At 30.0% G+C, this 72,089-nt stretch overlaps 6 protein-coding genes across 6 annotated transcripts; 2 read left to right on the top strand and 4 right to left on the bottom strand.

The window, feature by feature from the left end:
* Positions 1-811: 811 nt before the first annotated feature.
* On the bottom strand, positions 812-4,596 carry CYP87A2 (cytochrome P450, family 87, subfamily A, polypeptide 2). Its single transcript, XM_020362682.3, has 9 exons — positions 4,229-4,596; positions 3,815-4,136; positions 3,570-3,719; positions 3,155-3,406; positions 2,961-3,050; positions 2,773-2,851; positions 2,395-2,501; positions 1,754-1,881; positions 812-1,669 (listed from the first exon to the last, which is right to left on the bottom strand). Exons 1-9 carry the CDS (start codon positions 4,420-4,422, stop codon positions 1,570-1,572), a joined length of 1,422 nt encoding a protein of 473 aa, XP_020218271.2. The 5' UTR covers positions 4,423-4,596; the 3' UTR covers positions 812-1,569.
* Positions 4,597-27,148: 22,552 nt separating this feature from the next.
* On the bottom strand, positions 27,149-29,235 carry LOC109801606 (protein DETOXIFICATION 49). Its single transcript, XM_020362717.3, has one exon. The coding sequence runs from the start codon at positions 28,894-28,896 to the stop codon at positions 27,328-27,330; it is 1,569 nt and encodes a 522-aa protein (XP_020218306.1). The 5' UTR covers positions 28,897-29,235; the 3' UTR covers positions 27,149-27,327.
* Positions 29,236-39,026: 9,791 nt separating this feature from the next.
* LOC109801429 (sugar transport protein 12) lies at positions 39,027-41,797 on the bottom strand. The gene is made up of 4 exons (XM_029271932.2): positions 41,472-41,797; positions 41,038-41,363; positions 40,252-40,881; positions 39,027-40,150 (listed from the first exon to the last, which is right to left on the bottom strand). Exons 1-4 carry the CDS (start codon positions 41,605-41,607, stop codon positions 39,704-39,706), a joined length of 1,539 nt encoding a protein of 512 aa, XP_029127765.2. The 5' UTR covers positions 41,608-41,797; the 3' UTR covers positions 39,027-39,703.
* Positions 41,798-43,498: 1,701 nt separating this feature from the next.
* Positions 43,499-46,813, bottom strand: LOC109800555 (sugar transport protein 1). The gene is made up of 4 exons (XM_020361334.3): positions 46,602-46,813; positions 46,196-46,521; positions 44,776-45,405; positions 43,499-44,098 (listed from the first exon to the last, which is right to left on the bottom strand). The coding sequence occupies exons 1-4, from the start codon at positions 46,735-46,737 to the stop codon at positions 43,652-43,654; spliced, it is 1,539 nt and encodes a 512-aa protein (XP_020216923.1). The 5' UTR covers positions 46,738-46,813; the 3' UTR covers positions 43,499-43,651.
* Positions 46,814-50,420: 3,607 nt separating this feature from the next.
* LOC109801144 (centrosomal protein) lies at positions 50,421-52,800 on the top strand. The gene is made up of 2 exons (XM_020362148.3): positions 50,421-50,636; positions 52,302-52,800. The coding sequence occupies exons 1-2, from the start codon at positions 50,460-50,462 to the stop codon at positions 52,485-52,487; spliced, it is 363 nt and encodes a 120-aa protein (XP_020217737.1). The 5' UTR covers positions 50,421-50,459; the 3' UTR covers positions 52,488-52,800.
* A 2,234-nt stretch (positions 52,801-55,034) lies between these two features.
* Positions 55,035-56,180, top strand: LOC109800051 (ethylene-responsive transcription factor ERF027). Its single transcript, XM_083066940.1, has one exon. It carries the CDS (start codon positions 55,530-55,532, stop codon positions 56,022-56,024), a length of 495 nt encoding a protein of 164 aa, XP_082923066.1. The 5' UTR covers positions 55,035-55,529; the 3' UTR covers positions 56,025-56,180.
* The last annotated feature ends 15,909 nt before the right edge of the window (positions 56,181-72,089 follow it).

Here is a 72,089-nt window from a genome sequence, read left to right as displayed (position 1 = left end):
TAAAGATTGAAGCATGGTATCAGAAGATCAGTAATTATATATTGCTTTCTTAATCATAACCTTTGTTTAATATTGATTCGTTTCTCTTGACTAATTATTTGATAAGATTTCTTTCCTGTCCCTCGATTTAATTGGGTGGAAGAATAGACAAAAAATGTTATGGGTTTTTTGACTTCAAGTGCCATATTCAATACGGATGCTTAAGTTGGGTTATGTTGTTTGGTTCGTTTTTGGTAATTTTTTTACAAGTATGACTTTTATTCAATGGCTATTAGTATACTATAATTTGTAAACTTGACATAACTTAATAAATACTCTCCCTTGATTTGTAATGCTTGTGTTATTATGACTTTTGCACCAGGAAGGTCTATTTGATCCATTATATGATTGGTGGGAGGATATCTTAGATGTTAACGAACATATCATCATGGATAAACAAATTCAAAATGGACGAGAGACATCACCAAACTCATGACAAACATCATGACAAGCAAGAACTTAGGTACCATAACTATAGTGTTCAACATAGACAAAGGACTATTTGACTATAAGTACAAGTATTTCGAAAGAAACTCTGATTATTTTGTTGATTAACATTATGTTTATAAAGAAATTCACAAGCGTGGACAAAAAAAAATATAAATAATGTGTAACATGTTGACCATCCACATCACAAACACTGAAAAAATCAGGAGAGTTCAAAGAGACTAGATGAATTGATGAAGATAAAACATGATAAAGTGAGGCAAGAAAATAATGACAAACACAAATAAATTTAACTAGATGAGCCAAAGGGTGAGTAGATTACAACTTGAATATAATTTGATGTAGATATTTTTAAATTTAGGATACTAATGAACAACAATTTGTTAGCCGCTATCAACTTTATATCATAATTGTGCTTTTTTTATTTATTTATTTTTGTTTCCTGTACTAGTCTTCTCCCTTTTTTGTCACTTTCTAATGGGTGGAGATGAAAACAATTGAGAAAAGAAAAATATTGATAATTCAAAATGTTATGTGAAATATATTTTTATAGAAAGGAAATAGCTAATTTGGTGTTGCTTTGGTATGTCACATGTCAAGCTTGCTAACAAGTATACCTTGGTGTGTCAACTTATAAACAATTTTATCCTCCAAGGACTAAGGTTTATCAAAGAAATCCTTAAAGATGGGAACAAAGATTGCCACTATTGATGACCAAATTGTATATCAACTCGGAAGAAACATTTACAGTACTTGTTACAAAATACAACTTCCCTTCCCATCCGGCATCCGTCACTTACTTTTTGCAAAGGCACGTCATGTTTTGGTTTTAACCCATGTTTTCCAAAACCTTCATCCTTTAGAGTATGTTGAGAAGAAAATCTAATAAAAGCACAACTTTTAAGAGACCTAATCAAAACTGAGTAAGAGACTGTTATGGTTACTTTTCTGGCTTCCATAACAATTGTGTTGCCTTGTGTTTCTTAAAACGCCAAGGATTGGGAAGATGTCAAGCCTAAATTTCTATCATGAGTCTTTTTTGTAAAGCTTTGGTTTCTAATTTTTAATGATATATTTTGGGTCCTACTCCCTCTGATCTTTCTCCATGATCTGGACGTAAAATCCATTTGGAAATTGTAAACCAGGAGTTCGAACGATGTTTCCTCCTTTGACGGGTCGCCACCTGAAATATTTAGATGTTATAAAAAGAGACTTTGCATCTCAATTTAAGTTCACATGCATGACATTGTAATTTCATAAATCTTACCGGTATTTTGTTACCAAGCTATGGAGAAAAATAGCCATTTGAACCTTAGTAAAGTCCGTTCCAACACAAAATCTCATGCCTCCGCCGAAAGCCATGAAATGTTTGCTCGCACCACTTTGTTCCACTCCCTAAAAGCCCATTTTTTTCAGGTTACTATAGTGTAATGAGAGATAGAAAGCCAAAATCTAAGTTGCTTGCCTTCGGATTAGTTATAATTATTTTAAATATGGATCTCCAATTATAAGAACACTTTTTTTTATTTATTTAATCCTAGTAGAAAAAAGAGACACTTGATATCTCTATATTTATTTTTGAAGGATTTAGAGAGAAGATAATTATATATAAAAAAAAACAATATTAAGATTTGAAAATAGGCAATTGGACATAAGAGTAGGTAATTTTTTTTAAAATTTACTTCAAAAAGTGAGTAGTTTTTAAAATGATAAAGTGTGTGAGAGGATAAAAATATCTAATAAAAATGAAAATCAAAAGATAGTTACTAAAACATGGATTCTCTTTATAAGATGTATAAATCTTTCATTTTTAAAAAATATTTAATAACAAAAACAAAATTACACTTAATAATTATTAATAATAACATAAAGCATTTTCTTAAAAAATGAAACAAGACTTTGACGCACCTCCCATCTCGAGGGGTTGAAAGCAAGGGGATCGTAATATTTTGCTGGATTTAAGTGTACAGCCGGGGGACACACCATAACTGCCCAACCTTTTGGTATGGTATATCCTGCATACATTCATTGTTTGATCAAATTAGGTAATGTTGTCACATACTTTGCGCTTTTCCGTTACTTTAATTAGAAGGTATGTGTGTGTGCTGGACTTGTATATACTTTGTACTATATTTTAAATTTAATTTTGAATCCTACCAAATAAATTCAGTTTTCTTTAGTAGTCCAATAATTGGTTCATAGTTGAATATCAAAGCTATCAAAAACGGTTTGTCTTTTTGTAATATGAATGATATTTGTGCAAATAAGCAATCACATATGGCATACCCTTAAAATTAATTTCCCTCAGTGCCTTCCGGAAGATTCCTGGAACTATATTTGCGAGTCTCACGGTTTCATTTATGACCTGCAAATCATCACGGACTTTTAAATGAGATATGTATACGTAGGAATTAACCCACAATGTTGTCTCTCATTAGAAGAAAGAGAAAAATATGAAGAAATTATTGATCCACCTGAAATGTAAATGTCATTGATTTGTATTCTTTCCACGTGACTCCGGAGTTAGGATCTTCACGTCGTTTGATGATGGCTTCATGTTCTTCCTAAAAGGCACAACACGGAGGGCCTTATTATTTAGTATAAATAGAGTCAAAACGAAAAAGCCATAAAAGTAGTTCAAAGACTTTAATATTAATTTTTGACATACTTGTAATTGCTTGAGCACTAAGGGATGGTCCGAGAGTAATTTAATAGCATAAGTAATAGCGAGAGAAGTGGTTTCAAAGCTTGCAAAGAGGAGCACAAACATGAGGTCCAGAGCGATCGCTTCAGTGAGGATTGTTCCCTCTTTCTTTAGTTCTTCAATAACATAGTCAAAGAAATCTGTTTGCTCTTTCTTATGCATTCCCCGTCTTTCTTGCAGCATGTTCTTCAGCATATTCATTGCCCTTTTCCTACCCTGGAAAAGATCACAAAAGAAAGCAAACAAATGCTCTTTTTCAATCTTTGGCATCTTCAAAAGAAATAATGATCAACCTTATTAAATTTAAAAGAAAGAACTCACATATGATATGAGGTGAGGTATACAAATGATGACTAGTGTTGGTGAATGATGGATTTACCTGCAGACATTTGTGATAAGCAGTTCCTGGAACGTCCAGAGGGAAGGATATGAGTCCTTGTATAAATGCAACGAAGTTGTCTCTCAAATTATCCGAGGACTTGGACGAATCATAACTTATGAGTTTTTTCGCTGTTAAATCAAATATCATCTGCATGGGAGAGCAAACCATGTTAGACATGGAATGGAAAAAATAAAAGAGAGAGAGAGAGATGAAACCAAGAATAGTTAGTGTAATAATTTTACTCTTGCTGTTGCTTCCTTCAATTCAACACTGTCCTCGCATGACAACTGCTGTAATGTTCTGTACGTTGTTTGTTCAACTTCTGAGATCATCCTTTTTAGGCTTTCAGGACCAAACAGATTCAGCACCATGTTCTTAAGGTACTTGTACATAAACCCATGTAAGGAGCCTACATTTTGTCGTCCAAAGATCTCAGTGAATGTTTCTGGATACCAGCTTTGGAACACTTGCCCCTCTTGTTGGAAGATGAAGTAATTAAGATCAGGGTCTGTTGATACCACAACTGGTCGTCCAACCAAGTTGGTCTTGAAGATTGGTCCATACCTGAAAGAATCAAAATGGATGATCATGAATAAGTTTACTTCCTTAAAAGAATGCTTTTAATTAAGTTGAGATTAAAATGCTTATATATATACCTTTTCATTCTCTGCTTGATGAAAGGAGGAATATCAGAAGAAGTATTGGGGAAGAAAAACTGAAGGGTCTCACCCAGAAGGGGGAAACCCATTGAACCTGGTGGGAGTTTTCCATTGCAACTAGGATTTCTCCATCTATAAACCCAATGTGTTATAACTATAATAACCAATGCTCCAAGACATAGAGCCCACATTTTTATTTTGAAAAATAAAAAGGAATTGGACTATATTGAGAAGAGAGGAGATAATATATAGATTAAAAGAGTGAAGTGCTGAAAAGGGTCTTAATAGAATTAAAAAGAATGGACAGGTTCAGAAATGAGGAAAGGCTTAAAGTGGGTAAGGAGGGAAGAATGGGCAGAAAGGAGTAGACAGTGCTGGCATGCATATCAGCATCTCAGAAGATGTTGTTAAATAGGCAGGCCAATTCTTAGAATCGGTTGAAGAAAATAATATAATAATTTAGGCCTCCTTTAGTTTTTCGCGAAGTTGGTTGTTCAAAAAAGCTGTACTAGTAGTTGGAGATAGATTAGAATAATTGGAGTTATATCTGTCTATAGACCACTTATTGCTATGTCAACGGCATGCATGATGTGTCCAAGGGCCTAGCATGATATGAATCTCACTGGATGCTTCCTCTCCCCACGTCTTCCCTCTTGAAGGAAACTTTTGTTTTTTTCTTTTCTATTATCCTGAATGTGGTAAATGGTCCATGTTACACGAAACTGAAGGAGCACGAGGCAGAATTATGGCAGTTTTTTTAGGAGATTTTGCGGGTATTGCCTAGATTTGATGATGAGTTATAGGTTTCAAAGAATCTCTCTGACCAAACTAAGCATCTCAAGTAAATCTTCCGTGGATCATTAAATGCTTCAAAGTACTAAACTTGTAATGCCTTGTCCAACTTGAAATCTTTCCAATATCTATGCTAAATACTCAATCTGAGTGATGTTGATACTTTGATATATGCTCACAAGTCACTAGAGGAATTAAGCACACATATATACTTTGCTCTTATGCGGATAGCAAGATCTTTCCATAGATCTTTTATATTTTTTTTTTCCTTTGCAACCAAACGGATAATCTCATCCTAGCTAACTAAAATGTCAAATGTCTTAAATCTGAAGAATAGTGATTCATTCCCATTGCCCGTTGGATGGTTCTAGAAAATGCATCCAACTACTATTGTACATGGTCTTGTTTTAATTTTTGGAGACAAAATTAAAAGATGCTAATCTAGCTAGGTCAAAAGAGGTTGATATCTACAGTAATTGATCTGGTAGAACTGTAGAAGAGTTTTACTACTCATTGAGCGCCGCCCCCCCCCATTGAGCCACGGACTTGCAGCAATTACTACATTGTAGGTAGGTCACTGTGAATAATGCCCGAGCATATTGGCTTTTTAATTATCTTAATTTGAATTAGGTGTCACTAGAGTACTGTACTTGTGTACAAATCATGTAGTCAATCCCAAATATCTGGCCAAAGGTTTTGTAATTCCTTTACAGAGAAACTTTATCAGTTGGGAACTATCAACATCTCCAAGGTCGTACTGTATAGTTGGTGTCGCTGCTAGTGATAGGCTGATAGCATACTACGCGGTGCCATGAAACGGGGCTATTTGGATCCATCAAAAATATTCATCGACACTTCTCATCTATTAAAACAAAGAAAAAAGGAAAAAAAATGTATAATAGATGATACTGACGTAACAAGTAAAAAAGATAAATAGTTGAGTAATTCATATATCAGTACTACTATTTTCCTGGACACAATACTCAAGTAAAAAAAACTAATGTAATATACGTAGTGTTGGGTAAGTGGATCGAGGCCAGAACATTTAGGACGCAGTTGTTTAGCTTGCACGGCTACTTCAACCAGTCCATGAGTTTAATTTAACTCGGAATATTATTAAATTAAATATTTAATTTAATTAAATGTATAAATTAATGATAATGAATTTTAATTTAATGATATTTTTAAATAAAACTATTTAATAAAATTATTTTTTTATAATATTAAATACTTTAAGAATTAAAATAGTTTATAATAATATAATTTTAAAAAAAATTCGTAAGAATAACATTTTTTTGTGAATTTTTATATCTGTATGAAAAGTTGCATATAATATTCTAATAGTGGTTTTACAATAAATCTCAAATATTTTGTATAACAAAATAGATATGTAATTAATTATTATAATAATGTTTATTTCTCTTCTAACAAATTTATTGTACAACAAATATCAAATTACATATGATAAAATAAGTCAAATGCACAACAAATTTGTTACATAATAAATCACAAATTATACACAAAAATAAATATAAAGTAACTTAATTAAATTTATATTAAAAATAATAAATAAATAAATAATATTAAAAAGAAAAAAGGCAACTGATGGGCCAGTAGACCAACTCATCCCAACCCGCTATTTGGCCTGCAAAAGTTGGTGGGCTAGGATACCTGGTCTGGTCGGCTAATTTTTGACAAGGCAGCAGGTTGACTAATAGGTTGTGACTCGTTTTGCTACCCTAGTCCTAACAATCAAGGCCAACTCAGGGTCAGAAAAATGAGCAATTATCCTCAGTCCATTATTAACAGGAGTCCAAAAATAAAAATATATTTATATTTTATATATAAAAAAATACCCCTTTAATGTTAATCTTTTTAGTTGAGGAGTGCTAAAAACACATTATTTAATACACTTCTCTTAACATACCTAAACTTGTTAGTTATAACTTATGGATTACTGCAACATTATGAGAGAGTCATTAAGTATAATGTAAGACTTATCAAATTTTATATTTTTTAATATATTTCAATCAATTAGAGAGTGTATAAAAGAATATTGCTAGCATTTTTTTAGTTTGTTTTATCTGGTTCAATGCTTAATTAACTAACATAAATTCTAAAATTTTAAAGTATTAAACATTTTTTTTTCTAAATCATTAAAGAAACTTTTATCAATTTCTAAAATTGTGATAGCAAATACAATTTTTTTTCTTTATAAAAAAGAATGAAACATAAAAAACATATTTTGTTGATGATAAAAAACAACATAAAAGTTTCTTTTATGTTGTATGTTTTGCTTCTTAATTGATGTGTAATGTGAAAATTTTAGAGACCGTATTTTGTTGATGATAAAAAACACCATAAAAGTTTTTCAAAAGAAAAAAATACATATTTTTAAAGATTTGTTAAAATTATGTTCACATTGTGTAAAAGAATCTATCACTTTTATTGAAATTACATGTTTTTTTTTATATAATCTATTTAATTCTAAAAATACTTATATGCAAGAGGCCTTTATCTATTATATCGCTCTGCATTCGCAAAATGTGAACCATCTAATTGATGGTGACATTGAAATAACTTCATTAACTAACTGTTAGTAGTATTTTGGGATCACTTATTTTTTAGTGTAATATTCTAATTTCATAATTCAATTAGTTTATTATATTTATAATAATATATAAAGACAATGTAATATTTATTAAATATTTTTTAAAAAGATTTTGTATTTTATTTATTATGATCTTCTTTTTAGTATAACATAATTTAATAATTTAATTTTATTAATTTAAAAAATATCCCAAATTATTTTGCTCTTTAATAAACTGCACACTGCACAACAAATGTTTTGTAACTTTCACACATTTTTGCAGAGGATCAACAAGTCACATAGTGCTTTCCTTATCGTTGATATGTATAAATTAAATCAATGAGTGACATAAATTTGGACTTATCTTTTTGGATTTTTTTTAAAGTATTGTCTTATGCAAAACAAACAAACCCATTATACTATAGGTTATGTGACGTAGATACGGACTTAAAAAAATTGACTCATTTACAAATGCAGATGAATCATTTTAGTATATATTAATTTTTAGTTATGAATTTTGAGATATGATATGAATTATATTAATTATAAAAATAGAAAGAAAAAAAAAGTGAATCAATCATATACTGATATACTTATTGAGAATATGTTTAAATATAATAAATTAATTTTGATAAAAAAAATATTATTTATGTTTTAAATATTTAAAGTTAATTTATTTAAATCATTTTAAAAATTTGTTTTTTTCTTTTTAAAAAAGAATAATATTAATATTTATTTATTTTATTACAATTTCTTTTTATATATAAAAAACTTATTATGAATATAATTGAGTTATTTTGATAAAAATATATATTTATAAAATATAAATATAAAATAATTCATTAATACTTGACTGAAAATATGTACCTTATATATAAAGAAGGATGCGTTCACTTTAAAAATAAATTCATCTAAATTTGTTTAAAATTTCATTTAATATGATATCACCGACAACTCAATTACACAAACTCTCAAAAATTCCAATATAATTGTGATTGATACATTGTCCCGTTCCTTTTTATTTCATTTATTTTTGGTTGGGGGAGTTGGAAGGGATGCTAATTTAATTTATCTATTTGTGAAATTCGATCTTTCCCATGCTTAAAATTTTAAATATTTGAACATGATGAACTGGTGGGCACTCTTCCAAGAGCATGACATAGATTGCTTAACTGTTTGGCATAAATTAGAAAAAACTACTTTTAAGGGGAGCCAATAATGCCAGATCAGTGGATCCAATTTAATTATAGTTCACAACTTGTTTTATAATGAATTTAGGATTTAATTCTAGTTCACAACTTGTTTAATAATGAAGATTGTGAAGAGGTCATGAAATAATGTAAAAGGTTTCTTTTAATTATCTCGTCTTTCTCTCCCATCCTATCTCTCCACTTTTGTTCTAAAGAATGGATTAGAATATATATAATTTTATAATGAGTTGGGAAATTCTAATGTTTTGTGGGAAATGGATGGTGTAAAGGGTCCTACCTGTCTGAATGTAAATGGCATAAAATCCTGAGGTGGGTCCCCAAATGCAGCTGGTCCACTTCAAAGAGATCTTCTATAACATGTTCAACTAATTCATGCCATTGTTTCACTTTGTTGAGTGTACTGGTATATCGTCATACACAGTTGACTTGCTATTTGATCATCCGGGGTTCAACAACATGTATCTATTCAGAATTTCATCAACTGATCAATTAGTGTTAAGTTCAAGTCTTAGTTATACACATAGTGATAGACATGTCTTCTATAAAATCTTTCATTTATGTGTGTAAAATATATTTAAAAACAATCAAATTTTATCATAATAATAACAATGAACAAAATTTAAACGTTGAACTCAAAGAATTAAGTTCAAGTAATTATCAAATTAATCATGACTCTTAACGGTTTTAAAAAATAGAATTTGATTTAAGAAAATATTAGTTTAAAAATTGAAAAAGAAGATAAAAAATTTATCATTAAAATTCGGAGGTTAAAAATTTCTAGAGGTTTGACATATTATTCTCATTCTCCCGAGATAAAATTCTTAAATTATAAAACAATGTTGCCAATTTTATTTTTAAAATTGTCAGCAATTCTATGATTTTAGGAAATTAACAGTCTTTACCTCAAGAAAAAATCAAATTGATTATAAGAGTTTCATTTTAAAAACAAAGCATATACACACATAAACGAATTAATAAATTAATTAAATTAGAAATTAAGAAAATAATTTGATCATGCCAAATTTTCATAATTCAATTATTTTAAATTTATGTTAATTAAAAGCATGTGATCATGCACTTCTAATTATTTGAGATAAGAAATAATATGTTAAAATAACTTGACAATTAACATAAATAATTCATGAATTCATCATTAGAAGTTCACTAGGAACAATTACATCACAAGATTCACAATCCTAGAACATGAGAAAGGGGGAAAATATAAAAATTAAAATTAAAAATTGGATGATTAAAATGTGATATGAACATCCTTATTTATAGGCAAAAATGAATGAACTTTTAAGTATGATCATACATCTCATCAAACATGGTTGCGGTCATCACATGTATGCTTATAGGTAAGCACAATCATACTTCATAGTACAATTTTGCCTTTTTAGTAATAGGGACATGCTTGTTGTTTAGGGACGTTTTAAAGAGAATATAACCAAGCATGTTGATAACAAGAGTCGTAACATAGATATGCATTTAGGTGTACTTCCAAGAATTATGATTCTTGAAATTTATAATTATGATAAAGCATGATTCTTGTATATAAAATTTTTTTTACATTCCAAACATCCTCAAAAGATAATTATGAATAATTGTGAGAAAAGAATGTAATATTAATAAAATAAAGAAATTATTTGTATGCACATTTCATTTCACGAATAAGGACAAGGTTATGATTAATTGCAGTATGAATTTGGCAACAACTATCAATTTTATAATGTTCATGTTTTGAGAAAAATTGAAATTAAAAAGCCTTAGATGAGGTCATCCATGAGTTAAGAAAGACTCAAATTATGGAGCAGGAAAACAAAAGCCACTCCTCAACTAAACTTTATATAGTTCCTAGACAGAAGGAAAGCCCCCATTTCTTGCGAAATAATCAAAGCAAATTTTATATATAGATGCAATTATGCTAAGCAATCTTGTTTCAGCATCAATGATGAAATGCACATGACCCATTTGCCGGGAGTCTCGCGGCATTTCTCTAACATTGCTCGTGTGTATACGTATTAACTATTTTTTTTTTTTAATTCAAGGTATCTTTTGGTCTGAAATTGAAGACCAATTTCTATAAGACTGTCTATAAATATTAAATGGATCAGTTTTAGTGGAGTCAAATCTTAATTTTAATTCCAGATTTAAACTAAAAAAATAAATAAATTCAGTTATTATAGGGTTATATATAACTTTTTAAATAAAGAAAATACAAGCTCTAATCGAGTATAAACATATAGGGATGGAGTTGAGATAATATATCTAAGATTTTAAGTTCAAAAGTTGATTAAAAAAAAATATAATCCTATAACATCAACTTATAAGTGGTATATTCATAATAGGATGATATGTCAATTATGTCACCATGTCAAATAATTCTTTTATCAGTTTCAGTCTCAATTTATCTACTAAACTTTTACATAAACATATGTTACAAAAAAAAAATTCTAATAATATTTTTCAAACTATTCCATCACATTGCTTTGTCATACCAAGTATTATGAGAATATGTTCTGTAGAATTAACCTTGATCTATAATCTTGGTTGAAGTAGCCATATATTTTATGATCGTCACAAGAGTTGGTAACTGGTAAGTAATTGCCTCGAGTTTCATATAATATTAATCATTCTCACTTATAAATGTAAAATATATGTATTTTCTTCTTTCCTTTTATATTACGGAGTATTACTCTACCAAAAGATTTTAATTACTTAAATGCCGAAGTTCTTTCAAATGTCACTACTTCTTCCGTCGTGATATTTTATAACATTTAATTAATCTTATTAGAGTAGTATTAATTTACCAAGAGAAGCACCAAATTTGGGTGTATGCTGAGTTCCTTTAGATACATTTCGGATTCAAAATTAAAACAAAATTTGTTTTACAATATTTTAATTATCTTATTATATCAACTGTGAAGGATTTTTTTTTATTTTAAAAAATATAATTTTCAAAAACTTGTTGTTGCAATTAGTTTTGGTGGGGTGAGATCATCAGGTGGGGCAGATTTTTAAGTTAAGGAAATTATATGTAATAACATTAATTGATGTAAAATCTTTAACACACATCTCTCATATTAAAATAAAATATTTTAAATTAAAAATTTGTAAAATTAAATATCTTGATCGTGAAATTTTAAGTTTGTAAGATTAAACAATTTATAAATGATTAAATAACAAATTTGAATATACATGATACAACACACATAATATCAAGCACTCTAAACATTAATAAGTTCATATTGCTATACGTTAACAACTCACAAGCTGACAAAGCAACATCAACAAATTAACAAATTCTTAATCCTTTCTTCCGCGAGTTTTATATCCTTTGCCACCATTTCCTTATTTTGGCTTGGTGAGGGAAGCCGCTATATATGAATTGCATGTTTGAAACATACTGATCCCACCACTCCAAGTTCCAAGTTCCGATTCCAACAACCAAGAATTAATAGGTTAAGGATGTTGTTAATCACCCTCTTAATAGACATTAGCTCAGGATTTAACGATAAAAAATATTACTAATCGTTAGCGATATATTAAGCATTTAAAAATAAAATAAAGATAAGATGTATCAATAAATTTTTAATATTTTTTTTTAACTTTGATTAATATTTGGGTAGGTTACATTAGTCCAGTTACTCAACCGACCAAAATAAATTATGCATGTTGGATCTCGGGGTAGGTCAGAACACAACACTCCAAATGTCCAAACCTATTGCAGGACTAACACCAGGCTAGGACAATAGGGGCATCGCTAAGAGTGGAAAATACTGAAAACAAGTGAGGATTATCATAATGTAAGATACAGTATATGTCATGGTGTCACGGCTATTCTAATTCTGATTACCTACAATATGTTATAAAGTATGCTTCAGATATTCCGACCGGTCGTTCCCTTCATGCATGCTCTTGGTAAATTTGTCGGTCATCGACCTTTCTTTTATTGGAAGCCCGAAATTTATACACATATTTCTATATTAATATTATATTATTCATTTAAGATTTAAATTTTTATAATTTTATTTTTGATTATTTTTTAAAAAGTTTCGTACTAATAAAAATTATGTGTATTTTATAAACATTTCTTTTTTTCATAATTCAATGATGTGAGACAGCCAACAACCCATGCATCTCAAGTATTAATTACTTAAACGGGGATGCCTTATGACAGTATACGCTATTATATAAACGAAATTAAAACGAGCAACATTGAACATTCGTAATGAAACGAAACCCATCACAATTTGTGTGAGGTCTATAGCTATGACTACGAGAGACCACTCTAGCTAGAAGCCTAGAAGGCCCAAATTTGGTGTTGCTGTCTATATATAATCACAAATCTCCCTACATTCTTCTTCGAATCATAGAGCTTAATTAATCACAAAGAAAATTAACTTGAGACGTATGAATTCATATATATATATATATATATATATATATATATATATATATATATAGGAAAGATCCTTTTACTCCAAGAATAAGTTTACCTAGACTTACTCCGTTCAATAATTCATGTTTTACATCAAATTTCAACGATCCAACCGTTCAATTTAAAGTTCTTAATGCATAGATCAAATCTGAAAATTTTTAGAAAATTTAAAAATCATTTGATACTCCGTTTCATTAATTTGAATCAATGCATAAACTGATTTTATGATTATCCGTCAATTTGAATTAATGAAATGAAGTATCAAATAATTTTTAAATTTTCTAAAAATTTGAAAATTTGATCTATGCATTAAGAACTTTAAATTAAACGGTTAGATCGTTAAAATTTGATGTAGAACATGAGTTATTGAACGGAGTAAGTTTAGGTAGACTTACTCCTAGAATAAAAGGATCTCTCCTCATGTATATATATATAGTGTTCAAAAGGACTTATTTACTTAATGCACTTGTTTCTCAATATATAACATGTTCAGAATCCAACAATGGTTGAAACATTATAAGTGATTTAGAACTAACTTCTTTTAATGTGAATCAGAAACTCGCATAGGACAAAAATATGTATCGTTAATGCATAAATTATTATTATTATTATTATTATTTACTTATAAACATCTAATGATATTTGATCATTTTAGCATGTAATCTGTTCATTAGTATGATGCGATGATATTGCAATTTTGTATTATCAAATATATGTATAAAAATGCTTTATGTTGACAAAGTACATAATTTTTTTTGAATTTTATATTAAATAAATTTATTTTATTTCTTTAGTTAATTTTTAAAAATATTTTTATCAGTATATACAATCTATTTTAAGCATATGATGAGATAATATTTATACCAACTTTTTTTCTCAGATAATTATTTGTCTATTTCAAATTTTCTATGTAACATATGTTTTTTAAACATTATATATCAAACCAAACTGTTTTTTAATTAATTACTTATTTAAAATATATTTTTATATATTTTCTGATTTATTTAATTAATAATAATATAAATGGATGTTTATAAGTTGTTAGTAAGATTAGTTTATGTTGCATCGTGGGCAAAAGATATGAACTACTTAGTAGGCCCAAAAGTTGGTGAGTCCATCCTTAACTTTTGGAGGGCTCGTGGTGGTTTATTTGGTGGATCGGTCATATAGCCATGGGCCATAACAATTGGGATCGTAACATTTGCATGGACTTCATCAATGTTCAAGTCAATAAATAGGAACTTGAGGTGATGAAAGTATAATTAAAGGTGTATAGAGCATATTTACTTTATAAGAGATGGATACTTATTCGAATTTAACAGTACTGTAGACATAGACTAAGATCTTGTGAAGAAATTAGGAATGGAGAGGTTGTTAAATGACTGTATCTTGACAATTGGGGAGTGTTTGGGATGCAATTAATTGATGAGAATATATTATATTTCTTAGAGCTCCATGTACCACATCATGTCACATTAGCGCTTTTTCACTTTTTTTTAAGTACCGGAACTTCTACAAGTAACTTTGCTAAAATTTAAGCAATCCATAAACATTGAAAAGAGCTGATGTGGCATGATGTGGTACAGAAGATTGCTTATAAGCAACCCATACTATAGATGTTCTTATGAGGGGGCGCCTTTTACGCCAGGTTTTGATTCAAAAAGGAATAAGTAAAAAAAAAAGAGAAAAAAGAGAAAAAAGAAGAAATATGTTAATAAAAATATAAAATCTAAGTGTTTGGTTTTAAGATAAATAAAAAAGTAGAAAAAAATATTATGTATGTCTAATAATAAGATAAAAACAAACAGGTGAAAAATAAAATATATAAAAATAAAAAAGATAAATAAGCAAATAAAAAGACAAAATAAAAATTAAACTAATTCATACTTTTTTTTTATTATATCAAATGATTTAATCGATTATAAAAAGTAAGAATTATATATATTTTTAGTCTTTGAATTTTTGTTTTTAGTTTTTAACAATTTTTTTTTAATTTTAATCAAAACTTTTTGTCGATTTTTATTTTTAATCTTTGAACTTGTCTTCCTGTTATCATTTTCGTCTTGACGTCAACTTTTTTTTTTATTAGGAAAAATTTCAAAAAAATAAAGTTAAATAAAATTTATTCAAAAATAAAAAATGAATTTATTCTAACAAATAATAACCGATCAAAATCAAAAGTTGCAAGCTTTTACATCAGAGACTTTTTAAAGTAAAATTTATTAAATTCTACGTAAATAAATTCCAAATCCAAAATTTTAAATAACAATTTAATAGATTAAATTCACTGTTGAGCAGAGAAATTTTAACTTAAGAATAGGGATGTTAATGGGTCCCATGGGGGTGGGTAATAGTAAACTTGGCGTTGTCTCGTTGAATGAAAATTGGCTCTATACTCATCCCATATCTGCCCGGGTATCTATTAAGCGGGTATTCATGGATATTTATAAATTTTTTAAGAAATTTAAAAAATTATATTACAAATAATTTTAAGTTTATATTTTAATGTCATTGAAATATTAAAAATAAAATTTCAATGTTAATTTTTAACTTGTATTTAACGTTGATTTTGTTGAAATAATAATAAAAATGCAAGATAATCAATAACTTAAAATACATCAATCTCACAAGTAAGTTAAAGTCTCATCACAAAGCTATAATAATTCAATCTCATAATTTCAAATGAAAGTAAACAACTTAAAATACATAAATCTTATTGGTCCAATCAAAGCTAGAAAATTAATCAAATTACATCCAATATAATTCTATAACATGCTTAACACATGTCGATAACTTTATCAACCTCACTTTTGTAAGAAAATAAGATGAGAGTGTGTGGTTTTAAAGTTATGTGGTACAAGGATAATTAGGATATTTAAGAAATAATATTAAATGGATATTCGCGGGTATGGATATCATCATACCCGCCCCTGTCCCATTTATAAACGGGTAAAAAATTATCGGTCCCCATTATCGATCCGCGGATATCCAATTAGCCTATCCATTTATTATCCGTAGCGAATTTTATCCACAGATACTCACGGGTACATAGGGATGGCAATAGGGCCCCATGGGGGCGGGTAATAGTAAACCCATCCCCGCCCCGCGGGATGAAAATTGGCCCCATACCCACTTCATATCCATGCAGATATCTATTAAGCGGGTGTCCATGAATTTCTTGAATACCTACGAATATCTATGAATATTTATAAATTTTTTAAGAAATAAAAAAAAAATATTAGAAATAATTTTAAGTTTATATTTAATGTCATTGAAATATTAAAATAAAAATTCAATGTTAATTTTGAACTTGTATTTAACGTTAATTTTGTTGAAATAATAATAAAAATGCATGATAATCAATAACTTAAAATACATCAATCTAACAAGTGAAAGTCTCATGTCAGAAAACTACAATAATTCAATCTCATAATTTCAAACAAAAGTAAACAACTTAAAATACATAAATCTTATTGTGATGACTAATGTGTGAGTTGTGCGGCTATGGAAAGAAAATAAGATGAGAGAGTGTAGTTTTAGGATTATGTGGTACAAGGATAATTAAGATATTTAAGAAATATCATTAAACAGGTACCTGAAGGTATGAATATCATCATACCCGCCCCGCTCCTTTATAAATGGGTAAAAAATTATCCGTCCTCATTATCTGCGGGTACCCAATTAGCCTATTCATTTATTATCGATAACGGATTTTATCTACAGATACCCGCAAATGCGGGTATTTTTGCCATCTCTACATGTACATGTATTTTTGCCATCCCTACTTAAGAACTCTGCTCTCTTTTTATTTCCCTTCTCCCTAATTCTTTTCAACTAAAGGTCCACACCTTATTATTTTTCGCATATATTTCACTCATTTTTACCGTAACAAACGAAATCTTTTATTAAGATCAGTAAATAAAAAGGCACTCCCTACGTCTGTTTTATATATATATATATATATATATATATATATATATATATATATATATATATATATAAAATACCAAAAGGTAAAAAATGTGAACACCAAATGAAAATATCTCCTCTATTAATATTATAGATTATAAATATATATCTAATTATATTATGATAAATTAAAACTATGAATATATGTATATGGTTGACAAAAAAAACATTAATCACATGATTGCTAAATCATGTATATTTATTTTTTCTAAGATGAAAACATTTTTTACTTTTAATCTTTTACATATGATTGCATATTCTATATTTAAAACTTTCAATTTGTTTGATCCAACCAATCTTATTTATAAACAAGTTGTAAAAATTTAATTTCGTTGAACAATTAGTATATATATTAACTGTGTAAAAAAATTTAAAAAGTCAACTAATCAAAATAGCATGTATAGTAATATTATTGACCTTTACAATAATTTTTTTCAAAATAATTTAATAATTATATATCATTTATATTATCAATCAATCATAAATTATGATATGGATAACTTTTAAGTAATTTTTATAAAATTAAATTAATTATAGATCATAAATTTTGATTAAATGATGGTTTTAAAAAATACACTAATCTTTTTTTTTTGTTGAAAAATACTACATATTCAAATTAGGGATGACAATGAAAACTCATAGGGATGGGTAGTAAGATACATGTACTCCTATTGAATAAAAATTCACTTTCTATTTATTCCATACTTGTGAGAGTATCTGTTAAGTGAATATCATTGAGTTTTATAAATATCCATGAATATTCATAAATATTTATAAATTTATTAAAAATAAAATAAAATAATTATAAATAACTGTAAATTTGTATTTAATATTAATTATATTAAAATATTAAAGATATATAATTGATATTAATTTTAAACTCAAAATTAATGATAATTTTAAAATATTAAAAATAATATAATAAAAATATAAGATAAAAATATAAATATTTAAATAATTTTATTTAGTGAATATTTGTCAATTAAATATCCATTGTTCGTAACAAATTTTATCCATGAATATAATTTTTTTTTGTCATCTTTAATTCAAACCCATGCATACTCCTTTCTTGTTCTTGAACCTTTCCATAGCTAATATGGGTTTGATTATTTCTCAGGAAAGGAGTTTGTTTGTATTTCCCCTCCCTCGTTCCTAAATAACAACTTTCCAATGTCTTTCTGGAATCCGATGATGGTTTTGTTGTTCTTTTCGCTAGTTTCTTTCTCCAATTCTTTCATTCTCTTTTGCACACAATAAACAGCATCTAAAGATTCATTTCATCACAAAAACCATCGCTTGATTCATTGTTTAAGGTTTGTTTTGGACATATTCATCGGATTCCGTTTCTTTTGTAAATTAATTCACACATACATGCTTACAATACATACTTACGTAGATCATCAAAGCTGCATTTTGTCCTCTTCTGAACATACATACATAATCACACATGCAAAGTTTTATACGATCGAGTTTGCATATACATTATACTTGATCATGTTGCGTCATCATCTGTTTCTCACCCAACTTAGGTTGCAGATACATTGTGTTATATACAGACAGATAAAAAAAGGGAAAAAGATTAGGACGAAAAGAAACATAAGACGAGAAAATATGAACAAAATTAGTGATTTTTGGGTTGACTAGTAAAAAAACAAGTAAAACATAAGTTAACTAGTTAAGATGATTGTTTTTGACAGTCAAGATAAAATTTGTTATATTTTAATATATTCACATTTTTTATTGTGTCAAGCTTATAAAGTTTAAGATAAAAATAAATATCAGTGAAATATATATTAAAAAGGAAGTTGCTACTGTACTCCTGATAAATGAGGGGTTTTGGTACTGTAGTTGATGTGTATCTAATGTGTATGTACATATCATTTAAATGTCATATCAGTCTTTTAAATAAGAATTATTTTATATTTAATTTTTTACATTATTTATTTTTAAGTTTTTATTAATATTTTTATAATTATACGATCTCCTCTCCCCTCCGTCTCCCACCTCTCCCTCGCCCCTCCCTCTCCCACTCCCCTCCCTCCGCCTCAACCCCTCCCCCTACTTCTTCAACTCTCTCGCCACAGCCATTTGCCGCTCTTCCCTCCCCTCTTCCTCTGCCCTCCACTACTCCCTCCTCTCCACCTCGACCAAGACCCACGACATACCCCTCGACCCCACTGTCCGCTTCTATTTTCATTTTTTATTTTTTATTTATTTAAAATTTACGTAAATAAAAAACTTAACTGAAGTTAAACTTTTCAACACTATTCAATATTCATCAACCAAACCATTCACAAAATCCAAAAAAGTAGTAACAAACAACACAAGCAAACCTTATCTGGGTCAGGTGGCAATGGAGCCTGTGCTGCAGTAGAAGAAGAGGCACATCTGCTCAAGTTCCTCCTCCTGTCAGGCCTCCTTCTGCAAATGGCCATGGTTAACACTTGAGAAAATGGGGTAGGCACAACAAAACCAACACGGGGGTACAATGGAGGGTTGGACTTATAGGTAGAGGAAAAGGTGAATAGTGGGTGCACATGTTGAGTCAGCAAAATCATTTTTTTCCTTTCTGGGTATTCTTAATTTGGCCTAAAACTTTGAGATATGCAAAAACACAATCAATGCTTGGTTTCCATGTCTTTTATTGTAACCCGATAGTTACCCAACCTTCTGGGACTCTACTCTCTGAAAATGAAGGAGTTTTCGAATTTGGCGTATTGGTATGTTACCCGTCAACCCTCCGTCACCCCCGGGGCCACCGTCACTTTCCATGGCCGCTTTGATGTCCTCTCCCTCTCCGCCACGCTCCTCCTCCACGACTCGCCGGCAATTACAGTCTTCGCCTTCGCCGTCGCTCGCCGCAGAGAGGCAAGAAACAGGAAGCCAGAAAGATTCTGAAAAAAAAAAATTAAAAAACGTGAACTTTATATTAACCATTTATTTAACGTGGATGTAAATTTTAAATAATTAAAAAATTATAAATGACAATAACAACTGAATATAAAGATACGAGATAACTGATTATTTAATAAACGTTTAGAGTTTTATTATTGGAGAGAATTATTTAAATTACATTTTTAAAAAAATCAAATGCATCATGATGAGACTCATTCAATAATTATAAAAAACTTCCATCTAATATTATGAAATCGTTTGAATAAAAAATATTTGATAACTCTCCATTTATAATGTTTATTAATATTTTTTTTGAAGAATTTAATTAGAACAATTAATATAGTTAATGAATTCTATACTATTTTATAGGTTAAAGCCCTTAAAAGATTAAAAAAAATTAAGGATTTATTAATTATTTTAAAAGAAAAATATAAGATTTTTATAATATTTCCCATCTGATATGTGTTACGATAGTTGTGACTACATATTTTTGGGTCCATAGTAGTTCGTTTTAAGGCCCAAGTCCAATAATATATACATGAGATATGGTTCACGATATATCTATAAGTACACTTCCTTTCTAAAAAAAATAATTAAAATTTTAAAATTTTTTTAAATTTTTTTAAATTTTTTTAAATTTTTTTAAATTTTTTTTTAAATTTTACATTCACAATATTTAATTTAATAAAAAAAATTTCATACATTTTTTTCCTTTTTTTAATTTTTACATACATCCTTTTACCTTTCTTTCACCTCACTTATTTTAGTAGCATGTGAAAATTAAAAAAAAAAAAGAGTGTGTGAAAAAATAAAAAAATAATAAATTGAAAGTTAAAGGTATAAAAATATAAAATTTATAAAAAAACTACAATATTTTATAATTTTTTAAAAAAATATAAAGAAAATAACTTATAAAAAAAAGAAAAGTATATAAAAGGAAGTGTATATATCATGAGCCATGAAATATTCGGGGTCTTGCCCTTTTAATTATAGGAGATATTCAATACACAAAAACAGGCCCAAGTCTTCAATTGTTTCTCTTTAAATGCTATAAACACTTGTATTTAAATAAGCATCGTGTAGTTATGTAATTTGTCCTTACTAAGTATTCTCACCACTGTCACCGGCAAGAAACCATCAAACATTAACCTTTTTTAAGTTCAATAGAGATTTAAAAAAAAAAATAGAGAAAAGTTGTTTTACGTTATCCAATTAAAGAGAGAAGTAAAGAAAAGATAAAATATTTATGTGAGATCTACTAAAAAAAAACTCCTCTTTTAACATAAGAAGAAATCGAAGAAAAAAACTAAAAAACATGTGACCAAAGCAAATTACAGTTCTGACCTTGTTATTATCTTTTAATCTCATAAATTAAGGATAAATATAATTTTTAAGAAAAAATCATTTTCTTTTCGGTATTCTACTGAATCAAATAAGTGAATTTTTTTTTCTTTTACTTCTTTCGATTCAAACATCATAAACATAAACATTTTTTTAAAAATATTTATTATCTTTTCTCAAATAATTTTTTATTTTCCACTTTTCTCTTTATTCAAACAATACATAAGTGTATATTATCTCTTAATAAAATTTTGAACTGTGATTTATCACTTTACTCGATTACTTCCACAAAATACAACTTTCTTTGATCATCTCCAAGTTTAACAAATATTTTATTTTTCTTCCCTTCTTTTTCTTTTTATTAATATGAAATATAATCAATCTTCTTTTTCCCCCCATGTTTATCATAGTAGCGTTTAAATAATACTTTTTTATTTTATCAATTCCCCGTTATTCCTTTTCATTACTATTGATTACGTGATGGTTTCATTGATGGAAACAATTAATGGGAGCATTCTTGTGGTGCATTTAAAAGGTTTCAAAATCCTAATGAAATTCCAAGCCAAAGGACTTTATCCATTTAATTAATTATTTAGCCATACCTAAACAAGTGAAACATGAGACATGTCTCTCGACTTGGACTTGCAAACACATTAATGTTTATTAAACATTATATTATCCAATCATTATATCATGCAATGCACATTTTGTGGTGTTTGGACATTGCATGGAGCATTAGGTAACGAAGTTATATAAAAAATTAGGATTAAATACGCATATTAGAAACACGAGGGGATGGACGTGAAATGACGACCAAGATTGTAAATATTTTTATGGTGAAGTCGTTGAGCTGATTGACTTCAATTAAACTTTGAAGAGGACATTCTTTGGCTTTATTTGTGTTAGACCAATTCTAAGCTAGACTTGGGCGGCCACAAAAATATGTGTTTTCCACCAACCTTCTCAAAATGGCGGCACGCAAGATGTACAAAATACATTTGTTTTAGATTTTGGATTTTTTTTTTTAAGAATTAGTCTTCAAAAAATTAATTAAAAGCTTGATAGACATAAAATATTGAGTTAAAAATAAATATTTAAAAGTGAACTTAAAAGAACTCATTCTAGAAAAATTAATTTTAGAAAGAAAGAAAAAAAGTATCCAACAATATCTCATTACTATTAAGTCATTGGTTCGAGTAATACAAGATTTGTTCCTCTTAAACAATATTTCAGGTTCGAGTTTTACATATAAAAATAATATGATTGAGAATTTTTTTTTGTAACAAAGTCTATGGGTTAACGGTACATTTACAAACAATTACCTATACCCAAAAATCTAATTACAAAAAAAATAGAAATGATTATGGACTAAGTTAAAATTTGCGTTGATTTTTTATTATTATTTTGAACTAGAGGATATAATATTTTTTAAGTTAATTAAATATAATTTTTTTTATCACTTTATTAAAAGTTAGAGTTATCAAAATTGACTTGACCTAATGACTTGGTGGGTTAGGCTAGATTGAACTCATTATTTTGACACTTAAAAAGAACAAGGTCAATTTAGTTAGACTTGATAGGTTAAATGGGCCTAGCCAAACCATGAAAAACTAGTTGTGGCAAATATCTTTGGATAGTGGTTGGAATTATATAGTGATAACTGTCAAAGATGTTAATATTTTTTTAATCCAATTTGAGCAATTATCAAACATATTTTATACGTTAATTACAATCATGTTCTCGTCAAAATTTAGTAATTTAAGTCAATTTTATTTAATGAATGAAATTGTTCAATCTTAGGTAGTTTTCAATGATTTTTTTTAGTTTAGAGATAGAGGAAGAAGTAAAGTGATCACAAAGAGTTAGTAAATAGAGCTACAAATTGAAAAGGAACAATTGTCTAAAATAACGGACAAAAATATAAAAGATTATTTTCTTCTATAAAACTCTTGTTCATATTTTGACATGGTATCAAGAGTGATATTAATTATCATTATCATAATTTTTTTTCTCATTCACAATAATGGGTGATAAGGGTGTTGACACTACATCCCCACTCTATTTGCATCCAACATAAAAAACGAGCATTGTTATTTCTTTGATAGTTTTGCGTGGAGGGAACTATGGAGAATGGGCTCGATCGGTCTATAATGTTTTCAAGGCAAACAACAAAATTGGGTTTCTTGATGGCTCAATTACGACACCAACGACAAGTTCCATTGACTTGCCTCAATGGGTGTAGGTGAATTCCATGCTCGGTGCTTGGATACATAACATACTCGACGCATCCATTCGATCCACAGTACCTCTCACTAATAATGTGAAAGACATATAGGATGACATTTGCTAGCGTTAATTTTTCGATTGAAAAAGGACCTCGTATCAACAAACTCAAGAGGACAATCTCAACTTGCGAACAACAAGGTGACTCGGTGGTCACTTATTATGGTCGACTACGTAAGCTTTGGAACGAATTAGCCACATATTTATCAATCATATGTTCTTGCATGTGTACGTGTGACTTAAAGGTTACGTTGATAAAGGAACGTGAAAATGAACTAGTTCATCAATTTCTCATTGGGTTGGACTCGACACTATGGTAACGGTCAATCCAATGTTTTACTAGAAGATCCCCTTCCTCCTTTGTCCACTATTTTTTCTTGTCTATGTCGACAATTTGATTATTGCGGGTTCTTCACATGATGTGGTGGTCAAATTCAAATAGTACATAAGCACTCCTTTCACATGAAGGATCTTGGTGCACTTAAATATTTTCTTGGCCTAGAAGTAGCTCGTGGTCCTGAAGGCTTGCTTATCAATCAGAGAAGTATTTGCTAGACATTATTTTTGTTAGGTGCAAAACCCGTTGTGACTCCAATTGAACAAAACCATAACTTGACTAAAAGTGAGGGGGAGTTATATTTTGAACCCAAAAGGTACAGGTGGCTCATAGGGTGCCTCATTTATTTAACAATAGGTCGCCCAGAATTGAGCTACTCAGTTTATATCTTAGCACAATTTATGGGTGCACCTCTGATTGATCATTAGGGAGTTGCATTGCAAGTGTTACGCTATCTCAAAGGATGTTCTGGTCAAGGTATTTTGTTACATTGTGATTGCAATTGGCAAATCTATGATTTTTGTGATAGTGACTAGGCTAGTTGTCTGATGAATCGTCAATCATTGACCGACTATTTTGTCTTACTAGGGTCTCCACCCATCTCATAGAAGACTAAGAAGCAACCTATAGTGTCACATTCTTCAACAAAAACAGAGTATCACTCAATGGCTACTACTACGTGTGAACTGAAATGGTTAAAATCCATCTTATTTTGCTTTAGTGTACAATATGATCGTCCTATGAGATTATACTGTGATAATTAAGCGACTCTGCATATTGTACTGATTATATTGTTTGAGATGAAATTCAAGCAAGGAACATAGTCACATCTTACATCCGTATAGATCATCAATTGATTGACATTTTTACCAAAGCCCTTGATATATTAGTGGCAAAATAATATACATATAAGATATTTAGACTGTTAATATCTTTTGACATATATTTAGGATATTTGTTATGTATAGCTTCTTGATTAGTTTCCTAATTTGTAATATGATTATTTTATTGATTTATAGTTAACTTCCATAACAACATAAGATTCTTCTTATATTTAATGGAGGAACAATCTAATTCTTTTCATATATAATGGAGGAACAATTGTCTAAAATAACAGGAAAAGAAAACATAATAGATCATTTTATTGCGTGAAACTTTTGTTCATATCTTAGGATATTCAAAAAAAATTCAAATTTTACATTGATTAGAAATTATGACAATTAAACAATATATAAGTGAGAGACAATCCTTCTTATCTTACAAATTGTTTAAGCTAACTTTATAAAGTTGAATTATATCCATAACCCACATTCTAATATTATTCTTTTACTATTTTTTTATTCGAGTTTTAAGCCAACCACACTCACTTTGAAATAACAAGAAAAATTAATATTATAAAGTCATATATTTGTACATTAAAATTATTAAATTTTTGAATTACCGTGAAACGGTGAAATATGAAAGATATAAGAAAATGAAGAAAACAGTGTTAGATGAAATGAATGATATAATAAAGAAAATATTATAAATAATGTAAATCCTAATAATAATACAATTGGGATAAGAACAATTACTAAGACGAAGTGAACGTATATGTGGGACTCACACAAAACACTAATTAAACATGGTACTATGGTAGCGATAGCCGTCGCTATGTTTTATTTAGCCAGATTATTCTTCATGATCTCTCTGTTCAAAATTCCAACTGTGTTCATTGCTTTGACGCATATATGTGAATAATTTATGGGATGATTCTCACCCGCCCACAAAAATCACGTTGTAATTATCTTATCGTTGTCTTGTAGTAACGATAGACACTTTAATTTCTTCTTGTTTTCTTCAAATCTCAGTGTAGGGATACTTGCATATTAATTATATTTTTAAATGGAATATAAATATATACACGCAGGTTGACCAAGCCGGCGAGGAGGATCACTGTCTTGAACCTAATATGAAAATGATGATTAAACAAAATAAACGTAACATCTATCTCACTCGTTACAGGTGTCTGGCACTATCCCTGATTTTTTAGTGAACCATTGCCCCTCACATACTCCTACTCGTACCACCTTGTATCATGTTGCCCAAATTGCAACAAGCGTCAGCGTTAGCGACACACTGCTTCTCCTTCTTTTCTTTCCAAACAACCTACGTAACTAATTCATTCATTCCTCCACCTGCTTTCTCTACAACCCTAATATATGAATATGCGCCTTAGAGGATTAATTCCAACCCATTTATTTTTTAAAATTAATTTATATATGAATATAAAATAAATAATTAAACCACATCAATCTAATTGCAAAAATATTAATTTATATACATGAAAGTTTCTTGTTATCAATATAATTGAAAATCACATATAAAAATTATATTAAAAAACTATTTTAGTCCCTCCAAATTTTTTTATCAAGTTCTTCCACTGTCGGTATTATTCGACCCCTTTCCATAATTAATTTTTTAGATATATAATTTAAATAAAAAATTAGTTAATTTCAAATGATATAATTTAAAGTTAAATAATAAATTATTTAATAATAATTATTACATTTATTTAATAAAAAAATAATTATATAAAATATTAATTTTCTCATTTAATTTAAAATCAATTGTAAATTAGAATCTATTCCACTCTAATTTTATCTAATCAATTCTCACATTCCTTTCAATTTCTTCCCCCTCTGAAGCATAAGATAAGAAACATCGTGGAGGGTGCTTGGGTTGATATCAAGCAAGGAACATTCTAAAATTTTAGGTGTGGAATCCTTTTTTAACTTTTATGAAGTCACCTGAAGGAGGCAGCAGAGTAATCGAAGTGCGACTTAGCAATTTTAATTTCGTCTTCAACCAACCGACACAAGTCCACGACTAATTAAAACGCGCAATCCCAGTGGCCACCAACCATCTTATCCGCAGACAGTGTCCACGCCTTTTATTTTTTCCCTTGTTTTTTGTTTTTGGCATATTCTCAATCCCAATCACCTTAGAATCATTATTATTATTTTGAGCCTTTCTTCCACGATTTTCATACGTCTATTCTCATGTAACAACCGGGTGCTTTAGAAATGGCATGTCTATGTAATTAATGCAAACAGAAACAAAACGCATTCCTTTGAACGGAAAAATGAATGCATTTATGCTCTGCCTCTTATCCGGAATGTACAATTAGAATTAGTAGAAAGAATGAATCCATGTTATAAATTTTGAATGCAAAACATAAAAGAATCTGAAGATGAATCAAACCATGGAATCAGCGCATGAACTGAAGGCGCATTTCTCATCCTCATCCTCATCTTCTTCATCTTCTTCTTCATCATCACTGGAATCAGAGGAAGTGAGTTCCTTGGCTCGTTGGACCTGACCCTCCCAATTGGTGCGAGCCAACACGAACAACATGGTAACCATACAAGAGGCTTGAGCCGCCAACAAACCGAGCCACAAGCCTTTGAAGTCAAAACCCGCAAAGAAACCCAACCAGACGGCAATGGGCATGCCCACGAGGTAAAAGCACCCCAAATTAATATTCGCTCCCAACTTGGGCCTGGCGGTTCCCCTCAGAACCCCGCAAACCGTCGTTTGCGGGCAATTCCCAAGCTCGCAGAGCCCAATGATGGGCAACACCACCGACGTCAAAACAATGATCTCCTTGTCACGTGTGAACATGGACGCCCACACGTGCCTTACCGAAATGGCAAAAAACAAAGCTGAGAATCCCAAGACGTAACTGAAACACAGCCCCACCAGTGCCGCCACTTTGGCCTTCTTGGGATTCCCCGCGCCGAGTTCGTTTCCGACACGTGTCGAAACCCCGAAGCTCAACGAAGACGGGAAAATGTATATCAAGGCAGTGGTTTGAATGAGAACCCCCATGGACGCCACCGTTGCTTGGGGATTAATCAACAAGCCGCACAACAATATCATGATTTCGTACCACCACCATTCCAGGCAAACGGAAATGCAACTCGGAATCGCCAAATTCAAGAGCCCCTTCCAGCCCCTCAATATACCCTTCAACGACACACCGCTCCATGTCTTCTTATACACCCCGGAGACCCATATGTAGAGAATCAACGAAACCACGAGGTTGAAATTCGTCCAAACAGCGCCCAAGGCAATGCCTTTGATTCCGAGTTTCATAACAGAGACGAGGAGGTAGTTGATGGGGACGTGGAGGAGAATAGAGAGAGACGCAGTGTAGGTGAGAGGCAGGGTAATGGATTGAGTCCGCAGGTAGATTCGCAGAGGGTGTAGCAGTGATTGCGCCACGAGATCCGGGAGAGAATAAAGAATAAAAGATTGAGCTTCGGTGGCAATGTCCTCTTGTTGGCCACACACGAGTAATATTTTCTTCATGTTGAGCCACAGGAATGAAATGAAAAGTGAAGTTAGAAGGAGCAGAACCACCGTCCTCTGCATGGCCAGGCCCAACAGTTTGAAGCGTTTGGCCCCGAAGGCCTGCCCGCAAATGGGCTCCATCCCCATGGCCAGGCCCGATAGAAGGGAGTAACCGGTGATGTTCGCGAATCCAATGGCTAGAGAGCCACCCGCTAAGGCGAGCTCACCCACGCGGCCGAGGAAGAGCATGGAGATGATTGAACGAGAGTAGAGTAACAGACCGGTTAAGACCATGGGGAGTGCTATGTTGGCTATGCATTTGGCTTCGTGGAGAGCCAGGGAAAAACTGCTTTTATGGGGCTTTTCATGTTCCAATGTTGGGCTTACGGGAATCAAAAGACCCGACATGTTTGCCTTTGCCTTTGCCTTTGCCTCGCCCTCACGCAAAGATGATGATGATAACTGGCACATGGCTTCTATTGTGGGGAGAGCTGTATTTAAAAAGGGGTGGGTCGGGGTTTAAGTATTTTCAGTTCTTGGACGTATCTGGAATATGGAGTATCCCGGACGGCCACTAAAGGTAATTCAAATATAAATACAAATATAGGGTCTTGCCTTACCAATATTTCATAAATAAATCTAAGCGTGTTTTTATGACCGTCTTTGTATCTTTGGTGCCTGCCTGCTAACCAAGAATTGATTAGTTAGTGGTGAAAGGGAATGGACTTGGACACGATGTTATATAGAGACTTGTAGCAAGGAATTGCCAATTCAACGACATGGTCAAAAGCGTAGTCTTTCCAATGAGTTTAAATGGGGCATTCAATACCTATTTAACTCCTCCACTTAATTTCTGTAACCTCACCTCTCTTTTATTATATTAATTAAATTCCTGAACTGGCGGGTATAGCAATAGCATGAAGAACGTGTTGGGATTTGATGTATAAGAACCGAGAGGCAGATTTGAGTTTAGACGGTTTTTACTTTGAGTGGAGAGGACCCATTATGAAAAGGGCAGCTTCACTAACTCTTCTTAATTGGAGAGTTATCGTTAAAACTCGTGTCAAATAAGTGTTGTGTCGGCATTTCACTCGTTGACAAAGAACTTAACACTCACTATTATGTATAGCAGCATAAAAAGTACATTTTATTTTATTTTATAAAAAAAAATAGATAAGATAAAAGTAAGTGGCTAATAATAAATAAAAAATCTAAAACCATTTTTAGATAGTTGCAATCATAAGAATAATTATAAATACAAAATTATCTATTAAAAAAATCTTCAATAATCTCTTTTATTGTATTTACTCTTATTCACTTTAAAAGTTTCATTATTATTTTCATCACCCAAAGACAATAATATATTAGACAAAGGATACAAGGTACCCAACCTTTAAATGAGGTACATATATCTTACAAAGCCCTCAAGCATACCACAAGATCCATTGATTGCTAAAAGGAAAAAAAAAAAAAAATCTTCATCTTAACGTTTAACCACGACTAAGATTTAAATTTTGTCAAATCAAACACGCTTGATATTGGCAACCTCACTTTTAAAGATAATACTATTTCTATGAAACAGTAATTAAAGATCAAACATAAGCAAACCAAATAAACCATTGGGCATTTTCTAAATTATTTTCATTGTAAAACCGCACTTGTAGGAAAAGATTTTTTCAGTCCATTGGCAACTACACTTTAATGTGTAACCACTTGTAACATTGTTTTCAAATCAAGAGAAATTACGAGAGAAAACAAGGTTGGATGCAACTTCTTCCACCTCATAGCATAGCGGCTGTGATGCCTAAAATATTTCCAAAAAAAAAAACATACCTTGACCTCTCCTATTGTCTATGATTTCAATAAATAAGTCCTTTAATAAAAAGGCATGCCCCATTTTTAACATACTAGAATGTGAATGTATCATTTTATTTTGTTTTATTGTTACCATGATAACTAAAAAGTAAATTAATCGAGTCGTTCAAAATATTTTATGAAAGAATAATATTATTTAAATATAAATTGTATGTTTTTAACTCAAAAATAAAAGAGATATAAGTTTAACATAAAGATTGAGTTTCAAAATATATGTGATGAAAATCGATGACTAAAATTATATACAAGCAAAAGGAATCTAAATGCTTAGATCTACTTCAACAGATACAAGAAAACAAAAGAAGATCCTAACATTTAGAGCAACCATCAACCTAAACCCAACCCCTTAGCAAGAACAAAGGATGATGTTAGAGATAATAGTAGAGAGGGTCCTAAGAATGGGATACCTAAGAAGAAGCACCCTCCATGTCCTCCTTAGGATCATCCTCACTGCCTTCCTCTACCAACCACCTAGCTCCTCCTAAGGCCTCAGTAGCATCCAAAGCCTCTAACTCCTTCTTTGCCTCATCTTCTTTCTCTAACATCTTTGGGTCCTCCTCAATCTCCACGTCCTCCCCGGCCTTTATGTGCTCCCCACTCTCCTCATGAGGTAATGTTGTCACTCTAGCCCTAGTCCCACCCACAAATAACGATAAGGGACTAATGCCTAGAGGGAAGGTATGCACCGCTCTTACCAATTGCACGATCGGGCAAAGAATAGTCAAATTATGCTCTTAAATGTCCTAAAAAATCTCTAGTTATCAAGGAACATAATTTGGCATGTTGTCCTCAAAAGAAGAAGGACTTGAGGACCGAGGCTCGTACTTTGGTATCACTGGATGATGGTGAAGTCGAAGAAGGTATCATGATGATCTCGACCAACTCTGCATGGCGATAGTAGGGTGGAGTTGGTTGTGTCCACCACAAGAAATATTCAACACTCTCTAGCATATCCTCAACATCAATCAAAGAAATCACAATGAATCACATGTGGCCAATGAAATGGTCGACGCCCCTGACTACATCAGGCGTCCATCTACCATGGCAACATCCAAGCATGAGGTGGAGATTCGACTCTGCCATCTGAATCTAAAGAAAAATGTAAAGGTGAGTCTCATTGCTTCGTGAAGAAAACAAACTTTAATTAAAGTCTTTAACAAACTAACTAACAATAACTATGATATATTTGTCTAGTCGGTTCACTCTTGATTTACACTCGTTTTCATTATAAAATCTCTTAATTCATTCTACTAGCTAGCGACCACTAGAACTCCACGAACTTAATTGTCTTACACAAGTTTAGACTAGATGATTGTTGGGAGTACACCCCTCACCACGGTACAATGGTGGGCTCTTACCAATTGATGATTGTTCGTACTTAGTCAAGGTTGCTAAGTCGACTATGTGAGAATTGCTATCACAACCCAGCGCGAATACCCCCAAGGACGATCATGCCATACACAACAATCTTTCTAGGTACCAACTATGGTCATAGAATTGACTCCTCAACACACTCCTTACTAGAAGTTCATAATTTTAGTCACCGTGTGATTTTGTTACACATGGTACTAGAATGATTGTCAATCCTAGTCTGAGTCTCACTCTGACCATAAAACATCACTCCTTGCTAGATTAGAACCTTGTCCTCCATATCACCAATTTGTCCTTCCTCACCAACTTTGTTAGCTTTCCAAGCAAATCACCTCACGCAACTCTCCTCATCTCTTCCTCCTTGTAGTCCATCGTGTATAAGCCCACACGTACTTACCTCACACGTACTAAATCACAATATAATAAATACTCATTCATCATAGAGACTCAGGCCTGAGTCCTATAACCTCCTACATGACCAATAATGTTATTGGACATGGAACAATGCCATCTAAGTTCACTCTCAACACATACAATCACAAACAATATCCAGTGACCAAGGTTACATTCTCCTGATCTCCAATAAACAATGCATGCAACAATAATAATTGCCCGAGATTCACACTTCCTAGATCTTTCAATCAATGTAAATCAATAGGTTAACACAGTTATTCATAAATTACTTAAAATAAATATATGCAAACAATAGAGAATCACCATGATTCCATATTAACAATTTCATCTAATCATACACTTAGTGATCACAACATTCAATTACGAGTTAAACACAATTACAATGCATTATGCACCACAATCATTCCACAAGTTAACAAGGCATAAAACATTATTCCATGATAATTAGTAAAAAAAATTAAATATAAAACTATTTTACACAGAAATGAAGTTTATTATAATAGCTTTTTGGAATGGTATCCCATTGATCAAAGCAAATTCTATAAAAATTCATACAAATTATGGAAGTTAGCATGGTAAAATTGAATCCAGATTTGACATAGTTGAAAGATTGGATATTTTCTCCCTCTTTCCAAACTCAATTTGCATGAGACATTTTACAATTTAAAGCCAACACATTTATGTTTTCAGGAAGGTATCTTTTATGCAAAAATTATTTTTCTGCATTTCCCAGCAATTTTTTTTTCAGGCTATCTTCCAGTAACAACAGAGCACTTCCAAAATTCTAGTTTCAAAAAACTTAATTATTAAAAATAGCAAATGACATTTTAAAATTTTGTACCCTACAATACCAGAAAGCTATGTTTCTCTTGTTTTACCAAACATTTTTCTTTTTTCAAAAAGATTTTCACAAAAGTGCAGAATTTAGAAAGAGTACCCACTGCCATGCCTTATTTCCAAAACAGGACAGTCCCTTTACTCGTCTGGAAGAGCTTGAAAACGACATAATATCACAAAGTGTAAAACATGAAAGTTGTTTCATGTTATGTCTTCTTTCATTTAAAACCGAGTTTTGAAAAATCCAATGGTTAGATCTTGATATATACTTAAAACATCGAAGCTGATCCAGAGAACTCAGCTTTCCAGCAAACCTCCCTTTCATTGTAGTTTGAATTTCAAATTTGAAAACTTGTTTTAAAATTCTAAGAAAATTTGGACAGGATCACCTTTGTATATGGAGCCCTCTTAAAGATCAAACGGAGCAAAATAAGGATGAAAATAACATGCATGCAAAAATATATTCACAGCAAATTTCATCTAAACAAAATTTTCAACAAGTTCTCAACACATGCATGACACATACAATGAAACAAATACATGCAAGGAGTGCAACCAACATTCCATGGCTGAATCCTCCATAGACAACCAGGACTTTGAGTCCACAAGAGAGAGCACCCTTACCTTAACAACCACGCTTCACAAAATGTTTAGGAGAACGAGATATGGAGATGGTGCAGTGATGATTCTTTTTTTTTTTTTTTTTTTTGCCTTTGCATGCACTAAAGAAAGGTGGGCAATTAAGATTGACGGTGATGCCTTGATGAGGAGCTTGCATGCAGCCACCTTTTCATTCTCTTCCAAGTCCACAACCAGCAAATAAAAATAGAAATAAGAGGAGAACTCTCCTATCTTGTGTGCTTAGTGAGTGTGTTGAGTAGTGAATTAAGTGGTAAAATGAAAGTTGACATTGGGTCGACTTTTAACATATAGGTATGCAAGGATATATATTTATATACATATACAATAATTAAATTACACATAGTAGTGATCATTTAAATAAATTTCTACAAGTGAATTAATTTTCACTCATCCAAATATCAACAACACAAATCCAAGAATTTAAGTAGGTTAATTTAATTCTAAGAAATTAATTAATATTTAAAGAAAGAGAGGTTCACTAATCTCATCGACAAAGTCGTTCCCATATCGATATCAAGTGAGAACAATACTAGTTACATGTAATATAATTGAGAAATATATATTGTTAATTTTCAAAATAACAAATAAATAAAAATAAAAAATATTCTGAAATGATATTGTTGAGCATTATATTAGTGATTGAAAAAGACTTTGTGCAGTTGTTGGTGAGGCCATTCTAAATTGAGTGTCATGAACGCTGATCGAGTGTGGCAAAGCCCCAAAGGATTTGTCCTGACCCTCTAGCTCCAGTCGGCTTATTTATTTATTTGAACATAGAAAAAGAAATTAAACGGTGGTGGTCAAAGTTACAAAAGGACGGTGTCAATGACATGGCCATAGCCACCTTCGTATACGACTCTTCTTTATCTAGAACATTGTCTTCCTCTTCGACACAATTCCTAGCGTGTCATGCGCACGGACACATCAAAATTTCAAAGGCTGAATATTTTATTGTTGCTGAAAACCGTAAAGAGGCCAAGTACGATAGCAACTTTCATCATAAAGTAGTATCTCTTAATATAATATTTGTATGACCAGAAGGAAACTCATTGCCCTACATATACACACGTGTCTCTCCACCTAATCTTTTGCTTCTACGGTCAATTGCAACTTCATTTCAAGTACTACGTTCTGGCCCTTCTTTGTCTTGTATTTGTCTTTAGGTCAAAACCCATGTTTTCATTTTTCCGCTGGTTTCAACAAAACAGGCAGGATTAATATATTTATGGCAAAAATCCTATTTTGCTCAATTATATTAATTATTTGTTTCAATTTAGTTTCACTTTTATTTTTGTTTCAATTTGGTCTCAAACTAATTAATTAATTTTAATTTAGTCCCAAATTAATTAATTGGTTTCATTGTGAGACTTCCGTCCAAATTATTTAAATGGAGTTAACTTTTAGCCACGTGGATGCCACGTAGATGCATACGTGGATGCCACAATTAAGTCAAGAATATTATATTCTCAATTTTGGAACGGGCCGTTCTGAAACCAGAACGGGTTAATTTTTGCATCTGGAACGGCCCGTTTCAGTTGCAAAATTAACACACCAAAAGTGCAACCAGAACGGCCCGTTCTGGTTTCAGAACGGGCCGTTCTGGGTCCAGGTGTTTTCAAAAAAATTGTCATCCACATGGCTCCACGTATGTATCTACGTGACATCCACGTGATCAAAAGTTAACTCTGTTTAAATAATTTGGACGAAAGTCTCACATTGAAACCAATTAATTAATTTGAGACTAAATTGAAATCAATTAATTAATTTGAGACCAAATTAAAATAAAAAATAAAAGTGGAACTAAATTAAAACAAACAATTAATATAAGGGAGCAAAATATGGTTTTAGCCTATATTTCTAATCAGAAATTTGTTGAAGGTGCTGGAGGTAGTCTTCTGATGGGTGCATTTAATGTACATTGAGGCACATAGTAAAAAGAAATGCTTATAATTTTTTTGTTTGGTATATTATTTGGTGAATGATAATATAAAAATAAATAAAATAATATTAAACTTATTACAATATTTTTAATATTAAATACTATAATAAATTATTATTATTTTAATAAAGATGGTAATAAAAAAATTATGATAACAATAATAATATTGATAATTATGACAACAATTATAAACAATAATATTTCTCTTACTAATTTTTATTATTAGTTAATATAGTCATCAACATTCTTTTCAGCATATTTTTTTTACAGAAATATTTTCATTTATTTATTTTTGAAAACCCCAATCTTTTAATTCTTAATTTTAATAAATAATTTTGTATGGTGTTAAATTTGCTTTATTAAAAAAAATAGGCCAGCTTTCAAAAGTTGTAAACATTATGCTTTTTGTTACATATGTACTACATTGAAAAATTAGGGCACATGGAAGCAACTCATTTGAGTTGCTTCATGCATTGAAAAATGAAATAAGTGATTTTCAGTGTGCCATGTCAAAATTAAGTAACTCAAACACAAATTTACTCTAATGGTAAGAAACTTTAAGAAATCTAACTTTTAGAATTTTTTTCTAATCATTTATGAACCAAATTTAAATTTTTATTAAAAAAGATAATTATACTACAATGAAAGAAAATAAATTACAAGAAAAAATATAAATAAAATAATAGTAAATACATAAACATTATACAAAATTAATTTTTATCATTATTATTTTCGAAACGTTTTGCAAATATGTTCAATAAAATCTGCTTGAAATCTGGTAAGGAACGGTTGTTTGAGGAAGCAACTCTCTCTCTCCTTCAAACAACTCATGTTTTTTTTTTTTTTGAACGGCAAATGTTAATGGTTAGTTTGTTAGTTGTTAGTGGGGAGATTCGAACCCACACCCTCTTAGTCACTCAACCCTATATCCCTCTCCCCAAACCACATGGACCACCCTTATCACTCCTTCAGAGTTCTCCAATGACAAGAAACCGAGGCTTGAGTTGCTTCATAGGACAAACAACTCCCATTGAAGTTGCTCTTAGTGACATTACAAAGGCCCGAGACTTGAGTCGTTTCATGGGACAAACAACTCCCATTGGAGTTGCTCTTAGTGACATTACAAAGGCATTAAAATTATTTTCCATTAATTAGTACAAATTTTGTTTAATAACAATTTTTTTTTTGCTCGTGGAGTATCAACAGCGACTAATCTCCTCGTTATATTGGAGGCACCTCAAAGGGTAGGATAGTTAACCCCAAAATTTAACGTAACTGCATATACAAGGCAAGATTCGAACCTCTGACCTTGTTTAAGCGTGAATCAACTCCTACCGTTGAACCACATTATAGTATATGGATTGCAAGTTTACACTAAAAGTGTGGTATTTTGCATTATATTGATATTTTTTGCATTATACCCTAGAAGAGACTGTCTACTTAAAAAGACTTGAAAATTCAGTAGTCAGACTCTTATCACATTCCGGAAAGGATATATTTTATCATATTCTCAAAATAAACTCAATATTTATATTAATAGTTTAATTTTTTCCTAACAAAAATTATACTAATATATTAACATTAATTTAATCTTAATATCTTGTTGTATATAACATATTTTTAATATATATATATATATATATATATATATTAATTAGTGAAAATAGTATATATATATATAGAGAGGAATTTTGTTATTGAATAAATTTACTTAAGTTTACTTTATTTAATAACTCATATTTTATATCATATTTTAACTATTCAATTGTTAATTTAAAAATTTTATAGTATAGATTAAGTTTACGGATTTTTAAAATTTTTAAAATTATTTGATATTTTATTTTTAATTTAAATAGATGAAAAATTATAAAAATATTTTATACATTAATTTAATTAATATAATGAAAAATTAAATAGTTTTCAAAATTTTTAATAATTTATCTATTTAATTTATGTATTAGGAATTTTTAATTTAATGATTAAATAGTTAAAATTTCATATCGATGATCCTTTTATTTATATATATATATATATATATATATATATATATATATATATATATATATATATATATAGAGAGAGAGAGAGAGAGAGGAGGGTTCAAACGACACCGGTGTAATTTTTACTAAGTGTTACACCGCTCAATAACTTTATATTAAATGTGAATTTTAAAAATCCAACCGTTAGATGGAAAATTTGTATCTCTTAGATCATATATGTCAAATTTTGTTAAAATTGAACAACAACTTGAAGGTAATCAAAGTGTTCATATTTTAGTATATTTTAAAATGTGTATATTACGTCAATTTTGTTTTATGAAAATGAAGTATCAAATCATCTTAGATTAATATAAAATTTGATATATATGATCTAAGAGATATGAACTTTCAATCTAACGGTTGGATTTACAAAATTCACATTTAATATAAAGTTATTGAGCGGTATAACACTTAGTTAAAGTTACACCGGTGTCGTTTGAACCCTGATCATATATATATATATATATATATATATACTTTATTCGGTATCAAATTTTGACGCTTCTGTTTGTCCATTTTGACAAGTCAACGATTAATTTAGTTGCATGGCGAGGGAATCATGGCTTAAAATAAGCTTAAACCCTATTTAAATTAGTAACCCACTTTAGTTCCATGATTTATGTTGGTTCCTCTTCCATAAGAATGCATTTATGTTTTGTGGTTGACTGACTCTGACTATCAATATCAGAGTACAGTGATCTTTTTAAAAGGATTAAGACACACTTTGGGGGACTCAATGAAATTACCCTGCTGGTCTTCTCATATGAATTGGGTAGTTATTAGTGGGGATGGAACCAGAGCTATATTATCACTCTCTACTTCCCAATCAATTAATCATATCTCTAAAAATCGAATAAAGAAAAGGAATGTCAACTGTTATAGTGTGAACAATAAGGTTTAACCAAAACTGAATATCAATAAGTTGTTAAATGATTTCCGGTTTGAATTATCCTTAAACTTTTATTAATCTAAGGAATCTGGTTTTTTTTTTTTTTTTGACTTTGAACTAAAGAGGCTTATGCTTTCGGGCGGCACAATATGGGACGTGGTTGTGGACATCATAGTTTATCAGCAGTGCTAATTAGTCAAAGCATTTCTGCCGTCCCAGATATAAATGACAATTTTTCTTCTGGAAACCTTGTAACGTACTCCAGTTGTTTGCCCAATTAATGGTGGTCTAGTCAAATACTGGTATATAATCTAATGAAAATTTGTGCCTAATATGCGTGTGATGACCGTTGTCGTATTGTTGCTTCTTTTACTGCACAAGTGACTCAAAATTTAAAAGGAAACGGAAACAATCCAAGTCATATTTGCTTTACTTCGTAGAAATCAGAGTAATCAAATTGCAAGGAAATTTGTGCCCCCATTAACATACTTGTTCTGCCTTCGACATTACAAATTGCAATTTTGTCAAACATCATAAAAATATCTATATACTTTTTTTTTTGGTAATGGCTAGATACATAAATCAGTGCAACTTAGGCTATAGCGGTCCTTTTCAGTTGTTCTCCTTTTCCCTATACCAATGGCGTGTTAAAAGAAAAAAAACAAAATCGTCAACATAAAAAGACAGAAAAGTAAATTATAAAAATGTTTAAAATAATATAATTTAAAATTCGAGATGTGGAATAAATATACACATTAGCACTTGGCCCAAAATGGCTTATCCACCTCACTCCTTATATTCACGGTCCAAACTTATCTAAAGAGCGACAGACCCCATTATATCCAGTGAATGACTTCTTATAAATCGATGTTTATTAAGTAACAGAGAATCTGACTAAGCAACAACATTTAGATACGTTGGCAGAGATAACCTAAAGGCTAAAGAAAAGATAAGATTAGAGAATCAGTAACAGAAAAATAGTGCAGGTTGATCTAGCTTGACTTTAGTTCTTACAATCTCGAATCTACCAGATTATCCTCCGAGAATCTCAAGGTACTTGGCATCCCGCAATTTGCCTCCATTGATCTCACTCAAACGTTTACAAAATTAAAATACTTCCATTCATTAAAAATTCAAAACAAATTACCCACAGAAACTCAAATAAAATACCGATTAACTAAAAACACAGCTGCGTTCACACAAAGGGAAAAGAAAAACACCAACCTAAGAACAAAATAAACTAGGAATATTAAATAGAAAGTGCTTGGCATCCTAACAATTGGCATCAACTTGTTTCTTAGCCGGCTTCACGAATTTTTTCCAAAAGGGATGATTTTGCCACACGCAATGCATTTCTTCAATTGGGATTCCTTTAGTTTCTGGCAGAAACTTGTAAATGAAGACATTCATGACCACCACACAAAATGCAAAGAAAATGAACAACCCAAACTTCATGTGGCATAACATGGCGGTGAAAATTTGAGAAATGGAGAAAGTGAAGATCATGTTGGTGGAAACATTGATACTTTGAGCAGCAGATCGAACTTCAAGTGGAAAAATCTCACTAGGTACCAACCATCCTAAAGGGCCCCAAGACCATGCAAATCCTGCCACATACACGCAAATAGCTACCACCACAGCTGTGGCATACCACGTGGGCAACACACCAGGGTTTCCATTTAATCCGAACTTATATCCAATTGCCGCTGTTATAAACATCTGCACTCACACCCAAAACAAATCATCTCATCTGTATTACAAAAAAGTAATTAAGAAAATTAATTTAAGCAAAAGAGAAGAAGCTGAATGCGTGCATGTACCTGACACAAGAACATTTGAGCCCCACCTTGCAAGAAAAGAGTGCGTCTCCCAAACTTGTCAACCGTTGCAATGGAAACAAGGGTGGCGGCAGCGTTAGTACCTCCAGTGATCATAGCAGACATGAGGGAAGCATTGGCACCAAATCCAATGGTTTTAAACAAAACAGGAGCGTAGAATGTTATGACATTCATGCCAGTGAGTTGCTGAAAGGCTGGAATGGCAATTGCCATGGTGAGATGAGGCCTGTAGGCCCTAGTCAGCAAAGAAGCCCAAGGGTGTTTCACCGCTTTCGATGATTCACTCGCTGCAATCAAATCTTTAAGCTCCTCATCAACGTTGGTAGTGCCGCGAATTTTTATCAACTGCCTTTTGGCTTCTTCTTCTTCACCACGCTCAATCAAGGAATTTGGTGTATCGGGAAGAAAGATTGCACCTAAAATTATCATTATTGCAGGAACTGCGGCACAACCCAAACTGTAGCGCCACCCTTCTCCATTCTCCATTTTGTTGAAAAGGTAGTTGAGAACATTTGCCACAAATAAGCCTATGGTGATCAACAATTGGAACATCATGTTAAGAGCTCCTCTATACTTGTAGGGAGCAACCTCAGACACGTAAATTGGCACAGACTACAGAAGAAAAAAAACCGAAAAAGACACGCACGCTATCAATTCATACATGCATGCATATTGCATAACTATTGACGTACCAATAGAATCAGAAATAGAATATATATATTAATTAGTAACATGCACAATGAATGTTGTATAAAATAAAATAATAACCTGATTGGCACATCCAACTCCGAAACCAAGTAACATGCGGCCAACGATGAGCATCCACACATGTTCGGCGAAAGCATTCAATCCAGCACCAACCAGAAAAAGCAAACCTCCAGAAATCATGGTAAGTCGTCTCCCAAAGATTCGAGTTGCGGTGGATGCCCCGACTGAGGCCACAAAAGCAGCCAGGTACAGAGAGGAAGTAAACAACGTTAATACTTGGCTATTGAATTTGCAGTACTGATTTTGGTTGGGCGATTCATTGTGCTCCTTTTCATACACTTCAGGGAAAAATTTCTTCAAAAACGGATCCATAGACGTAACTCCACCTGTCGTTAATAAACAAATTATTCACGCAAGCAGATCGTACAAACAACACTATAATGAATTATAACACATTAAATGTAAGTATGTAACTTTTGGATGAAAAAACACACCCGAAATTCCGAGATCATAGCCAAAAATTAGCCCTCCAAATGCAGCAACGAAACAAGTAATAAAAACTCGGAAAGTAAGCTTTCCGGGATAATCTTTTCCAGAGGCATTGCCGTCTAGTATAACCCCTCCTGCCATTGTGGGTGACTGATGGAGGAGTTGAAAATGAAAGCTTTGTGAGTGCTGATGGAGGGAGAAGCAGAAATGAAAATTTATGAATGACGAACAAACTACTTCTAAACTTGAAATATATAGCTTCTAAAATATATTCTCTTCTAACAGAGTAGCTTTTCAGATAAAGTTTTAAGTATATTTCAGATCTTCTTATTAACAAAATTTAAACTGAAAAGCATAAAGATCTATTTAAATATATACTTACACTAGTGACATTTTTTTATATATATTACTGTAATATTTTTTTAAAAGTATTTAGTAAGTACATTTTAGTCTTAAATTTGTTTTCAAAAAAATATATTTTATTTTCTCAATCTCTGACATATTTTTTAATAATTGAAATTAAATAGACTGACCTTTGTACTTAAGAGAAGAATTTTTTAAAACAAATAAATAAATGTGAATTTTTATTTCTTTCTTTTATAGATTATTATTTGTTAATGACTAAGTAAATTTCATGATATTAATATCTGTATATTTTTTTATATAATGTTCTAAAAAATACAAAACGTCCAAAAAACTACACAGCAAAACCAAATTTTCCCCATGATTTGCAGAGCAAAGTATGGAGGGGTTCCCCCACGTTACATTACGATTTACGTGCATTAACAGCAAAAGAAATGTTCCAGTTTTTCTTTACTATTGCTTTTATGTGAAGTTGTGAACTATGACATCTCCATGTTCATGCAAAATGAATCTATCCTGAGTTAGACCTCGTGCAACAACTACAGCTTCAACACAATCAGATTCACAAATGATTTCCCTAAAACCCATTGCCAGCAGTACTCCAGACCTACCTTAATATGGCCAAAAGCTCTGCCTCAAAGTCAGGAGGAAGAGAGGAGACTTGGAGGAGCCATCGTCTCCCATTTTTCAAACTAAAGAGACCAAATTTATTATAAACAAATTTTGAAACCAAAATTATAACAACTAAAAGTAAATTTAGATCTTTCACAAATCATATTTAGTTAATGCTTACCATAAGAATTTCAGGATGATAAAAATTAAAAAATACAGAATATATTCATCTAAATTTAGTTGCGCTTACGATTATTTTTTAATCAATAGCAATACTAAGTTATTTCCGGTCCTTAATGATGCATTCATACATTTGCCTTTTATATTTTTTTAAATTTTTTTCTTTATTAAAAATATTATTTATATTTTATTTTTAACATTTTGTTATTCTTTTAATTTTGTATTTAATTAATTCTATGGTATTTTTAATCAATTATTTTATTTTTTAATTTTATTATAGATATGCATATATTATCTCTTTATGCACTCTCTTGCCATTATGTTCACAATTTTTTTAATCAAGTAATAATTTCTAGGGTTAACGATAAAAAAATTCAGATAAAATTTGGTGTATATTTCTGTTTAACTAGGCATATATCTTTCAGTTATTTGAAAAAAATTAGATGACAAAATTTAAATTGAAAGCATAAATATCTATTTATTTTTTTAATTTATTTTTTTAGAGTCTGCTCACCGGATAATCAAATATTTGTTAAGAGGAAAAAAGCATAAAACAAATTTATACACAACTCAAATAATTAATAATTAAATATTTTATAAATTTTTAATTAAATTACAAACTTGGCCGATTAATATATAGGAAAACTAAGCAAATTTTATAACATGTGAATCTGGTAGCTATATATATCATTTAATTTGTATACGTTTATTGGATGGATTTTATAAGTAGAAAAGATCCAGTAGTGCATGGTATAAACTTAATAAATATATTGATAAAAACATTCTAATAATATTTTTTCTATGGTTCAAATGATCAAGTTTAATAATATTAAAATGATTGAAGAATTATTTAAAATTAAATTTAAAGCGTCACACATTAAAGACTATAATAGTGAAATTAAAGTTTTTATTAAATACTTTAATAGAAAAAATTAATCTAGACAATACCACTCGCAAAGTCGCAATACATTTAAATAGCATTTTGCTAAAACCTAAAAGAAACTAGAAAAAAGAAAGAGAATGTTGCATTCTAACACTCGGCGTTAGCTTGTTTCTCAGCTGGCTTCACAAAATTTTTCCAATAAGGGTGTTTTTGCCACACGCAATGCATTTCTTCGATTGGGACTCCTTTAGTTTCTGGCAGAAACTTGTAGATGAATATGTTCATGATCACCACAAAAAATGCGAAGAAAATAAAGAGTCCAAACTTCATGTGACATAGCATGGCGGTGAAAATTTGAGCAATGGCAAATGTGAAGATCATGTTGGTGGAAACATTAATACTCTGAGCAGCAGATCGAACTTCAAGTGGGAAAATCTCACTGGGAACCAACCATCCCAAAGGACCCCAAGACCATGCAAATCCAGACACATACACGCAAATAGCTACCACCACAGCTGTGGCATACCACGTTGGCAACACACCAGGATTTCCATTTATTCCGAACTTATAAGCAATTGCCACTGTTATCAACATCTGCAAGTACACCCAAAACAAAACAAATGTTTATTACTCAAATTATGTACACATTAATTTATTTAGAGAAGTAATAAGGATGATTCGGCCTAGTGGGTTTAGTTGCCTAATTTGGCAAAATTATAGTGTATTTATGGCGACCAGACCAGTCATTAACAGAAGATCTTCCATTAAAATGGACAACATAGCTACACTAGACTAGTGCATATTCTTGATTCTTATATCTGACTGAAACGCTTTCTCTCATGTTGCGGACATCAATCAGTGTAAGGGAGCAGCGGATCAATACAATGCTTCAGTCACTCAAGATTAACAAAAGTAGGGAGAGGGAGAGATAAGAATAACCATAAAACATGAGTGAAGTTGGTTTGGATAAGAAAATGTAAGCTGGAGTTGAAGTTTTCAGATCATAATTTTTTACCCATTTGGCACAGAATCATTTTATTCGAGAATCATTCCACATACCTATATGTGCAATGCAGAATAAGAAATATAACTAATATGTGTTGAAGGGCAAGAAAAGCAGATACAATTCCAATTTGATTCCATTTCCAAAATGGCATGGTGAGTTGGAGTAGTATATATATGTATTAGATTTTATTCATATTTATTATTGAAATTCCAATCCATAAAAGCATAACAAAACAAAAGACGGAAGTTGAATGCACATAACATACCTGACAGATGAACATTTGAGCCCCACCAAATAAGAAAAGGCTACGTCTCCCGAACTTGTCAACCGTTGCAATGGAAACAAGGGTGGCGACAGCGTTACAACCTCCGGTGATCATAGCAGACATGAGGGAAGCATTGGCACCAAATCCGATGGTTTTGAACAAAACAGGAGCGTAGAATGTTATGACATTCATGCCAGTGAGTTGCTGAAATGCTGGGATGGCAATGGCCATGGTGAGATGGGGCCTGTAGTGCCTTGTGAGCAAAGAAGCCCAAGGGTGTTTAACAGCTTTCGAGGATTCACTCGCTGCAATCAAATCTTTTAACTCCTCCTCAACGTCGGTGGTGCCGCGAATTTTTATCAACTCCTCTTTGGCTTCCTCGTCTTTACCACGCTCGATCAAGGAATTTGGTGTATCAGGAAGAAAGATTGCACCTATAATGATCAGTATCGCAGGAACTGCAGCAAAACCCAAACTGTAGCGCCAGCCTTCTCCATTCTCCATTTTGGAGAAAACGTAGTTAAGAACATTGGCTACAAATAAGCCTATGGTGATCAACAATTGGAACATCATGTTAAGAGCCCCTCTGTACTTGTAGGGAGCAACCTCAGACACATAAATCGGTACAGACTGCGGACAAAACAAAACAAAAAAGGTCACTCAATCAATTCATGCATAAACTAATTCTTTTTTGTTTTATTTTATTTCATGTTTACGGGTTTTTTTTGCAAAACTTAAAATATATAACTCATATGTTTAATTTCATAAAAAAATATACAACTTTTTAATATATCTCTTTTAGATTCTTCCTCATTAAAACATGTGTTAATAATGATTAGAAGTATAATTAAAAAAATTAATGTTATATTTTATTATAAAACGATAATTAAAATTGAAAGTAATTAAAATATAAAAACGTCAAACAAATAATAAGAAAAATAAATTAATATTTTAATTATACATTATAATGATAAAAAATTGTTTTTATATAATTAAATTTAAAATATTTTTTATATTTAAAATTATATTACAATTAAAATTAGTAATAAATAAATACATTCAAACATACAAACAAAATTTTAAATTTTAATAAAGTTATTGATAAATTCTTAAAAAGGTCTATTAAAATTAAATTAAACGACAGAAAAAAAAAATTAATTTGACTGAAAGGTTAGGTAATAAAAACATTTAATTATACAAAAAGAATATATTTTGACATAATCCAAATTAAGACAATCTTTTTATAATTAATTGTAAAAATAGCGTGTAAAATTCATAATATTTAAAATTTTGGAAAGTTGATCTTAACCTTTGTTGAGGGAGGTGAATGGTGTGATTGAATTAGTAGTTAAATAAGGAACTACAAATTTGACACTTTAGAGAACATAATGAAATAATGTTTAAGATAAAAAATAATTACCTGATTGGAACATCCAATTCCACAACCGAGTAACAAGCGGCCAACGATAAGCATCCATACTCGTTGGGCGAATGCATTCAATCCAGCGCCAGCCAGGAAAAGCACACCACCAGAAATCATGGTAAGTCGTCTTCCAAACACTCGAGTTACTGTGGATGCTCCGATTGATGACACGAGAGCTGCCAGGTACAGAGAGGAAGTAAACAACGTTAATATTTGGCTGTCAAACTTGCAATACTGGTTCACCGAGGCCTTTATGTTGTGCTCCTTTTCATACACGTCTGGAAAAAATTTCTTCAAAAATGGATCCATTGAGGTAACTCCACCTGTCATTAATAATCAAATTATTCATGCAACCACAATTACAACACACTGAATATAAATAATACTTGAATCAGAAACAAACCCGATATGCCAAGATCATAGCCAAAAATTAGTCCTCCAAATGCAGCAACAAGACAAGTAACAAATACTCTGAAAGTAAGTTTTCCTGGATAATCTTTTCCAGAAACATTGCCTCCAACAATGACGCCTCCTGCCATTTTGCTAAGGGATTGAGGGAGCAGAAAGCGGAATCGGTGTGACTGTGACTTTGTGAATGCTGAACAACACCTGCAGCTTTAGAATATATAAGGTATTCAAAGATTAATGATAATTATAAAAAAACAATTAATTATATCTATATCTAACCATAACAGATTACAGTTTCGGATAAATTTTGGTATATCTTTCTGTTATTTTAAGATCTATTTGGATAACAAAATTTAAACAGAAACTAGCAAAATCTATTTAGTCTTTTTTTAATTTATTTTTTCTTAAGAGAATCAGCTAACTTTTTATAAGAAACAACATTTATTTTTTTTAAATGAAAACAATCATAAAACTAAGTTATTCACAAATAATTAAATGCTTTAATTGTAAATTTTTTATTAAATTATTATATAACTAAGTGAGTTTTATAATCTGCAAATTTGGTATGTACAAACTATAATAAAGTTAACATAACACATAATTATCACAGTTATTATATATATATATATATATATATATATATATATATATATATATATATATAAACTATCACTTTATTTAATTATTTTAACTAGATTTACTTATTTTATTTTGAGTTAAGTCTGTTTAATAAAGATTGAGAAAAATTGTGTACGTGGCAATTTGAGGGATTAATAAATTATCTTTTTCTTTGGATAATGGAATAAGTTCGACTTCTTTAGTCATCAGTACATATTAATTCCTGCCAAATTTTTGTATAAGTGAAAATTAAATAAATTAAGTATAAATAATTTTTTCAAAACAAATAAATAACTGTAATTTTTATTTTTTTATAAATTATTATTTCTTTATGCAGACATTGTGGTTTGTAACTAATTTCCGGGAGTGGAAAAGTGTAAGCTTGTGTTAATATTTCATTAATGGAATGAGTGTTAAAAGTGAAAGCTCGATAGTTGCAAGTTTGAAATATATAAATGTAAATTAAAGATAGTAATAATTGAAAAGGAAACTAAACCACTAAGTTAACCTAGTGATTGAATGAGAAATGTTAGAGTAGTTAGAAGCACGAGATTTTAGATTTAATCCTCATTATTTTCTTATCTTTATCAAAAAAAAATTGAAAAAGAAATTTTATGGATTAATATTTAGTATTTACATGCTAAATTTTTTAGATAAAATTGTACGTATCTTTCTATTAAATCTTTCATTTATTTTAAATCATTATTAAGTGCCAAAATTTAAACTAAGTGTAATTGTTTATCTATTCTTTTAATTTAATTTTTTATTAAAGTACACGCTCACGTATAGGAGAATCAACTAATTTTTTTAAAAAAAAATATTATACAACTAGTTTATTGACAACTCAAAATAGTTTTAGTGTTTGTAGATGTTAATGCTAACTTGAGTTTGGAAGTATTAGAAGATTATTCCGTAAAAATGCAGCTTTGTTAATGACCGATTCTTGAAGAACACCATTTCCTCTTAACGAGTTATTTTTGCTTTTGTTTTTTTAACCTTCTCTAAGCATTTTGTAAAAAATTAAAATAAAATAAAAAATAAATAAAACTATACTATTACTAAATTTTAATTGTATATATATAATAAAATACTTTACTAATTCCGTATAAAGTCAAATTTCGAAATAAATTTGGACTTTCTTTTTTATTTAACTTTCATTTCTTTTATTATACTTCTACTTAAAAAAAAATAACTAAACACCTCACTTAAAAGTAAAGACTCAAGGATGTATATTTTCAGTCATGTATGTATATTTATTAGAAGATGCTTTCAGGTCTGCCTCGATCGGAAAAGAATAGCAACTTTTCTGGGCCTATATTGTATTGACAAGGAAGCATTTTACTTGAAAAAAAAAAAAAAAACTTATAACCTGGTTAAATATAAGTTAAAAATAAAGAGTATTTAAGCTTTTAAAAACGTTTCTAAATTTATATTTTAATAAGTTGAAGGATGAAATCTGAAGAGAGGAAAAGGACCTAAAATAGTTGAAGCTTTGCTCTATCTTGCAAATATTATAGAGCGCAGAAAAAATTTGAGGCTGAGGTTTATTGTACACGTACGTCTTCTGGATTATACTGGCCCGGTGAGGCTAAATATCCATTTCAACTTTCAATTTGAAACATGTTAGTTAATCTTGTGAAACCATTTAATGATTTAAATGTTTTTTACATGGGAGAGAAACAGCCAAAAAGTATACTTAGAGGAATGCTACTCTTGATGATGACCATTTTCCTCCCCGACTTCTCTTGATGAAGCGCTCGTGTTCTATGCTACATTATCAATTTTGGCATAACACTTTATGAAATTATAAAATAGTATGGGTTTCACTTCTTTTTTTTTTAATGTCTATTATCATGATTTTGTAATTTCAAAATAATTTAACCAATAATAAATGATGTATGGGAACGAATGTGCCAGGATTTTTTTTTTTTTTTTAACACTTCTCTTTACATTTAACATTATAACTTTATTTACATTATTTAAATTCGAAGTATTTCATATCTTTATATTTTATTTAATAAAAAATATTTAAAAATTATTAATGTTTAGTAGATTAATTAGTGTTGTATTTGATTATTTTAGATTCAAATTCTATTAATATAAAAATATTAACTTTTAATATTATTTATTATTTAAAAATTTAAGAAGAAAATCATTTAAAAAATATGTATACAAATAAAGAAATCTTTTTTATTATATGTTATAGATATTATAGGTAATATTAATTTTATTTAAAATAAAATAAAATAAAAAACACTATACAGATCAACTCTTTTGTTCATAGACTAAACTTGCTTAATCCACATATTAAATGGACTAAGAAAAAAATTCAACTAAACAAGCATGTATTTTTACTAGTCCTCCTAACTCACACATATCATAGATTATATAGATCTTCCTCCAAACTAAAGAATTATATTTTTACAAATAAAATACTATAATAAAAATAATTGGATCATATAAATTATATTTTAATTTATATTTTGATATAATGTTATTTTAATAATTGATAAAATTTTAAAAATATTAAAATTTAATTTAAAATAACAAAAATATTATTTCATTTAGTTGAGATATATTTATAATATTTTTTTATTTTTAATATCAAGTTCTAATAAGAGATATTTCGGAAAACATATTATTTTTGAATAAGATTAGAAAAACCAAATAATGTTAACTAAACTTCTTTGTATAATTTTTTTTGCTTACATTTTCAAGAACAGAGTAATACTTAATTTATTTTTCAAAATAATTTTTTAGGACATTTTTCATTAATAATAGATATACTATGATAGGGAAAAATATTTGTACATGTAAAATGTTTAAAAACCAAATTACATAATTACTCCAAAAACACGACTATATTTTTGTAACAAATAGTAAGTAATAATTAAGCTTAATTATCGTTTTAGTCTTCAAATTTGATAATATATATTTTTTTATGTCTTTCAAATTTAAAATTTATATTTTTACCCTTATTTAAAATTTATCTATTTTTTTTATCTGCAACTTTTAAAATTATTATTTTAATCTTTCAAAGATTATTAATAATATAACTGGACAGATAGACTTTGATATTTTTAATTAAAAATATATTTTTAAATTTGAGAAATAAAAAAATATATTACACCAAATTTAAGAGACAGGTTTAACTTTTGAAGAAAAAAAAAAGTGGAAGTGGTATATAAAATAAAAATGTTTGGGGAATTAGGAAGGGCGGCGAGAGAAAGGTGTGATGGCGTGGAAGTGGATCGTGCGAAGGACCCGCGAATCCAAATCCTTCTTCTTTGCATTCGCTGCCATATGCGGCGTCGTTCCGGGCGTCATCGGCTATGGCGTCATGCAGCTCACTAACACTCGCAACGAGAAGCTCGAGTCCCATCTTCGCCGAAGTGCCCGCGCCGAATCATTGGTAATTTTCTCTTTTTCCCTTCCTTACTTTTTCCTATTTTCTACTCCAAATTTACTATTTTTTCTCTGCGGCTGCTGTAGTAGTTTTGGAGTAAGCCACTCCTTGCTGCTATATGCCATTGATTAGGGGATAATAGGGAAATTGACAAGGTACGAACAATCATTTGGATTGTGGGGTTTCAGAGAGGGCTCAGATTTTCTTCTTGGAGACTGCTATTCTGTTTTACATTTGTTCTTCTTATTTTTCTAAGCTAAGAGGGTTACTATGAGGTCTGGATGCTTGATACAACATAGACATATGGATACAAGAAACTCCTTAAATTTCAAAATATTTTGGCCATAGATATGTTATTATGATAAATTAAAAGCAAGTAATTTAGACAAATGAACCATTTTTATAAAGAGACGTTGATAATTTCTATTTAATACATATGACAGTGGATAGTGATCACAATTTGCAAAAATACTTGTGATTGTAACAAAGACAATGGATACATATCTTTCCATTGCCTACATCAAAATACGTTCTTTTCCCATTTACACGTTTCAAAATTACATGTTTTTCGTGTCAGAATGTCACAAAGCATCATTAGTTCTACCACTCAACAAGTTTTGGCTCTATGTAATTGCCTACTATTTACTATTGCCTTAAGGATGCAGGGGAAAGCATGGAGCCACATCCTAAAATTGGAGGATACTCCTCATCCTAAACATATTAGTCAATAAAATTGGAGGATAGTTCTTGCCTCCTTGGAAACATATCTCTAAAACTATCATATGTGGGCTGCCTTGTTGGTATTGGATATAGGTACAGCACCAATACTCTGTCATTTTTGGAGTATCTGGACTTCATAGGCAGGCTACCTCATTTTCTGTTCTTGGTGTCTAGTGCTGTCGGGTGATGTTATTCCATGTTGTTTTCTGTTTCTTCTTTTTTTTTTCAATCTGGACCTGTAGTCATGTACCACATGACCATTAGGGTAAATAATTAACCAACTTCATGGTGTACTGCTTGGCTCAAAAACAAGTCTTTAGATCCCATGACATGTCAAAATCTAATTATAGTCAATTGACTTCATTTCGAGGACTCTTCTATTCCATGATACATTTAGTGAAGTGTTATAGTGGCATTTTTATGCATGGTTTCTTTTTGCCAAATGACATGTTTCTTTCAATTAGGCTAAGTATAACATCATTAAATATATCTGTGGAACCTGGCAACCTGCAGGTGTCAGGCCCTAAATGGACAGAACCATGGTTAATTTTACATTGATCCAACATTGTATACATTGTTTGGGATTCAACTTCCCATCCAATTATCTGTGTAGGATTTTCTTCAAATGAAATATTTCTATATTTTTGTTCCAAAACCAAAATCTTATGTTTTTATATGACTGTGACTCCACTCTGTTCAGTGTTTTATTGACTTCAATTCCAATTCCTATATTACATACATGTTCATTTTAAACCTACATCTACAACCTCCTAGATTGGTCTTGGATTGGAATAGTAGAGCAGTTTATCTTAGAGGTTAAGTAGTCAAGTTTATGTGAGAATCCAACCAATTTACTTGAATTAAGTAGTCAAGTTTGCATTTGTTTCTTTGAGGTGATTTCCTTCCTTTGTTGAAAGTTCTAACAATCTAGCTGCTTTAATTATGTACCAGATGATGGGGCAAGTCAATAAAGAGAGGCTGGCAGAATACCTTGGAGAGCTACAGCGGAAGGAGGATACCAATGACCGTTATGTTGCTGCCCTGAAAGGAGAAACTCTAACCAGAAAACCTTATGTGAGAATCCAACCGATTCCAGAGCAAACCGACACTAAGGCCGGCAAGGAGCAGATGAAATGAATAGTTTGCAGATCTCTAGTTATTGTGAATATATGTTTCTTTAAGTTCAGTATGAACCTGCTGTTCTGTCCGTGTTTAATCTTGTTTTACTGCTGGATGCGTTTATTTAAGCACTGAGCTCTTCTTTTTTAAGCGGGGTTGGTTGGTTGGTTGGTTGGTTGGAAATCATGTCCATGGTTCTGTCTAGACAAGACTACACTAAGATGTTATTTGATGTAACCAACTTCTTCATAGAGGAGATCTAGTATTCTCATTGGAATATAAACATTTTCCAGACTTCAGGATGATTTTGGCCTAAAGTCTTTTTATTTGAGGATCAGGCCCTTTTGTCTCGTAATAAGCAATTATGAGAGTATAACTGTTGCACTTGCATCAACCATAAAACAGTCCATTCATATTGTACCTTCTGCATATATCACCAACGCTATAGGTGAATTGGTTACATATTCTAATCTATTGTATTATTGTTGTAGCCTCTGCAGCCTTGACTGGTGGTAAATTATCAACTTGGAAATAGGTGATATTTTGATATGTAGGAGAGGATAGAGTAGAGGTGTTAGAACGAACCATACATAGCATTAGGCATTATCTACTTTTGATGTTGCCAACTAGGTAATGGCAGGTGTAGAATATGCATCCTGAGTCAGCTGGTAATATATATATATTTTTTTTTTTTTGTTAAATACCTCTTTTCGTCCCTTATAATATTTTTTTGTTTCAATTTAGTTTCACTTTAATTTTTTGTTTCAATTTGGTCCATAATAATTAAAATCATTGCAATTTGGGACTTCCGTCCAAATGATTTAAACAGGATTAACTGTTGGTCACGTGGATGTGTACGTGGACGTCAAATTGCATGAATACACCTGGAACCAGAACGGCCCGTTCTGAAACCAAAACGGCCCGTTCTGGATACACTCTTGGTGTGTTAATTTTGCAACCGGAACGGGCCGTTCCAAATGCAAATTTAACACAACATGAGTGCAGCAGAACGGTCCGTTCCAGAACGCCAAATTAATTTTTGATTGTATTTTTTTATTATATCTATATTAATAAAAATATAATAAATAAAAAATACAATAAATTAATATTTATTTATGAGTAAAACTAAAAAAAAATCAAATAAGATAAGATCTTCTTTGATTTGAACTTATCCAGTTCAAAATCTTGACTAAAATGCTGCAATGTGATTCAAAAATTGAAAATAAAAATTCATAATATATCATAAATTCAAAGACAGAAACATGGTTCAGAAACTGAAAACAAAAATTCAGAACATAACATATACTAAAAAAGTTCAAAGAAATTATTGAGAAAGGAAATCATCTGGGTAACGCTGAAGGAAAATCCTAAATCACAAAAATTCAGGTTGTACCTCCTCAAGAACAGGTTGTTATTGTTGGTGTACATCGTCAATAACTTTAAGGGGAAACACCATTTCGTTTCATCCTTGATTGTATAGTGTCAATTTAGTAGTAAGTAGTTCACTCCAGTTTGACTAACAATGAAATAAAACTTTTTACTATTGTCCTTAGTGATACACTGCATCGTCCTTAATGATACACTGTATAGCCCAAATGTTTTGCAATTGAAATTATCAATCCCCATTAACAATATTACCAAATTTAGTGTTTGAAATGCTTTGTACTTTAGTAAATATTTGTCCGTTCCAGATACAAAATTTACATACCAATAGTGTAACTAGAACGGGCCGTTTTGGTTTCAGAACGGGCCTTTCTGATTCTAGGTGTATTCCAGTATTTTGGGATCCACTTACGTGGCATCTACGTGGCATCCACGTGGCCATCAGTTAATTCCGTTTAAATCATTTAGAAGAAAGTCCCAAATTGCAATGATTTAATTTATTGGGGACTAAATTGAGACCTAAAATTAAAGTGAGACTAAATTGAAACAAAAAAATATTGTAAGGGACCAAAAGAGATATTTAATCTTTTTTTTTTTTGTGGTGAAGCACTCGGCTGGTAATTAACTCTCGGTAAATGGGACATATGGATACAATTTTTGCAAGTCTGCCTCAAAAATTTATTTTTATTTATCATGAAAACACCATTCATCTATCTGGTAGGGCTTCATCTAAAAGCCATGCCATTTTCATTGTTTAGGCAAAGTGCACACATACTGCTCAAGAAACAGATGTTGTCTGATTGCTTTTAATGTTAGCCTTATTTTTGGCTTGTGCAAAGGATGCTCAAGAATTCCTAATAACATGTTTAAATGTGTCAATTATGTTGGATTTTTTTGGTTAGTGTTAACCTGATTTTTAACTTTTATTGTGTTGTTCTTTCTCATATAACTCCAGACAAATTTAATTTGATATGCATTTGCATGTAACTTCAGACACATTAAATTTGATACGCATTTGCGTATGCAAGAGGAAAATATTTGTTCAAAAAAATGTTTTCTAACAAATTGTAAAAAAAAAAAAATTGAATCTTAATATGATTGTTCAATGAATACATCTATTACCCAAGCCCATTTTTTTAAGTCACAAAAAATGAGGAAGAAATAGTAGTCAAGGCAAACGAAATGAAATGTATCTTATCATCGATTAGTTTCATTTTCTTTTCACTATCGGAGTTTTGCCTGAATCAAGAGTGAGTGGTATTTGAAATTGAGCATGATTACAAAAAGTAAACTACTTTTTCAAAGGTAGAACTCCTATATATTGTGCATTTTTTTCTTTACAATGTATAAGTAGGCGGCAAATCTTATTTTATAAGCCAATTTTTTTTTATATTATTGATTAAAATTAATTAAATATCATAAAATTATATAAATAAATAATAAGTCTCACCTTCAAACTTCAAACCAATTTTGTAAGATTAGATTAAATTAAAATTCACTATTGTAATATGATAAGATTTTTATACATTAATTGAAGAGTTTATTAGTGTCTGTTTTGATGTATATTATTATATATAGATCCCCACAAAGCACAAATTTGGTCCAGGGTGCAAGAATTGAAGTCCCATTCCAATTCCATCCTTTCTCCCAAACAGCACTAGGCAATAAATAGGCATCATGGCCCCATCAGCATCCTCCAAGAGGCACCCACTGTATCACGGAATCCGTTGTCGCGGAACCAAATGGGTCTCCCGCATATGGCTCGGCACCTTCCCCACGCCAGAGATGGCGGCCGCCGCCTACGACGTGGCCTCCTTGGCCCTGAAAGGCGACGGTGCTGTCCTCAACCTCCCTCACTCGGTGGACAAGTATCAAATCCCCGCAACAAACTCTCCTGCGGACATCCGCAGTGCCGCCTCCGCTGCAGCCGCAATGATAAAGGCTGAAACTGAAGCTAACCGCAATCACATTAATTCATCAGTAAGTGAAGCTAGCCAGTGCAGTGCATCAACTTGTTCGTGGCTTCAAAGTGATTTCGTGGACGAGGAAGCCATTTTCAGCATGCCCAGTTTGCTGGTGGGCATGGCCGGGGGAATGCTTCTGTCGCCGCCCAGAATATCATTTACCTCTCAGGAGAACCAACGTGGAGAAACTTTGTGGAGTTACTTTTGAGTTTTGATATATGTCAAACAACCAAGAAGGACTTTAATAAGCTTGTGTAATTTCAGAACAAGAGCATGCCATGCGATGGGATCATGTTACTTTTTTCTTCTATTTATCATCTTCTACGTACTAAACATGTTTCAGTATTTCTACGTGTGGAGATAGTTAATACTACAAGCATTTAAATATTTACATCAAAATTTTACGTGTTCTTTATTTTCTTTTCTTTCTTTTTATATTTTTTATTAAAAAAATAATGACATTTTCCTTAGCTTTTAAATATATTTTTTAATCATGTAATATATGTATGAACATGTAATACATAGATTGATTTAGTAACAGTGAGAGTTAAAAATAATATATACAAAATCTTGAATTTAACCTTAAGATGTCATCAATATTTATCAACACAAGTAATGATATACCCTTATACTCGTCTTTCAAATTACCCTCTAAACATTAAAATATTAATATTTTTTAATAAATTTATTATAAAATAATTATTTAATTTAATATTTTATAATTTAAATTAATATTTTAATCTTTTAAAATGTTTTTTGGAACGTTTCACAGTTTTAGTAATGACTTTTTTATTTAAATATTATTTTTAATGAAGTTTTTCTTTTATTTAGTTACATTATTATTTTTATTTATAAGATTCATGAGTTCAATTCCAATCAGACTACCGTAATTTTTTCTTTTATGAACTATTATTGCCAATTTATAGTTTATTGTAAGTAAATGTTTTCATTTTCTTTTTTCTTTATTTTGATTTAATTTTATTATATTCAATTTGAGAATGTAAAGTTATTTATTATAACATTTTCAAATAGATCAAGCTACAAATATTCTATAAGGATTGAGAATTAATTTAACTTGTGAAACACATTAACTGAAATTATCGCGCTTTATGATCCTGTTAATTTTCTTTGTTTTCTCTCGATATTTGTTCTTTTATAGCTTGTTTGAAATAATAGAAAGAAAATAAGTGAAAAGTTTGGAATTTTAATTAAGAAAAAAGTGGAAGAAGAGAAAATTTTGATTATTTTATAAAAAAAATTCTTTTTATTCTTTCTACTTTGTTTTAATGATCAAACAAAACAAATTTTCTCTCTTTTCTTCTACACAAACATTATTAGAGGTTGTTTGAAAGACTTGAATATATATATTTTTTTAGAGAAATTATACGGTACCCATCTTATTTAAGAGGGTACCGATACAGTTTTTTATATTTTATATTTTTAATAATTTATTTAAATAATATTTATGATATTTTATTCTTTTAATTTTTAAATTATTTAGTCATTTTATTTTTATTTTATATATTCTAATTTATTTGTAATAATATTATTATATATTTAAATAGTTTAATTTTAATAATTTTTTAAGTATATTTTTATCTTTTCACTTAAAATTTTTGAATTTTCTATATTTTAATTTTAATAATTTTTTAAGTATATTTTTTATCTTTTTATCTTAAATTTTTGAATTTCTATATTATAATTTTAATAATTTTTTATTTCTACTATTTATTAATTTTTTTCTTTTTTTAATATTTTATAATATTATTAAAATATTGTAATTTTAATCTCTATAATTTTATCTTACTTTTTATTTTATAAATATAATTTAAATTATTCATTTTATAATTAAATTAATTTTTTTAAAATTTTTAATGAATTTACATAGAAAAATGTATTGAAACTCTTGATCTTTAAGGGTACCGTAACAACTCCCTATTTTTTATAAGCTTATAAGACTATACAAGATCACGTGTAACAAATATCGGTTTACCAAAATTCATTTTAAGAGGGTGGCAATTGCTAGGATTCAGACCCCTTAGTTTAAGGAAATTTATTAAAATGGATTTTTTTTCATTTTTTTTAAATCTCAAAAATGAGTAATGAAACACAATTTAAAAGTGGAAGTGGTATTTTGAAATATGACTTCTATTAGAAATAAAAGTAAAGTGGTGTTATAAAATATGACTTACTTTTTTTTTTTAAAGAGACACTCATCTTTTGTATTACGACTTGTGTGTTCTAATTTTTGTGTTAAAATAATTATTTTTATGTAAAATTAAAAATTAAAAAAAAAAAATACTTCAAAACATGATTTCTGTTTTCTTAAATCGAAGGCAAAATTTAAAATACCATTTCTACTTTTAAAATCATGTTTGTGAAACATGTCATTTTGATTTTTTTAAATAACGTATTTCAGAAATTTCTTTAAAACAATTACCCCACTTTTGTGATGGAAAAACAAAGCTACTTTATAACACGATATGCTTCATAGTGTTTTCCTGCTAGAATGTTTGTATCCTCAGAAATTCAGAATTCTCTCTTTCTCTCTCTCCTTTGCGTTTTCTTTTCTTACTGCGTGTTTTCAGCTTTCCAATGCTTTGAGAACTAATTAATTACCAAACAAGGAAACATGAGGGGACACAAAAGTGAAAGAGAAAAAACTTATTTGTCACATGTGCAAGATAGATATAGAGTTAATCATCCGCACACCGAGAATCAATTATATTTTTTAAAGTTGCTTATTTTATTATTATTTTATTAAATAAGTAATTGATATGACACTATTAAAAAATATAATTAATTGTTAGTGTAAAAAAAATTTACACTGCCAGTGTATATTTTATTAATTCATAGATATATTTGATGATATGGAGACCTTTATATATAAAATATTCTATATATTAGTATTTTTTTTCTTATCACTTTATATCATATACTGAACTATTTGTTTTAGTTATATATTATTTGATTGATATATATATATATATATATATATATATATATATATATATAATTATTTTATGGTACTTGTATTAATAACTTTGGAATAATAAGAAGAAAAGAATGCAAAATTGGGAATTAAATAGCAAAGACTTTAATTTCTATAAAAAAAAAGGCTAAAACTTTGATTATATATATATATATAATTAATTAATCATCTATATACTGTCAGTATAAAAAAAAATTTACACTAATAACCAATTATATCTTTTAATAGTGTCATGTTAATTGCTTATTTAATATAATAATAAAATAAATAATTTTAAAAAATATGATTGATTATTGGTGTAAAAAACAATAATATATGAATGATCCTTACAAGGCCTGAACCGCTCTAAAGGTGAATCTTACAATTTTTTATGTTCCACTATAATGGATATTAGCAACTGCATGAGAACTAACGTCGGGTCTAATTAAGGACTCCCTAATGAAATTATTTGTATTGGGCCACAATATATTGGCTTCATTAAAAAGGTGTGTGCATAACAAAACTTTTAAGATTATAAATGGAACAAAATCTTTGATGGACCCATTCTCACACAATATTATGGATTAAATATAATTAAGAGAAGGATAAAATATATTTAAAATTTAATAATTTTATTTACATAATATTTTTATTGTAGTTCTTCTGCTACTTTTTATAATAATAAAATAAAATAAGTAACCAACAAAATTTAACTAAAAAAGAAATAATATTTTTTCTCTATAAATGTATTAACTCAATATTTCAAAATTAACGATTAAGAATTAATCTATATTCATAAAACGTAATTTTTATTAGTCAACTATTATTTTAACATTAAAGAAATTAACGATGGAAATATCATATTAATCTTAAAAAAAAAAAAAATTGACTCTGGTTTAAGCTAAATAAAATAAGTTGTATATTTCTACATTTATGTATTTCTTTTTCCAAAATTATGTTTCAAAAAAGTGTAATAATTATAATGTGAAAATACAAAATAATTAAAAAAAATTGAGTGATAAGCGTTAAATAAATATAGTTTATTCAACAGGTTTAATAAAAAAAATTTATCTTATAGTTTTATATAATTTATAGAAATAATTTATTTTAGAAGTAAAAATAGGTCAAATATTCTTTCGATAAAGGCATATCATCTAGCTTACAATAAGCTTAGGTCAAATCATGTTTGCTTTTTGGGAAATAAGTCAGACCAATGCTTTTATTAACATTTATTTAGTTAAAAGGGTCTAGGTTATTCTAATAAAAATAAATAAATATTTAATTTTATATCAAATTTCTTATAATGTATTAAAATTGTATGTTTATTTATCTTTTTAAAAATTAAACATGTTGAATTATATATAATTAAAGTTTTGAATTTATTAAAAGATAAATTTATACTCTATTTAAAGATCTTATTATAAAATATATTTTTAAATTAGTTATTATCATACCTTAAAAATATATGCATATCTTATAAACATGTTGAATTTAATTTTTATAATTCAGCAAGTTCTTTTACTAGCCAATTAAAATATTTTATTCCAATTCTTATACAATTAGAAATAGCCTCCATTCTCTTAGCAAATTGGTTGATATACGTTCAAAATGATTAATATTAATATATAAATATGAGGATGGTTCAAACGATACCGATGTAACTTTTACTAAGTGTTACACTGGTCAATAACTTTATATTAAATGTGAATTTTGAAAATCTAACCGTTAGATTGAAAGTTTATATCTCTTAGATCATATATATCAAACTTTATATAAATCTAAGATGATTTGATACTTCATTATCATAAAACAAAATTGACGTAATATATACATTTCAAAATATACTAAAATATGAATATTTTGATTACCTTCAAGTTGTTGTTCAATTTTAACAAAATTTGACATATATGATCTAAGAGATATGAACTTTCAATCTAACGGTTAGATTTTCAAAATTCACTTTTAATATAAAGTTATTGAGCGGTGTAACACTTAGTAAAAGTTACACCAATGTCGTTTGAACCCTCTTCTATAAATATATATATATATATATATGTGTGTGTGCAAAAAGCCTTGACCAAAAACAAACTTTTATCAGGTTCATTGTTCGCACCAAATTGAATGAGACGTTATTTGAAGATTCGCAAATCAAATTATCATTTTTATTATTATTAATTCATAAGGTCAAAATAAGAAAATACTAAGAATTACTTGTCAAACAATTCCCAATACATTTGGCTTTGACATCGAGTCATAACCAATAATATGTAACAAAGAGTTTTCTTACTTGGTTCTCGTAAGTCTTGCTATTAATCTATAGCTCAACGAACTCTTCCTCTCTTTTTATAATAGCCCTAATGCATAACCTGTTAAACACAACATGCATGTAAGGGTTTCTTGCCTGGCTATGCTCAGAACTAGATCACATACGTTGCTGGAGGGAACTGATAGACATCCCATGAGGCTCCATAAGAAAAACTAACCCTCGTCACCCACACATTTGAACACGTATGTGACATGGACTCTTTCTCTTTCTCAAATACATAACTCTTAAGTATTAACTCATATGAAACGCTATAGAACCTTCCCCTCGGCCTCACTTGAGTTTGTACATTCAAGATTAAACACATTAAAATCTCAAAAACAATACCAAAAACAAAATGTTTAAATTTCTACATATTAAACACATTGAAATCTTATGAACAATACCTAAAACAACAATGAATATATTGGAAAATTTAAAAAAATAAATAATATTTTCTATTTTAAAACTCACTTTATTACCTCTTTATTCGATATAAAGAAAATCAATTTATTGTCAAATAATTAAGAAATATTTTAAATACTAACAGTAACAAAATAATTGATATACTAATGGTAACATTAAATAATTAACACTTATATATTATTATTTTCACAAATATATCTCAATAAGTTATTGTAGCTTAAGTTTAATTTATTCTAATATATTCTCTGGTTAAATTTCTTAATATTTTATGAAATAAGTGTTAAATAAAATTTAATTTATTTAATTAATGTATTGGAAATATAAAATATAGTTAATACTTTTCATATAATAAAAACTGGAGGGTTTGTTTTTAAAAAAAAGCATAAAATATAGTTAATTTTGACGTCACGCTATAGCCAAAGTTGTGTAATAAAAAGTGATAAATAAAAGCATCTGACACTTAACATGTTGGTGGCTGGGTTAAGTGTATGTTGAACATTGGTCAAGAGTGAACAACAATCAAATAGTGTCCTAAGATCGAAAGATTGATTCAGTCGGCCACATGAAGTCAAAAAGGGTCGCAAAGGAGAGATTTAATGTGGAAATGCTGTGTGTTGTTTAGTTATCACAAATCAGAATGAAATGAAGCATTTATGTTGGTGGGGTTTGTGTGTAGCCAAATCATAATCATAATAATATGCGAAATGATCCTAACAAATGACCGACACTACCTCTCCGTACGATACTCTCGTTCTTCCCACCATCGTCGATGAGCTCTTCCTTACTTTTTCTATCATGTTTGTATCATCTAAATATATTTCGGCTAAGCTACCATTTTATTTTAAAAAGGTGTGAAACGTGGCCATTATTAATTATGAGCCAATATAAGCAATTATGTAAAATAGAAAAATAAATGTAGAAAAGTTGATGTCGACACACGATCAATTAATATCCAGTAGCCGACTAGGCAGATTTGCTGTATGTCTTCCCTATCTCACCGGCCCCGCACTGCCACTGTACCTTTTGTTATCTTCTCGCAAGTTTATATATTTACAATTGTTTTACTTAAGTTTCTATAAGAAATAAAGATTTACTTAGACAATCTTATTTAAAAACCATGCATGGATGAATAAATTTCTGCTTCGTGTTATAAATTTTATTAGTATAAGATAAATAAATTCAAACATATTTATAAGTTGTTCCAAGCAATATTTACATGCACATCCATAAATTATTTTCTGTTCTATTCTAATAATGATCGCTGGCTCCCAAACAAATAAAAAGTTCCTTATAAAGTTATGCCAGACATAGAAATCTATTTCATCCCCCTAAGATCGAAAAGAATATTTGGTGTAGACAAATTCATGTGGCCGAATTCGAAATTTGGCGGGTTTACAGTGAAAACTAACTACCATTTTGCCAAGAATTCTCAACAGCGTGCTAGAGCGTAAAGTCTCTCTTCTATTGGAGAAATGGATTGGCAGCAGAGTGTTGCTGAGAAAAACAACTTTTATTTTTATCCAAGTGCAACCATGAGTTACTTCTTACTTGAACAAGGCTAAACGACCATTGTGGTGCACTTTTAGAAACAATATATTAAAATAGGCCTGTTTTGAAACATTTTATACCTTTGGGGCTATTTTATTGGGTGTCGCTATGGCCCATAACAACACTCATGACACGTGGTTTTTTTTTTTTTTTTGCTTGGTTGGGCTGGATCAGTGTCGCTATAGGCTGGCCCACCACAGCTGATGGGCTTAAAAAAATTATGTAGCCCATAACGACACTAAGTAAAGAAAAAAATTAAAAATAATGAAAATAATAATAATGTAAAATAAACATAATAAACTGAACTATTTATTATATAATTATAAAAAAAATTTATAAAACTGTAATTTTAAAATAAATAATATGTATTTTTTAAAAATGGCGCTATGGGCCATAGTGCCGGAGTGGAGCTATGGGCCATAGCGCCCCAATTTTTATTTTATTTTTTTCGTTTTTAAATTATTTTTTACATTATATTACTTATATTTTTTTAATTTACAATTTTTTCTTATTTCAATCCTTTTTTTCCCTTTTGTCCGTTATTTTTTTATAAATTTCTAAACAAATATTATATTTAAAAAATATTAGATATATTTTTTAAACTGCCGCTATGGGCCATAGCGCCTGAATGGAGCTATGGCCCATAGCGCCCCAATTTTAGTTTTTTTTTTTTCGTTTTTAAATTATTTTTTACATTATATTACTTATATTTTTAAATTTATAATTTTTTCTTATTTCAATCCTTTTTTTCCTTTTGTCCGTTATTTTTTTATAAATTTCTAAGCAAATATTATATTTAAAAAATATTAATATTTTTAAACTGTTGCTATGGGCCATAGCGCCTGAGTGGAGCTATGGCCCATAGCGTCCCAATTTTAATTTTTTTTTCGTTTTTAAATTATTTTTTACATTATATTACTTATTTTTTAAAATTTACAATTTTTTCTTATTTCAATCCTTTTTTTCCCTTTTATCCGTTATTTTTTTATAAATTTCTAAACAAATTTTATATTTATAAAATAATACATATATTTTTAAAACTGGAGCTATGGCCCATAGCGACTTCAATTTTTTTAAATTTTTATTAAATAATTTATGTAGATGTCGCTATAGGTGATGTAGACTCTTGCAGTATATATACCCCCTCTCCATTCTGCTAAATCACATCGATATCTCTACTTTATTTGTTGTTTTTGTTACTGTATTTGTTATTTATCCACTAAATCAGTCTGGTTGGTTCTTTGCTCCTGTTAAGTTGAGTTTTAAATTCGTATTTATGATTGAAATTTTTTGTAGTTTAAATAAGTTGTATGTATTTGTACTAATATTTAAATTTTTCTGCAGATATTATGGATCAAATTATAGCTTATATTTACACTGGAAAGATGTATGAAAGTCCAGAAGGTGTAACATTTGAGGGACCAAAAAAAGGGATGTATATTAAACGAGGTTTAACTTTAGATATATTAAAGAGAATGATTCACAACAAATTTAATCTTAAGTCAAATCAAGTTATATTATCTGTAACTTACAGATTTGTTGTTTCACAGCATGATGAGAACATATATTCTTCATTGAAATTGAGTGACGATGATGATGTACAATGCATGATAGAAGCTCTTATGAGTCAGAATGTGATGCCAATAATGGAATTACATGCTGAAATAGGTAACTTAAAATCTTCAACCATTTCGTTAGAAAATTTGTCAATTGAACGATCACCGGTGATGATAAGAGACGAAGATGAAGATGACGAAGATGATGAAGACTATCATGTTTCATTGTCATATGAAAGCATTGATGAATCAAATGAAGATAAAATCGATAATTGTGAAGCATCTGATAGTGACGTGGAGTCAGATGCTATTGTTCAAAGTCCAATGGTTGAACCAATTTCAATGTATCCATCTACTGAAGGTAACATTTGAAAATTAAATTTGTTAATAATTTGTGTTATTCGTTTAAAAAATTTTGTTTAAATTTACATTATTGAATTTAAAATATTTACTATGATTAAATTAGGTGGAAGTCAATTTTGGGGTAATTTACCTCACTACACTAATATCAATTGGAGTCATCCAGATGAAGAAGAAATCCCAGGGATGGATGTAGCTAATAATTGGTCTATTGGCGAAGATTTATATGTTGGATTGGAGTTTGAGAATAAAGATGCAGTAAAGAATGCAGTAAAGCAAATTAACTAATTATAATCAGAAAAAATTACACAAAATCAAAATAAATAATTTTAAATAACAGTTATAACATTTATAAATAACTTCAAATAAATATTATATTTAATTAAAATTTGCTGGCAGATTTAATAAACAATATTTTTTCACTACAAATTAATTTGCAATTAACTCGGATTATTTATAATATCAATTTACATATATTTTTTTCTTTTTTTTATTTTATAAAAATAACTATTATAACATATAAATAAATTAATTTAAAAACAAATAAATTTTAAAAATTAAATAAGAACACAGATAAATAAAATAATTTAACAGATAATTAATATTGCATAAATAACACACAATCCAAATAAATAATTTAAATATAAAATAAATTTATTATTTCAAATAAACCAATTATAATCAGAAAAATTAAATAAATTATCAGTTATAACCAACTTAAAATAAATATGAGTAAACAGAAACAAAATACAGAATTAAAAAATAAATAACAATTATTAACTAAATAAAATATGCAAAGTTAAATACCCTATAGCGACTTTCAAATATTAAAAAATATATATATAACCTCAAAATAAAATTTACCTCAAACGAAGAACCCCTAACAACCAGCAGAACTCCAAATAAAAAAATACCTAATTAAAACGTTAAAATTATTATTTACCTAAACATAAAATAAATATAAAATATTTAATAAAATCAAATTATGAAAACTAAAAAATAAAAAAGAGAAGAGAAACTTACCTGAAGAGGAAGGAAACGTGAAAGTGAAACTGGGGGAGGGGACCATCTCGGTGATTTTATAGCTGTAAAAATCAAATTTTTAACCCAAACTACCACGTGTCACATTCTCATTGGTCACGCCTGCGGTTAAATTGACACGTGGTAACCAGCAGTTGGGCATTGAAGGAGGCGCTATGGGCCCTCGCGCCTAAATTGACATGTGGTAACCAGCAGTTGGCCACTGCAGGAGGCGCTATGGGCCATCGCGCATGTGGGGCGCTATGGGCCCTAGCGCCAGCTTTTATATATATTTTTTTTCGTTTTTAAATTTTTTTTTTACATTATATTACTTATTTTTATAAATTTACAATTTTTCTTATTTCAATTCTTTTTTTCGCTTTTATCCGGAATTTTTCATATATTATTTTATCTATTTTTATATTTTTAAAATATTATAAATAATTTGAAACAGACGCTATGGCCCATAGCGCCTCACTCCCGCTATGGGCCATAGCGGCCCAGTTATTTCATTTTTATTTCGTTTTTAAATTTTTTTTCACATTATATTAATTAATTTTTAAAATTTTTATTTTTTCTTATTTCAATTCTTTTTTTCGCTTTTATCTTAAATTTTTTTATAAATTATTTAACAAATTTTATATTTCAAAATATTACATTTAATTGTAAGACATGCGCTGTGGGCCATAGCGCCTGAGTCCCGCTATGGGCCATAGCGCCCCACATTTTTTTTTAACTTTTATTTTATACTTTATTATTATTTTTCATCAAAAAAATTTTTTTCTTATATTACATTATTTTTATTCATTTTTTCTTCACATAATTTTTTTTCTATTTTTAAATTTATAATTATATTTTTTATATTATTTATATAAATGTTGTGTTATAGGCTATAACGACTTTACTATTAGCCGAATTAAGGCGCTATAAGTTATAGCGACTATTTAATATAGCGTTCATGGCTTATAGTCAGACCCAAATTTGCCACGTGCCATCGGTGTCGCTATGAGCCATAGCGACACCCAATAAAACAGCTCCAAAGGTGTAAAATGTTTCAAAACAGCCCCATTTTGATATATTGTTTCTAAAAGTGCACCACAATGGTCGTTTAACCACTTGGACAAACCTAAAAGCTAGGCATCTTTGTCATTTTAACACGTGCCCTACGTACGTGGAAGTTGAAACACACCTTCCTCTTATGTACTTGGACCAAACCATCATGTATTGGATACCAAATTCAATTTGATTTTAATTTTCATATTTCCTCTGCTTGCGTGTATCACTTTTAGGCAGTGTTTAAAAACCGGACCGAACTGGCCGGTCGGACCGGTTAGACCGGGAACTGGTGGTCCAGCCGGTTCGAACCTTAAGTTGGATCGGTTATGCAGTCGACCCGTTTTAAACCGGATTGAACCGGTCAATTTTCCGGTTCAAATGGTGAACCGGTAGGTCAAACCGGTTCAACCACTTTTTTTTTATTATTTAATTTTCTTAAGGGACCATAAACTACAAAAATAATAATGAAAATTGAATATTTTAATGGAAGAACAAAGATTCTTATTAAATATAACAATGACTACTTGTTCTAATGTATTTGTTTATATAATATACAACTTAAATAACTTTTATAGTATATTATTAATTTTATATTATATTTAATAATATAATATATATGTAGATATTACATATATTATTTTGTGATATCAATTGCAAGCATATTATATATGTACATATTATTTATATTTTTAATTTGTATTAATATACAGTTTAACATGTAATTTTTTATATATTTTTTACAAAATAAAAATAAAAATAATTTTAAATAAGATAGAAAAATTGAAATTTAAAATAAGATATAAACTTATTAAAATTTATAAGTATAAAATATATTTAATATGAATATTTTTTTAATAAAAATAAATAAAAACCGAGTCATGCGGTTCAACTAGTGACCTACTGGTTCAACCTTTGACCCACTGACCCAGTACCTTAACCGGTTCGATGACCGGTCCGGTTTTTAAAACTATGCTTTTAGGATATATATTTCTTTTTCTCAGAACTGCATAATACTTTTGAGGGAACTGGTACCTACGGAAGAGTTTTGGTACATCACATTATATAAACAAATAAATTTTAAAAAATAAATTCAAAATGACATAAATTTTAGATTAAAAATTTATATAAAATAAATCAATCAAAAAGACTAATTCAAAATAAAATAATTAAAAAGTCATGACAAATTTTATTTATATTTAACCAAATTAAAAAATTAAAAACAAAAAATTATAATAATATTATAAAAACATTAAAATAAAAAAAAAATATAACTGAAAAATTAATTTATACTATAAATTTAAAAAAGTTATCACCAAAAAAAATTAAAATATATTAATAAAAATTTAATATTAAACTTTTTAATTATATATAATAGATGTTATATTAAGATATAAATTAAAAAAAAATATAAAAATAATATAAAAATATAAATAAATTATTAAAAATATTAAATTAAAATAAAAACAAAACAAAACAAATAATTATAAATAAAATTAAAAAATAAAATAAAATAAAATAACTATTCCGATATCCCACAGTTATAGTGGGTACGTAGAATTTCTCGCATAATACTTTTATTAATGCTTATAATAAATGAACTGCATGCAACGTATAATATAATTAACCATTTATACGTAATATGAAAATTGATGTAATAATAAATCAAAAAAGTAATATAATATAGTTAGTCTCGGACTCTCAGAAATATATTTGGTCAAAAAACTATCAATTTCTTAAAATGTATCCATCACAACGAATGAGAGGGAGGATATATATATATATAAATGCTGGCTTAATACTAGAAACTGACTTTACTGAAAAGCATGTGATGTTATATGTTAGTTCGAGGTCGGAGCTACCACTATAGCTGTCGAGAATATGGAAATGCAGAAATGATTGTGTTTAAGAAATTCCTACCCAACCCTTTTTCTAGGGTTTTTTTATAATAGATAACTTTGACGATGATTAATTTTTATTAAAAAATTTAATTGACTATTTTTAAAAAGAATTCTTTTCTTAATTAGTTTTATTTATAAAATTTAAATTTAATATGTTCCTTAAATTAAAAATTAAAAATACTAATAAAAAAATAATAAAATAAAATATTTAAAAAATAAAATATAAAAAAAAAGTTCAACATCACTTGTTACATACATTTTTGGGCTTTCAGAACAGAACTATTAATCTCTTTACTAGGGATGACAAATATACTCGTACCGCGAGTAATACCCGAACTTGTCCCAACTTTAACGCGAAATACCCGATTTGATTGGGTATGGTTACAGGTAAAACTTGATATATTAAATCGGGTACGAGTATGGGTATGTACTTACCCGCCCTGTACCCGTACCCGTACCCGTCCCTATTTCCATTTTTAATTTAATACCCACTTTTAATTTAATTATATTAAAAAATTTAATATTTTTTTATGTGTGATTATTTATTATAATATGAGATACAGAAATAACTTAATTATAATTACAATATAATAAAAAAAATTTAAAAATATCATTTTTTTTACAAAAAAATAAAAATTAAAAAATTGACAATTACGAGTATACCCGATACCCGACGGGAGGAGATGAAAATCACATACTCGACAGGTACGAGAACGGGAACGGAGATGAATTTAACTCAGAAAAACGAAGACGGATATCATGAAACCCGTACCCGACCTGCCCCCTTGTCATCCCTACTCTTTACCTCCCACTATGTCCAGAAATCTAAAAGGAAAGAGTAATGGTGGGCCCATCAATGAAGTGGAATTTTGATGGGTCCATCTCTCCCGAATCTGGTAGGGGATTCCTTGCAATAGTGGCCCACCATTCCTATGGCACTACCCTTTTCGTGTTTACAAAAAGGTGCTACCTGTCTCGTTTTTTCTCTCTTACATTTTCTTTCTATAATATAATTCTATAACATCCCACCTAATTTATTAGACTTGGTTTAATTTCTATAAACTTTTCGCTTCAAATCTTATTATGCTATTATAAAAATAAAAACTAAAAAAATTATTTATCATACCTGTCTTTTCCTTACCCTTCTGGTTGCACTGCAGTATAGTTAAGCGGGCCTTTCTTCATGGGCCTTTTCTCCTTTGGGCCTTTAACTTTTCTGCCTTGGATATTTCTCCCTTCCGCAGCTCCTGGAGGCGCCCAATGTGAGAATGGAGAGAAAGATCCCCGAAAATGGCTTCAAATACGAGCCTGGGAGATCAGATTAGGGTTCCGCGCCCGGCGCACAATTCTTCGCGCCCGGCGCAAGTTCTTCCAGAGAAGTCAAGCACTCTCTGTCTCAACACAAGCCCGGCGCAATTCCTTTTGCGCCCAGCTTAATTCTTTTTGCGCCCGGCTTAATTCCTTTTGCGCCCGGCTTAATATAACTGACAGAGATGAAATACTCTGTTTTTGTCACGCCCAGCGCAGGTTATATTGAGCTCGGCGCAGAACCTCTTCTCTGCTCCTTAGCTTCTTAGGTTTCCAATCCTAAGAGTCTTCAACTTTCCACTCTTCCTCAATACCTGCACAAAAAATGAGGTGGATTAAGGTATTGTTAGATGAATTTGGGTTAGTTATATCTGCACACAAAATGAACCAAAAAGAGAACAATTATATTGCAATGGTTCAAAGGATGAGTGGAATTTGTTCAATAAGCCTCATCCAAAAAGAGGTAAAATTGAGACTTAACAACTCCCCCAAACTTAGAACCTTGCTTGTCCTCAAGCAAAAGGTAATTAATCTAGCAGATAACAAACAATGCAAGTGAGTCAATTTCTACATCCTAGTTCACTTGTATCTTCTTTTCGCAAGCATGAACCTCAGATGAATTTCCAATCACAATTATTGCAATAGAACATGACAAGGTGCAAACAAAGGTTTCAAAAGAGATCAAAGAGCTGAGAAGAGTAATGACTATCTGTGTATGCATCCTCACTAGGAAAATGTTTCTCTCTATGCACACTAGTGTATCAGGGTGAGTGTTTCTCTCTAGTCTACTACTCACGCCACATAATTCAACTTTGCTCTTCGTTTCCAAATGAAACCAGTGGTAAAACAAATGCAGACACTTATCACAAGGTCTTTATTAGGGCAATCTGGGTCAAGCAGGGTCAAGCGGTAGCAGTTTTATGGTTTTTCAAGGATTGAAGGTGCTATAGCTTAAGAGAGCAAATAAGATTTTACAATGATGTCCCTCTCCATACCCCATTACAACAATTTGGCACATGCCCTTTACCTGATCCAAGCCATTAGCCTTTATGAGATGCATATTTACATTTTTGCATCTTAATATTTTTGTTTTTGTTTTGCTTTGTTTTTCTCTTTTTTTTTTTCTTTTTTTTTTGTTTTGTAATGGCTGACCACATACTTTCTTCTTCCCAAAATTCCCTATTCTTCAACTCCCCCAAACTTATTTGATGTCATCAATTTGCTCTCTTAACCAAAGCAAGGGTTATGGTTAATTTTTCATGGTTTGGGACAAGTGGAAGGTGTGGTGTTTAGGCTTAGAAAGGTATGGGTCAAGTGGAGAGTGGAGATGGCTTTTTGGCTTAGATGGTTACAAAATAGAGGAGTATGAATGCCTTGATCATATAAGTGCACAACATAAGCAAACCACCAGGGAAACTCAAGCAAAGTCTATCATGCAACTTAAGCGTAGTTCACTCATAAGTGTTTTAGGCTCAAACCTCACCCGGCTATGCATCCACAAACTATCAAACTCAGCTCAGTTCTATGATCAACATTGAAACCCGTATGCAACTAGTCATGAACTAAAGATCTAATGTGACTTGAAAATGTCTAAGGTACACACACCATAAACATCAAGCAAACTATAATCCAGAATCGACCACAAGCAAAACAAGTATCAACAAGATTAAAAACCATGCTAAGGCAGACTATTCACAAAAAGAACCAACAGAGTAATCATCAAAAAGACTATATATAAAAACAGTTAAATACTGAAAATAAAAGACAGAAAAGTAAATTGCAATAACAAAGGTAAACTAAGGTAGGCTCCGTCTGCTTCCATCTATGG

Source organism: Cajanus cajan, chromosome 11 (assembly GCF_000230855.2).
Source record: "Cajanus cajan strain Asha chromosome 11, NIPB_CcT2T_4, whole genome shotgun sequence".
NCBI classification, from domain to species: Eukaryota; Viridiplantae; Streptophyta; class Magnoliopsida; order Fabales; family Fabaceae; genus Cajanus; species Cajanus cajan.
The sequence above is the reverse complement of the archived record's forward strand: the minus strand, read 5'-3'. Positions and strand labels throughout refer to the sequence as shown.

Bases quoted from the DNA above. Each gene is read 5' to 3' on its own strand.
- LOC109800051 (XM_083066940.1), top strand. From the start codon at position 55,530: ATGGCCCCATCAGCATCCTCCAAGAGGCACCCACTGTATCACGGAATC.
- LOC109800555 (XM_020361334.3), bottom strand. From the start codon at position 46,737: ATGGCAGGAGGCGTCATTGTTGGAGGCAATGTTTCTGGAAAAGATTAT. The intron at 46,522-46,601 runs GTTTGTTTCTGA...TATTAATGACAG, and splicing joins CTATGATCTTGGCATATCGG to GTGGAGTTACCTCAATGGAT. The intron at 44,099-44,775 runs GTATGTTATGTG...GTGTACTTGCAG, and splicing joins CTCAAATGTTCATCTGTCAG to ATGTTGATAACAGTGGCAAT.
- LOC109801144 (XM_020362148.3), top strand. From the start codon at position 50,460: ATGGCGTGGAAGTGGATCGTGCGAAGGACCCGCGAATCCAAATCCTTC. The intron at 50,637-52,301 runs GTAATTTTCTCT...ATTATGTACCAG, and splicing joins GTGCCCGCGCCGAATCATTG to ATGATGGGGCAAGTCAATAA.
- LOC109801429 (XM_029271932.2), bottom strand. From the start codon at position 41,607: ATGGCAGGAGGGGTTATACTAGACGGCAATGCCTCTGGAAAAGATTAT. The intron at 40,882-41,037 runs GTTATTATTTTA...TTTCTTCTGTAG, and splicing joins GAGTTGGATGTGCCAATCAG to TCTGTGCCAATTTACGTGTC. The intron at 40,151-40,251 runs GTACATGCACGC...GTGTGAGTGCAG, and splicing joins CTCAAATGTTCTTGTGTCAG to ATGTTTATAACAGCGGCAAT.
- CYP87A2 (XM_020362682.3), bottom strand. From the start codon at position 4,422: ATGTGGGCTCTATGTCTTGGAGCATTGGTTATTATAGTTATAACACAT. The intron at 4,137-4,228 runs GTATATATATAA...TGATTCTTTCAG, and splicing joins ATCAAGCAGAGAATGAAAAG to GTATGGACCAATCTTCAAGA. The intron at 3,407-3,569 runs GTAAATCCATCA...GATCTTTTCCAG, and splicing joins CTTATCACAAATGTCTGCAG to GGTAGGAAAAGGGCAATGAA.
- LOC109801606 (XM_020362717.3), bottom strand. From the start codon at position 28,896: ATGTGCCAGTTATCATCATCATCTTTGCGTGAGGGCGAGGCAAAGGCA.